The following is a 72,089-nucleotide window of genomic DNA, read 5'->3' as shown; positions in this document are numbered from 1 at the left end:
TATGGTAATAGGCGTCCTTCAAATCCAATACTACCATAAAGCAGTTTTTAAACAGCAACTTTATTGCGGTATTAATAGTTTCCATTTTAAATGGTTGAATGGTCAGAAAATTATTCAGCGCTCTAAGGTTGATAATTGTTCTGAAGGAGCCGTCTGGTTTACTTATTAGGAATAGAGGAGAGTAGAAACCACTACCCTGTTCTCCTTCCGGAACCTCGGATAAGACATTTTTATTGAGCAGATCGTGAACTTCCGCTTCCAGGGCCGCCTGTTCCGCTGGAGAGGATCTGAGAGGGGTGACTCTGAAGAAGTTCTGAGGGATAGAGGAGAATTCTAGCCGCAGACCCGTAACTATCAACCCCAAAATCCAATCACTACTGGAGATCTTGGACCAGGCCAGGTAGAAGGCAGATAGTCTACCTCCCACCGGGGCGACTAGTCATTGGGGTGGTTTTTTGACTTCACGGGGTGGCTCCTGACGTCCTCCACCAAACATGAACCCAGTACCTCTCTTCTTTTTCTCGTCCCATCTGCTCTGATCTCTGGCCGGTCTCCTCCGAAAGAATCTTTTCCCTGCGAAGGGGCGCCGGTAAGAAGTAGTTGGAAGATTAGGAAACTTCTTCTTCTCATCTCCGGCTTTCTCTAGCAGCTCATCTAGGACTGGTCCAAACAGGTATTCCCCTTCACATGGGATGGAGCACAGACGAGATCTGGACTGAAGGTCACCCGGCCAACATTTCAGCCATAGGGCCCTGCGTGCTGCGTTCGATAGTCCTGCCGCTCTAGCCGCCATTCTTGCGGAATCCGCAGAAGCATCTGCGAGAAAGGCAGCAGCATTTTGGATTGTTGGCAGGAATTTCAACATGGAATCTCTGGAAACACCTTCTTCCAATTTAGACCCCAGCTGATCTAGCCAGACCATCATTGATCTGGCTGCGCATGTCGCAGCTACCGCCGGTCTCAAGGCACCAGCCGACATTTCCCATGTCCCTTTAAGTAACGAGTCAGCCTTTTTATCTAGAGGATCCTTTAGGGAAGCCATGTCATCAAAGGGGATAGAAGATTTTTTGGATGCCTTAGACACCGCCGCGTCTAATTTTGGTGCCTTATCCCATGTGTTCACCATGGGGTCCTCAAAGGGGTATCTTCGTTTAAAGGCCGGTGGAAAAGAGCCTTTTTTCTCTGGCTTCTTCCATTCTTTTTTAATGAGGTTTTGGACCTTGTCATTGAGCGGAAAAGACCTACGTTTTTTAGGGTCTAGGCCGCCAAACATTAAGTCCTGGGCTGACAGTTCTGGTCTTTCATCCGCCACCCCCATAGTGGATCTAACTGATTTAATCAGTTTGTCCATTTGGTCCAATGGGAAACAGAACCGGTTAGACTCTTCTTCCGAAGAGGACGCTGAGGAGACAGAGGCGTCTGAATCATTCTCCCTACTTGGGCCAACAGACGAATCCGAATTTGAGGCGCTAGGCTCCCTTCTCCTTTTGGAAGGCTCCCCCCGGGACAGGGATTTCAGGGAATCCTTCACCTCCTTCCTGATAATCTCCCTAAGATTTGATGTGAAATCGGGAGACTCCTCCGCCACCTATGGGAGCGGAGAAAAAAGGCTATGTAATTTCCTCTGGTGCTACCGCTATATAGTATCCCATTTATCTATTTCCTACCGTCTGCCGCACACACGACTGACAAAGTCTCTTAGGGTAGGCGTCTGGCAAAGGGCAAGCGCATAGTGCGCACTCCTTGTTTTTTGATTTACCAGCGCTCTTTTTCCCCTACGGAAATAAACATAGGAAAGACTGCATCAGGGTACATTCACGAAGATCTCTTACCCAGGCAGTAGCGGTAGGTACCGGATTACTGGGGGGTCGGTCCAGATCCTTCTGTCTTGATCTGCGACTGGCCTGAGCACTGCGCCCGCGGGTCTTCTGCTGGGTATTTGCCTCCGAGGATCTGTCCTCTTGCTCCAGCAGGTCACCGGCAGCTTCTGGCACCTCCATAGCTGTAGATGCTATCAGCAGCTCTGCAGCAGTGTAATTGGCCATATATAGCCCTCCCCCATCCGGAACATGTGCAGGTGTGCATGGCCAGCCTAATCAATCCCCCCCCTGCCCCGGACCATGCTCGACCCTCCCCCGCCCCTGAACGCTCCCCCCCCGCCGCTCCCACTGCATGCAGGACAGCGGTATCCCCAGCTAAGCCGGCCGGCGTCTAACTTCCGGTCCCGGCTCCGCCCCCCCTCGCGTCACTTCCGGTAACGCCGGAGCGCTCAGGGAAGAGCCCGGAGGCCGGCGCCGCCGGATCCCCCAGCCACACGCCGCTACACCGCACATGGCCAGCACAGCGGCGATACCGGCCGAAGCCGGCGCCCAACCCCCGGACCCGCCCCCCCCAAAGGAGCGCAGAGGGGCACACCGGGAAGTCCGCGCCGCACGGATAGGAGCCAGAGGTAGGGAGGACCGGGGCACGGGAGAGCGAAAGGACCGGGGGGGGTGGGGGAGATATACTCACCTTCGCCGGCCACAGAGACAGACCTCCTCCGGACGCTGCTCCCCACTGCACCGCTCACTGTCGTGGAGCCCTACCCGGGCCCACCGTGGCGCTTCCAGGGACCCGCACTGCCCGAGGTAGGAGACCTGTTGTGAATTCTGTGGCTGAATTCACTTCTGTGGTCACAAGTGGTATTGCAGTCTCTGGGCTTCCTCCCTCAGGTGTTTTGGTGAGCTCGTTGGCTGCCTTGCTATTTAGCTCCACCTGAGTCTGTCTTCCTTGCTCCTTGTCAATGTTCCAGTGTTGGATCTGAGCTACTCATCTTTCCTTGGGCCTGCTGCTCTGCTAGATAAGTGCTTCTAGTTTGTTTTCTGTTTTTTCTGTCCAGCTTGCTATTAACTTTTGCTGGAAGCTCTGAGAAGCAAAGGGGTGCACCGCCGTGCTGTTAGTTCGGCACGGTGGGTCTTTTTGCCCCTTTGCGTGGTTTTCGTTTTAGGGTTTTTTGTAGACTGCATAGTTCTCTTTGCTATCCTCGCTCTGTCTAGAATATCGGGCCTCACTTTGCTGAATCTATTTCATTCCTACGTTTGTCTTTTCATCTTGCTAACAGTCATTATATGTGGGGGGCTGCCTATTCCTTTGGGGTATTTCTCTGAGGTAAGTCAGGCTTGTATTTCTATCTTCAGGCTAGTCAGCTCCTCAGGCAGTGCCGAGTTGCATAGGTAGTGATAGGCGCAATCCACTGCTGCTTATAGTTGTGTGAGGATAGATCAGGTACTGCAGTCTACAGAGATTCCACGTCTCAGAGCTCGTCCTATTGTTTTTGGTTATTGCCAGATCTCTGTATGTGCGCTGATTACTGCACGCTGTGTTGCCTGATTGCCAGCCATAACAGTACAAGGAGCCACACCAATGATTCCCAATAGAGGGAAAAAAGAAATCCTGACAGCATTTTTTTTTCTTAGCTCTGTCTTCAGTCTTTTTTTTCCCCTAGACATTAGAGTGCTTCAGGACACAGCTGTGGACATGGATATTCAGGCTCTGTGCTCCTCAATGGATAATCTCGTTGTAAATGTACAAAAGATTCAAGATACTATTGATCAGAAATCGATGCTAGAACCAAGAATTCCGATTCCTGATTTGTTTTTTGGTGACAGAACTAAGTTCCTGAGCTTCAGAAATAATTGTAAGCTATTTTTGGCCTTGAAACCTCATTCTTCTGGTAATCCTATTCAACAGGTTTTGATTATTATTTCTTTTTTGCGCGGCGACCCACAGGACTGGGCGTTTTCTCTTGCACCAGGAGATTCTGCATTGAGTAATGTTGATGCATTTTTCCAGGCGCTGGGATTGCTTTACGATGAGCCTAATTCAGTGGATCAGGCTGAGAAAAATCTGCTGGCTTTATGCCAGGGTCAGGATGATGTAGAAGTATATTGTCAGAAATTTAGGAAGTGGTCAGTACTCACTCTGTAGAATGAATCTGCACTAGCGGCTTTGTTCAGAAAGGGTCTCTCTGAAGCTCTTAAGGATGTAATGGTGGGATTTCCTATGCCTGCTGGTTTGAATGAGTCTATGTCCTTGGCCATTCAGATCGGTCGTCGCTTGCGCGAGCGTAAATCTGTGCACCATCTGGCGGTATTGTCTGAGAGTAAATCTGTGCCTATGCAGTGCGACAGGACTATGACTAAAGTAGAACGGCAAGAACACAGACGTCTGAACAGACTGTGTTTCTATTGTGGTGATTCTACTCATGCTATTTCTAATTGTCCTAAACGCACTAGGCGGTTCGATAGCTCTGCCGTTATTGGTACTGTACAGTCCAAATTCCTTTTGTCCATTACCTTAATGTGCTCTTTGTCATCGTATTCTGTCATGGCGTTTGTGGATTCAGGCGCTGCCCTGAATCTGATGGATTTGGATTATGCTAAACGTTGTGGATTTTTCTTGGAGCCTTTGCGGTGTCCTATTCCGTTGAGAGGAATTGATGCTACACCTTTGGCCAAGAATAAGCCTCAGTACTGGGCCCAGCTGACCATGTGCATTGCTCCTGCACATCAGGAAGTTATTCGCTTTCTGGTACTGCATAATTTGCATGATGTGGTCGTGTTGGGGTTGCCATGGCTACAGACCCATAATCCAGTATTGGATTGGAACTCTATGTCGGTAACCAGCTGGGGTTGTCAGGGAGTACATGGTGATGTTCCATTTTTGTCTATTTCGTCATCCATTCCTTCTGACATCCCAGAGTTCTTGTCGGACTTTCAGGATGTATTTGAAGAGTCCAAGTCTGATGCCCTACCTCCGCATAGGAATTGTGATTGTGCTATCGATTTGATTCCTGGTAGTAAATTCCCTAAGGGTCGTTTATTTAATTTGTCCGTACCTGAACACACCGCTATGCGCAGTTATGTGAAGGAGTCCCTGGAGAAGGGACATATTCGCCCATCGTCGTCACCATTGGGAGCAGGGTTCTTTTTTGTAGCCAAGAAGGATGGTTCGCTAAGACCGTGTATTGATTACCGCCTTCTTAATAAGATCACTGTTAAGTTTCAGTATCCCTTGCCATTGATTTCTGACTTGTTTGCTCGGATTAAGGGGGCTAGTTGGTTTACTAAGATTGATCTTCGTGGTGCGTATAATCTGGTGAGAATCAGGCAGGGAGATGAATGGAAAACGGCATTTAATACGCCCGAGGGTCATTTTGAGTATCTGGTGATGCCGTTCGGACTTGCCAATGCTCCATCTGTTTTTCAGTCTTTTATGCATGACATTTTCCGTGAGTATCTGGATAAATTCTTGATTGTTTACTTGGATGACATTTTGATCTTCTCAGATGATTGGGAGTCTCATGTGAAGCAAGTCAGAATGGTTTTCCAGGTACTGCGTGCTAATTCCTTGTTCGTGAAGGGATCAAAGTGTCTCTTCGGTGTGCAGAAAGTTTCATTTTTGGGGTTCATCTTTTCCCCTTCTACTATCGAGATGGATCCGGTTAAGGTTCAGGCCATCCAGGATTGGACTCAGCCGACATCTCTAAAAAGTCTGCAGAAATTCCTGGGCTTTGCTAATTTTTATCGTCGCTTCATCTGTAATTTTTCTAGCATTGCCAGACCATTGACCGATTTGACCAAGAAGGGTGCTGATTTGGTTAATTGGTCTTCTGCTGCCGTGGAAGCTTTTCAGGAGTTGAAGCGTCGTTTTTGCTGTGCCCCTGTGTTGTGTCAACCTGATGTTTCTCTTCCGTTCCAGGTCGAGGTTGATGCTTCTGAGATTGGTGCAGGGGCGGTTTTGTCACAGAGAGGTTCTGGTTGCTCAGTGTTCAAACCATGTGCTTTCTTTTCCAGGAAATTTTCTGCTGCTGAGCGTAATTATGATGTGGGCAACCGAGAGTTGCTGGCCATGAAGTGGGCATTCGAGGAGTGGCGTCATTGGCTTGAGGGTGCTAAGCATCGCGTGGTGGTTTTGACGGATCATAAGAACCTTACTTATCTTGAGTCTGCCAAGCGCTTGAATCCTAGACAGGCCCGTTGGTCGTTATTTTTTGCTCGTTTTGATTTTGTGATTTCATACCTTCCGGGCTCTAAAAATGTGAAGGCGGATGCTCTGTCTAGGAGTTTTGTGCCCGACTCTCCGGGGTTATCTGAGCCGGCGAGTATCCTCAAGGAAGGAGTCATTGTGTCTGCCATCTCCCCTGATTTGCGGAGAGTGTTGCAGAAATTTCAGGCTAATAAACCTGATCGTTGTCCGGCCGAGAAACTGTTCGTCCCTGATAGGTGGACTAGTAAAGTTATCTCTGAACTTCATTGTTCGGTGTTGGCTGGTCATCCTGGAATCTTTGGTACCAGAGAGTTAGTGGCTAGATCCTTCTGGTGGCCATCTCTGTCACGGGATGTACGTACTTTTGTGCAGTCCTGTGGGATTTGTGCTCGGGCTAAGCCCTGCTGTTCACGTGCCAGTGGGTTGCTTTTGCCCTTGCCAGTCCCGAAGAGGCCTTGGACACATATTTCGATGGATTTCATTTCTGACCTTCCCGTTTCTCAAAAAATGTCGGTCATTTGGGTGGTCTGTGATCGTTTTTCTAAAATGGTCCATCTGGTGCCCTTGGTTAAATTGCCTTCCTCCTCTGATTTGGTGCCTTTGTTCTTTCAGCATGTGGTTCGGTTGCATGACATTCCTGAGAATATTGTTTCTGACAGAGGTTCCCAGTTTGTCTTGAGGTTCTGGCGAGCCTTCTGTGGTAGGATGGGCATTGACCTGTCTTTCTCCTCGGCCTTCCATCCTCAGACTAATGGCCAGACCGAACGAACCAATCAGACCTTGGAAACATATCTGAGATGTTTTGTTTCCGCTGACCAGGATGATTGGGTGTCATTTTTGCCGTTGGCTGAGTTCGCCCTTAATAATCGGGCCAGCTCGGCTACCTTGGTCTCTCCATTTTTCTGCAATTCTGGGTTCCATCCTCGTTTCTCTTCAGGACAGGTTGAGTCTTCGGACTGTCCTGGTGTGGATTCTGTGGTGGACAGGTTGCAGCAGATCTGGACTCAGGTAGTGGACAATTTGACCTTGTCCCAGGAGAAGGCTCAGCTTTTCGCTAATCGCAGACGCCGTGTGGGACCCCGACTTCGTGTTGGGGATCTGGTTTGGTTATCTTCTCGTCATATTCCTATGAAGGTTTCCTCTCCTAAATTTAAACCTCGTTTTATTGGTCCGTATAGGATTTCTGAGATTCTCAATCCGGTGTCTTTTCGTCTGATCCTCCCAGACTCCTTTTCCATACATAATGTATTCCATAGGTCGTTGTTGAGGAGATACGTGGCACCTATGGTTCCATCTGTGGAGCCTCCTGCCCCTGTTTTGGTGGAGGGGGAATTGGAGTATATTGTGGAGAAGATTTTGGATTCTCGTGTCTCTAGACGGAAACTCCAGTATCTGGTCAAATGGAAGGGTTATGCTCAGGAAGATAATTCCTGGGTTTTTGCCTCTGATGTCCATGCCCCAGATCTTGTTCGTGCCTTTCATGTGGCTCATCCTGGTCGGCCTGGGGGTTCTGGTGAGGGTTCGGTGACCCCTCCTCAAGGGGGGGGTACTGTTGTGAATTCTGTGGCTGAATTCACTTCTGTGGTCACAAGTGGTATTGCAGTCTCTGGGCTTCCTCCCTCAGGTGTTTTGGTGAGCTCGTTGGCTGCCTTGCTATTTAGCTCCACCTGAGTCTGTCTTCCTTGCTCCTTGTCAATGTTCCAGTGTTGGATCTGAGCTACTCATCTTTCCTTGGGCCTGCTGCTCTGCTAGATAAGTGCTTCTAGTTTGTTTTCTGTTTTTTCTGTCCAGCTTGCTATTAACTTTTGCTGGAAGCTCTGAGAAGCAAAGGGGTGCACCGCCGTGCTGTTAGTTCGGCACGGTGGGTCTTTTTGCCCCTTTGCGTGGTTTTCGTTTTAGGGTTTTTTGTAGACTGCATAGTTCTCTTTGCTATCCTCGCTCTGTCTAGAATATCGGGCCTCACTTTGCTGAATCTATTTCATTCCTACGTTTGTCTTTTCATCTTGCTAACAGTCATTATATGTGGGGGGCTGCCTATTCCTTTGGGGTATTTCTCTGAGGTAAGTCAGGCTTGTATTTCTATCTTCAGGCTAGTCAGCTCCTCAGGCAGTGCCGAGTTGCATAGGTAGTGATAGGCGCAATCCACTGCTGCTTATAGTTGTGTGAGGATAGATCAGGTACTGCAGTCTACAGAGATTCCACGTCTCAGAGCTCGTCCTATTGTTTTTGGTTATTGCCAGATCTCTGTATGTGCGCTGATTACTGCACGCTGTGTTGCCTGATTGCCAGCCATAACAGAGACCCCCTCGCTACCTGGGTCGGACAGCCGGCCTGGGTGCTTGATAGGTGACTGAAGAAAAATCTGTAGGGAATCCTGTCCTCCAGGAACAGGAAACCAACTGATGCGTGGGGAGAGGTGCCGCCCTTATGTATCTGTAGGTTTCCTGTTCCTGAAGGGCGGATCCCCTCTCTCCGTAGTGCTGTCATGGACGACCGAATAAAAAACCAAAACATCATCCAAATACACAATCATAAATTTATCCAGATATTCACGGAAAATATCGTGCATAAAGGACTGGAAGACAGAAGGAGCATTAGAAAGTCCAAAAGGCATCACCAAATACTCAAAATGGCCCTCAGGCGTATTAAATGCGGTTTTCCACTCATCACCCTGCTTAATCCGCACAAGATTATACGCACCCCGAAGATCAATCTTAGTGAACCATTTAGCCCCCTTAATGCGAGCGAACAAATCAGTCAACAATGGCAAAGGATACTGATATTTGACCGTAATCTTATTCAAAAGACGGTAATCTATACAAGGCCTCAAGGAACCATCTTTTTTGGCCACGAAAAAAAAACCTGCTCCCAAAGGAGACGGAGATGGACGGATATGTCCCTTTTCCAAGGACTCCTTAACATAATCCCGCATAGCAGCATGCTCTGGCACTGACAGATTGAACAAACGACCTTTAGGAAATTTACTGCCAGGAATCAAATCTATAGCACAATCGCAATCCCTGTGAGGAGGAAGCGAATTGAGCTTAGGCTCCTCAAAAACATCCCGATAATCAGACAAAAATACAGGAACGTCAGAAGGAGTAGATGAAGCGATAGAAATCGGAGGTGCATCATCATGAACCCCCTGACATCCCCAGCTTAACACAGACATCGTTTTCCAGTCCAAGACTGGGTTATGAGTTTGTAACCATGGCAGACCAAGCACTAAGACATCATGTAAATTATACAGTACCAGGAAGCGAATCACCTCCTGATGAACGGGAGTCATACGCATGGTCACGTGTGTCCAGTACTGAGGTTTATTCATAGCCAAAGGTGTAGAGTCAATTCCTTTCAAAGGAATAGGGACTTCCAGAGGCTCCAGACTAAACCCACAGCGGTTGGCAAATGACCAATCCATAAGACTCAGGGCAGCGCCTGAATCCACATAGGCATCGACGGAAATGGCTGATAATGAACAAATCAGAAATGACAAAAAAAAGACTCGCACATCCAAACTAGTGTGAATAGGTGCATACCAGGAGCAGCTACCTCCATACGTAAATATACAAAAAAGGTTGCACTCTATTGTGCAAAAGCATGTCTAATCTGAAATATATGAAATTTGAATAGCAAAATGGCTTTTGAACATTAGGAAAATATTTAAGAGACGCTTTGCACAGAATTTGATATAATCAAATAGTGTCAGCCCATCAACCGTCGTCAAGGTGGTCTCATATAACTGATAGGTCCCTGACCCCCCTGTCCAAATGTGAACACTTACCGAAGGCCAATGTCTGTATGCCTGGGTGAATGTGGACACCTCTGTTCAGCAAAGCCTACATATGAGTTAGCCAGGACCAAGTGTGATGAGATGCAATTAAAAACCACATGGTGATGGGAGGAGTGCTGAGTCAGTCAGCTACCATAGAAATGACAAAAAAAAGACTCGCACATCCAAACTAGTGTGAATAGGTGCATACCAGGAGCAGCTACCTCCATACGTAAATATACAAAAAAGGTTGCACTCTATTGTGCAAAAGTATGTCTAATCTGAAATATATGAAATTTGAATAGCAAAATGGCTTTTGAACATTAGGAAAATATTTAAGAGACGCTTTGCACAGAATTTGATATAATCAAATAGTGTCAGCCCATCAACCGTCGTCAAGGTGGTCTCATATAACTGATAGGTCCCTGACCCCCCTGTCCAAATGTGAACACTTACCGAAGGCCAATGTCTGTATGCCTGGGTGAATGTGGACACCTCTGTTCAGCAAAGCCTACATATGAGTTAGCCAGGACCAAGTGTGATGAGATGCAATTAAAAACCACATGGTGATGGGAGGAGTGCTGAGTCAGTCAGCTACCATAGAAATGACAAAAAAAAGACTCGCACATCCAAACTAGTGTGAATAGGTGCATACCAGGAGCAGCTACCTCCATACATAAATATACAAAAAAGGTTGCACTCTATTGTGCAAAAGCATGTCTAATCTGAAATATATGAAATTTGAATAGCAAAATGGCTTTTGAACATTAGGAAAATATTTAAGAGACGCTTTGCACAGAATTTGATATAATCAAATAGTGTGAGCCCATCAACTGTCGTCAAGGTGGTCTCATATAACTGATGGGTCCCTGACCCCCCTGTCCAAATGTGAACACTTACCGAAGGCCAATGTCTGTATGCCTGGGTGAATGTGGACACCTCTGTTCAGCAAAGCCTACATATGAGTTAGCCAGGACCAAGTGTGATGAGATGCAATTAAAAACCACATGGTGATGGGAGGAGTGCTGAGTCAGTCAGCTACCATAGAAATGACAAAAAAAAGACTCGCACATCCAAACTAGTGTGAATAGGTGCATACCAGGAGCAGCTACCTCCATACATAAATATACAAAAAAGGTTGCACTCTATTGTGCAAAAGCATGTCTAATCTGAAATATATGAAATTTGAATAGCAAAATGGCTTTTGAACATTAGGAAAATATTTAAGAGACGCTTTGCACAGAATTTGATATAATCAAATAGTGTGAGCCCATCAACCGTCGTCAAGGTGGTCTCATATAACTGATGGGTCCCTGACCCCCCTGTCCAAATGTGAACACTTACCGAAGGCCAATGTCTGTATGCCTGGGTGAATGTGGACACCTCTGTTCAGCAAAGCCTACATATGAGTTAGCCAGGACCAAGTGTGATGAGATGCAATTAAAAACCACATGGTGATGGGAGGAGTGCTGAGTCAGTCAGCTACCATAGAAATGACAAAAAAAAGACTCGCACATCCAAACTAGTGTGAATAGGTGCATACCAGGAGCAGCTACCTCCATACATAAATATACAAAAAAGGTTGCACTCTATTGTGCAAAAGCATGTCTAATCTGAAATATATGAAATTTGAATAGCAAAATGGCTTTTGAACATTAGGAAAATATTTAAGAGACGCTTTGCACAGAATTTGATATAATCAAATAGTGTCAGCCCATCAACTGTCGTCAAGGTGGTCTCATATAACTGATGGGTCCCTGACCCCCCTGTCCAAATGTGAACACTTACCGAAGGCCAATGTCTGTATGCCTGGGTGAATGTGGACACCTCTGTTCAGCAAAGCCTACATATGAGTTAGCCAGGACCAAGTGTGATGAGATGCAATTAAAAACCACATGGTGATGGGAGGAGTGCTGAGTCAGTCAGCTACCATAGAAATGACAAAAAAAAGACTCGCACATCCAAACTAGTGTGAATAGGTGCATACCAGGAGCAGCTACCTCCATACATAAATATACAAAAAAGGTTGCACTCTATTGTGCAAAAGCATGTCTAATCTGAAATATATGAAATTTGAATAGCAAAATGGCTTTTGAACATTAGGAAAATATTTAAGAGACGCTTTGCACAGAATTTGATATAATCAAATAGTGTGAGCCCATCAACCGTCGTCAAGGTGGTCTCATATAACTGATGGGTCCCTGACCCCCCTGTCCAAATGTGAACACTTACCGAAGGCCAATGTCTGTATGCCTGGGTGAATGTGGACACCTCTGTTCAGCAAAGCCTACATATGAGTTAGCCAGGACCAAGTGTGATGAGATGCAATTAAAAACCACATGGTGATGGGAGGAGTGCTGAGTCAGTCAGCTACCATAGAAATGACAAAAAAAAGACTCGCACATCCAAACTAGTGTGAATAGGTGCATACCAGGAGCAGCTACCTCCATACATAAATATGCAAAAAAGGTTGCACTCTATTGTGCAAAAGCATGTCTAATCTGAAATATATGAAATTTGAATAGCAAAATGGCTTTTGAACATTAGGAAAATATTTAAGAGACGCTTTGCACAGAATTTGATATAATCAAATAGTGTCAGCCCATCAACCGTCGTCAAGGTGGTCTCATATAACTGATGGGTCCCTGACCCCCCTGTCCAAATGTGAACACTTACCGAAGGCCAATGTCTGTATGCCTGGGTGAATGTGGACACCTCTGTTCAGCAAAGCCTACATATGAGTTAGCCAGGACCAAGTGTGATGAGATGCAATTAAAAACCACATGGTGATGGGAGGAGTGCTGAGTCAGTCAGCTACCATAGAAATGACAAAAAAAAGACTCGCACATCCAAACTAGTGTGAATAGGTGCATACCAGGAGCAGCTACCTCCATACATAAATATACAAAAAAGGTTGCACTCTATTGTGCAAAAGCATGTCTAATCTGAAATATATGAAATTTGAATAGCAAAATGGCTTTTGAACATTAGGAAAATATTTAAGAGACGCTTTGCACAGAATTTGATATAATCAAATAGTGTGAGCCCATCAACTGTCGTCAAGGTGGTCTCATATAACTGATGGGTCCCTGACCCCCCTGTCCAAATGTGAACACTTACCGAAGGCCAATGTCTGTATGCCTGGGTGAATGTGGACACCTCTGTTCAGCAAAGCCTACATATGAGTTAGCCAGGACCAAGTGTGATGAGATGCAATTAAAAACCACATGGTGATGGGAGGAGTGCTGAGTCAGTCAGCTACCATAGAAATGACAAAAAAAAGACTCGCACATCCAAACTAGTGTGAATAGGTGCATACCAGGAGCAGCTACCTCCATACATAAATATACAAAAAAGGTTGCACTCTATTGTGCAAAAGCATGTCTAATCTGAAATATATGAAATTTGAATAGCAAAATGGCTTTTGAACATTAGGAAAATATTTAAGAGACGCTTTGCACAGAATTTGATATAATCAAATAGTGTCAGCCCATCAACTGTCGTCAAGGTGGTCTCATATAACTGATGGGTCCCTGACCCCCCTGTCCAAATGTGAACACTTACCGAAGGCCAATGTCTGTATGCCTGGGTGAATGTGGACACCTCTGTTCAGCAAAGCCTACATATGAGTTAGCCAGGACCAAGTGTGATGAGATGCAATTAAAAACCACATGGTGATGGGAGGAGTGCTGAGTCAGTCAGCTACCATAGAAATGACAAAAAAAAGACTCGCACATCCAAACTAGTGTGAATAGGTGCATACCAGGAGCAGCTACCTCCATACATAAATATACAAAAAAGGTTGCACTCTATTGTGCAAAAGCATGTCTAATCTGAAATATATGAAATTTGAATAGCAAAATGGCTTTTGAACATTAGGAAAATATTTAAGAGACGCTTTGCACAGAATTTGATATAATCAAATAGTGTGAGCCCATCAACCGTCGTCAAGGTGGTCTCATATAACTGATGGGTCCCTGACCCCCCTGTCCAAATGTGAACACTTACCGAAGGCCAATGTCTGTATGCCTGGGTGAATGTGGACACCTCTGTTCAGCAAAGCCTACATATGAGTTAGCCAGGACCAAGTGTGATGAGATGCAATTAAAAACCACATGGTGATGGGAGGAGTGCTGAGTCAGTCAGCTACCATAGAAATGACAAAAAAAAGACTCGCACATCCAAACTAGTGTGAATAGGTGCATACCAGGAGCAGCTACCTCCATACATAAATATGCAAAAAAGGTTGCACTCTATTGTGCAAAAGCATGTCTAATCTGAAATATATGAAATTTGAATAGCAAAATGGCTTTTGAACATTAGGAAAATATTTAAGAGACGCTTTGCACAGAATTTGATATAATCAAATAGTGTCAGCCCATCAACCGTCGTCAAGGTGGTCTCATATAACTGATGGGTCCCTGACCCCCCTGTCCAAATGTGAACACTTACCGAAGGCCAATGTCTGTATGCCTGGGTGAATGTGGACACCTCTGTTCAGCAAAGCCTACATATGAGTTAGCCAGGACCAAGTGTGATGAGATGCAATTAAAAACCACATGGTGATGGGAGGAGTGCTGAGTCAGTCAGCTACCATAGAAATGACAAAAAAAAAGAGACTCGCACATCCAAACTAGTGTGAATAGGTGCATACCAGGAGCAGCTACCTCCATCCATAAATATACAAAAAAGGTTGCACTCTATTGTGCAAAAGCATGTCTAGTCTGAAATATATGAAATTTGAATAGCAAAATGGCTTTTGAACATTAGGAAAATATTTAAGAGACGCTTTGCACAGAATTTGATATAATCAAATAGTGTGAGCCCATCAACCGTCGTCAAGGTGGTCTCATATAACTGATGGGTCCCTGACCCCCCTGTCCAAATGTGAACACTTACCGAAGGCCAATGTCTGTATGCCTGAGTGAATGTGGACACCTCTGTTCAGCAAAGCCTACATATGAGTTAGCCAGGACCAAGTGTGATGAGATGCAATTAAAAACCACATGGTGATGGGAGGAGTGCTGAGTCAGTCAGCTACCATAGAAATGACAAAAAAAAGACTCGCACATCCAAACTAGTGTGAATAGGTGCATACCAGGAGCAGCTACCTCCATACATAAATATACAAAAAAGGTTGCACTCTATTGTGCAAAAGCATGTCTAATCTGAAATATATGAAATTTGAATAGCAAAATGGCTTTTGAACATTAGGAAAATATTTAAGAGACGCTTTGCACAGAATTTGATCAGAGTCACAGACAGAATGAACTTAGACTGTAAAGTACTAATGGCAACAGACTTATCAACCTTTTTTGTGCGTTTAGAGCATGCTGATATAACATGAGCTGAATCACCACAATAAAAACACAACCCCTTTTTCCGCCTATAGTTTTGCCGTTCACTTCTGGACTGAATTCTATCACATTGCATTGTCTCAGGTGCCTGTTCAGAAGACGCCGCCAAATGGTGCACAGGTTTGCGCTCCCGTAAACGCCGATCAATCTGAATAGCCATAGTCATAGACTCATTCAGACCTGTAGGCGCCGGGAACCCCACCATAACATCTTTAATGGCCTCAGAAAGGCCATCTCTGAATTTTGCAGCCAGAGCGCACTCATTCCACTGAGTAAGCACCGACCATTTCCGAAATTTCTGACAATATATTTCTGCTTCATCTTGCCCCTGAGAGAGAGCCAATAAAGCTTTTTCAGCCTGAATCTCTAGGTTAGGTTCCTCATAGAGCAAACCCAATGCCAGAAAAAACGCATCCACACTGAGCAACGCAGGATCCCCTGGTGCCAATGCAAATGCCCAATTCTGAGGGTCACCCCGCAGGAAAGATATTACAATTTTGACTTGCTGAGCAGGGTCTCCAGAGGAGCGAGATTTCAAAGAAAGAAACAACTTGCAATTGTTCCTAAAATTCAGAAAACCAGATCTATCTCCAGAAAAAAACTCTGGGATAGGAATTCTAGGTTCAGACATAGGAGCATGTACAACAAAATCTTGTATATTTTGAACCTTAGCAGCAAGATTATTCAGGCTGGAAGCCAAACTCTGGACGTCCATGATAAACAGCTGAGGTCAGAGCCATTCAAGGATTAAGAGGAGGTAAGACGCAGCCAGGCTGCAATTAAGGCTAGGCAGCAAACTCTGAGGGAAGGAAAAAAAAAAAAAAAAAAACTTCCTCAGACTACTTTTCCTCCTACTTCAGCCAATACGATTACCACTTTTGGGCCGGCGATACTGTCATGATCCCAATGGCAGGGGATCACAAAAGGACAAGCACACAAAAAACAGAACAAGCTCTAGGGTGATGGAAACTGAGCTGACCGCGATCCTGAACCTAATTCACAACACTAGCAGTAGCCGGGGAACGTGCCTACGATGATTCTAGACGTCTCGCGCCAGCCGAAGGACTAGCTTCCCCTATTAGAAGAAACAAAGACCTCTCTTGCCTCCAGAGAAACACCCCACAGAAATAGCAGCCCCCCACATGTAATGACAGTGAAATGAGAGGAAAGCACATACATAGTAATGAAAACAGATTCAGCAAAATGAGGCCCGCTAAAACTAGATAGCAGAGGATACAAAAGTGAACTGCGCGGTCAGCGAAAAACCCTACAAAAAACCATCCTGAAATTACCTGAACTCATGTGCCAACTCATGGAACATGAGGAGTAATATCAGCCCACTAGAGCAACCAGCAACAAGGAATCACATAACTGCAAGCTGGACTAAAACAAAAATAAAGCAAAACGTGGAACAGGAAAATCAAAAACTTAGCTTGTCCAGATGATTACAGAAGCGGAAAGCAGAGGTAGCAAGACACACTGATTACATTGATCGCCGGCGAGGAAATGACAAGAAAGCCAGGTTAAATAGGAAACTCCCATATCCTGATAGAACTGGTGGACACCAGAGACTGCAGAGAACACAAGTCACCCAGTACCATCTGTAACCACCAGAGGGAGCCCAAAAACAGAATCCACAACAACAGCCCACATAGTACATTGCACAGCCCACGTAGTATATTGCACAGCCCACATAGTATATAACACAGCCCACGTAGTACATTGCACAGCCCACGTAGTATATTGCACAGCCACGTAGTACTTTGCACAGCCCATGTAGTATATTGCACAGCCATGTAGTACATTGCACAGCCCATGTAGTATATAGCACAGCCCACGTAGTATATTGCACAGCCCACGTAGTACATTGCACAGCCCACGTAGTACATTGCACAGCCCACGTAGTACATTGCACAGCCCACATAGTACATTGCACAGCCCATGTAGTTTATTGCACAGCTCACGTAGTATATAGCAATGTGGGCATCATATCCGTTAGAAAAAAATAATTAAAATAAAAAATAGTTATATAACAGCCCACGCACGCAGTATATAACACAGCCCACGTAGTGTATAACACAGCCCATGTAGTATATAGCACAGCCCACATAGTATATAGCACAGCCACATAGTATATTGCACAGCCACGTAGTATATTGCACAGCCCATGTAGTATATTGCACAGCCCACGTAGTACATTGCACAGCCCATGTAGTACATTGCACAGCCCACGTATTATATTGCACAGCCCAATTAGTATATTGCACAGCCCACATAGTACATTGCACAGCCCACGTAGTACATTGCAGAGCCCACGTAGTACATTGCACAGCCCACGTAGTACATTGCACAGCCCACGTAGTTTATTGCACAGCCCACGTAGTATATTGCACAGCCCACGTAGTACATTGCACAGCCTACATAGTATATAACACAGCCCACGTAGTACATGCACAGCCCACATAGTATATTGCACAGCCACGTAGTACTTTGCACAGCCCATGTAGTATATTGCACAGCCATGTAGTACATTGCACAGCCCATGTAGTATATAGCACAGCCCACGTAGTATATTGCACAGCCCACATAGTACATTGCACAGCCCACGTAGTACATTGTACAGCCCACATAGTACATTGCACAGCCCACGTAGTTTATTGCACAGCCCACGTAGTATATAGCAATATGGGCATCATATCCCTGTTAGAAAAAAAGAATTAAAATAAAAAATAGTTATATACTCACCTTTTGTTGGCCCCCGGATCCAGGCAAAGCGTTTACCGATGCTCCTCACGCGCTCCAGGCCCAAGAGTGCATTGCGGTCTCGCGAGATGATGATGTTGCGGTCTCGCGAGACCAGTATAGGTAGCATCAATAGTAAAAAGTTGGTCACACAGGGTTAATAGCAGCGTTAACGGAGTACGTTACACCGCGGCATAACGCGGTCCGCTAATGCTGCAATTAACCCTGTGTGAGCGCTGACTGCGGGGAGTATGGAGTGGGCACTGACTGCAGGGAGGAAGGAGCGGCCATTTTGCCCCCGGACTGCACCCGTCGCTGATTGGTCGTGGCTGTTTTGCCGTGACCAATCAGCGACTTGGGATTTCTGTTACAGACAGACAGACAGAAAGACGGAAGTGACCCTTAGACAATTTTATAGTAGATTCGCATCCGTGAGGGGGACGATTGGAAGACGGCTTTTATTACCAGGGATGGGCACTATGAATATCTGGTGATGCCCTTTGGGCTCTGTAATGCCCCAGCCGTTTTCCAAGACTTTGTGAATGACATCTTCCGCGATAAGCTCTCCACCTCGGTCGTAGTCTATCTGGATGATATACTCATCTACTCTCCAGATATTGATTCCCACCGGAGAGAGGTTCGCAAGGTCTTTGACCTCTTACGGGCAAATTCTCTTTATGCCAAGTTGGAGAAATGTGTGTTTGAGCAAAACTACAGGCCGTGATGGACTGGCAGGAACCTCATTCTCTCAAAGCGGTGCAGCTTTTTATGGTGTTCATTAATTATTACCGTCAGTTCATTCCGCATTTCTCGACTTTGGTAGCTCCTTTGGTATTCCTCACCAAGAAGGGAATAAATCCAAAATTGTGGTCGGAGGAGGTGTCCAAGGCCTTCCTCTCTATAAAGTCTCATTTTGCTAGCGCTCCTATCCTACATCGCCCCAATGTAGATAAGCCATTTATAATGGAGGTGGATGCCTCATCTGTTGGTGCTGGTGCAGTCCTCTTCCAAAAGGATGATCAATGTCAGAAGCATCCCTGCTTCTTCTTTTCCACGACCTTCACACCCTTAGAGAGGAATTATTCCATCGGGGACAGGGAGTTGCTAGCTATGAAGTTGGCTTTCTCTGAGTGGAGACACCTCCTGGAGGGGGCTCGCTTTCCCTTCCAAGTCTTCATCGACCACAAAAATCTGGTGTACTTACAAACAGCTCAGCGGCTAAATTCTCGCCAGGCCAGATGGTCCTTCTTCTTCTTCCTGTTCCATTTCACCCTCCATTATCTCTCTGGGGAGAAGAACATTCGTGCTGACACTCTCTCTCGCTCCGTTGTGTCTTCTGAGGAGGAAAAGGAGCCTCGGCTTATTGTCCTTTCCGGGAGCCTGAGAACCGTGGCTCCGGTTTCGCTAAAGTCGGTGCCCCCGGGCAAGACTTTTGTACCTACTAATTTGCGACCTGAGGTTCTCTCTTGGGCTCATTTGTCCAGGGTGGGTGGACATTTTGGGACCAAGAGGACATCTGAGCTGTTGGCGAGGATGTACTGGTGGCCGCATATGGTCCGTGACGTCGGAGACTATGTTCGGGCGTGTGTCTCCTGCGCCAAAAATAAGTCTCCTCGACAATGGCCGGCTGGGTTACTTTATCATCTGCTGGAGGCAGACAGGCCCTGGAAGATGGTTGGGATGGACTTTGTGGTGGACTTACCCAAGTCTCGTGGTTGCACCATCATTTGGGTAATCACCAACCATTTTTCTAAAATGGTGCATCTGGTACCGCTTCCACGGTTACCTTCTGCACGGGCCTTGGCAGCGTTGTTTATAAGACACATTTTCCGCCTACACGGTATGCTGGACAAGTGACCGAGGTCCCCAGTTTGCGTCTCAGTTCTGGAGAGAGCTTTGTCGCTTACTCAGCATTGAGTTAAATCTCTCTTCAGCATATCATCCCGAGACGAATGGATTGGTAGAGAGGACCAATCAGACCTTGGTCACCTATTTGCAACATTTCATTTCTGCCAGGCAGGATGACTGGGCATCCTTGCTACCGTGGGCGGAGTTTGCGCTTAACAACACTGTAGCCGACTCCACTGATCAGACTCCATTCCTCTTTAATTATGGTCAGCATCCGCGGGTTCCGGTGCCTATGCCCGTGTCTTCCGCCGACTCCAGGGTGGCAGATTGGGCTGTGGAGGCACGGGACATTTGGGACAGCACTCAGGATGCCATCCGGGCCTCCAAGGAGAGAATGAGGTCCTCCACCACTGCACATTGGCGCCCCGCTCCGACCTTTGCTCCTGGCAACATCAGGCTGCGAGTTGAGACCACTAAGTTTGCTCCTCGCTACTTGGGACCTTTCAAGGTTCTCAAACAGGTTAACCCTGTGGTCTACCGTATGCCCCTTCCACCAGGCCTAGGTATCACCGACACCTTTCATGTGTCCCTCTTAAAGCCCGTACACATGTCCCGGTTTTCTGAGTCATCTGCTGGGACATCGGGTTCGTATTCGGATGATTACAAGGTGAACGCTATTTTGGGGTGCAAGCTGGTACGTTGGAAAAAGTTTTATTTGGTGGACTGGAGGGGTTATGGCCCAGAGGACAGGTCCTGGGAGCCTGTTTAGAATATCCAAGCTCCGCTGCTCATTGCTGCCTTTGAACGTAGCAAGGCCCAGGGAGGGGGCCCTAGGAAGGGGGGTAATGTTAGGGGTCAAGTTCCTACCTCTGCACAGTGGGAATCTCGAGACATCTCCGCTGCAGTATCCCATTCTTCTCCAGCCACAGTGGAGCCTGCTCAGTGGAGACATCGGTCCCAGCATGTTGCTCAGCCTGATACTGTGCGGATGGTTTCTGCTGCCTTCCCAGGCTCAGTCATTGTAGCCAGTACTGGTCAGCAGACGTCTCTGGGGCTAAGTCCTGCTTTTTCCCTTCTGAGCATGCCCAGGGTAGGGCCTCTCATTGGAGGTCGGGGGTCACATGCTCAGGTACTGCTGCAGCTCTCATTGGTCCTCTAGGAAGGTCCTGAAGTTGATCAGGTATTGTAGCAGCTTCAATTGGTCCTCTAGGAAGGTCCTGAAGCTGCTGCAGCTATAAAAGGTTCACATAGCCGCATGGCCATGCGCTAGTATCACTTCATGGTATGAGCTTGCTATTTGTGGTCGCGCCTGTATGTGGATAGGGTTTGGCTGAAATAGACCCCTAGAATACTGACACCTCCGGTGAGGAGTTTGTATGAATGTATTCACGGCTGGCTAATAGCCACTAGAATTCCAGTTCCACCATAGAGTGTTGGCTTCTTTGTGTGCATGACCACTAACTGCCATCTGCTCAGCAGTTAGCTGTGGCACAGCGTGTTCTTTGCAGTGCGACTCAGTGAAGTAACTGAGTTCACTTATACCGCCACATAGTGCCACCATCTTCTAGCAGCAGGTTCTCTCCTACACGGTGGACCCCGGGCTGCGAACGCAGCAATTATAACATCTATATTAACTTGGTGCGTTCCACCAGTCCTTACAATGCGGAGGACTATTTGGCATATGGTACTGTTACAGAACCCCCAACACCAAGAATATGTTATGCAGTATATATTATGTATAATAGGTTCCATGTGAAATGCATCAGTCCACAGGCTGCGCCCCTGGGCAGAGGGGACACGATATTCCCCTTTTGTCCTCCCCCACCTTTGTAATTCCCACAGTAAATATCAGCAGGCTCCGGCCCCCTGCGGCTATTGTAATTTATGTCTGGCCTGCTTTTTCTGTTGGCCTGCCCTGTGTATCTGTGTTATATATTCTGTGTGCTGTAAATAAAGTGAGTTCTTTTAGACTGGAAATACATGGAGTAGCAGTCAGCTTTTATATGCTCTCACGTAATCAAGGAATTCCAGCTTGCGTCCTTCATTCAGAATCCAGCAAAAGCAGAGTGGACCTCCTGAAACACGGGGTGGTACTGAAAGAGGTACCCCGGCTTCGTAGACCCCGTTACACTGGTGGCAGACAGCGGGATGTGATATCCCTTCTACAGGAGGAAAGGAATGAATGGAAGACAACTACCAGAAGTTAAAGAGGACTACATTAAAAGATCTGGTGGAAGCCCGAGGGTTAATCGCCAGCAACAAAACAAAAGCGGATTTGATAGCAGCCATCATGGAACACGACAGTGCAGCGCCCCCCAATGTGAACGTGGAGGAGACTGAATTCCAGAGGGAGGTAAAGAACAGACTGGCGTTCTATGGCCCAAACCCTGCAGTAGAGATCATACGAGAGGTGATGGCTGATGTGCGTACTGATCTGAAGGAAAAGATGGCCGAGCGGACCAGGATAGAGCTAGCCAAGATGTAGATGGCAGAGCGGAGAGAGGAGAGTCAGCGAGCAAGGGGAGCTCTGGCCTCCGCCCAGGTACCTTCAACAGTAAGCCACAAAAAGATCCAGTATAATGCCTTCCGACAGTTGGGGGAGGCAGAGGAAGACATTGATGGCTTTCTGCAGGACTTTGAGCGGCAGTGTGCCCTTCATCAAGTGAAGCCGGAGGAACGGGTTCAGATTCTGGCCAGCAAGCTGACAGGCCGGGCAGCGGACGCCTATCGCACGGTACCTGATGAGGACTGTATGGACTATGAGCGGATCAAAGAAGTGATCTTGGCCCGGTATGCGCTGACACCAGAGGCATACCGCCAAAAGTTCCGCGGACTTATAAAACGAGTAACCGATACCCACGCTGAATGGGCCTGTAAATTACGGCGGTCACTGCTACAGTGGGTACAAGAGAACCAAGCAACCACTAAGGAGGACGTCCTCCAGCTCTTCTTGTTAGAACGATTCTTTAATGGACTAAACCCTGAGACAAGGAATGGCTTCAGGACAGGCGGCCAATGACTCTTGAGGAAGCCGCTCGTCTGGCCGATGAACATCATGACGCCAGGAGGCCTCAGTTGTCCGGATCAAAGATGGTCACTAGGGGTCCACCCATGGACCTGGAGGGCCCCAAACCGCCAAAGATTGTAGGGGGACCAGCTAGAAACCCGGCCTACTACAGTTCCCCTGGGGCGCGATGCCACACCTGTCGTCAGCTGGGCCACCTGCAAAGACAATGTCCCAACTGGACTCAGCATACCCAGTGGCCAAAGGCAGGAGCAGCTACCTTCCGCCGGGCTACCAAGGCGAAGCTGACCCGGCATTGGGGGCTACAACTAACCAAGGGGTGGAAGACATGGAGGAAGTGCTGCATGAAGTAGACCCCGTGCAGGCAGCCCGGGCAGATAATCGACAACAGCATCGACAGGTCGTGTGGGTTAATGGGAAACGCATGCAGGGACTAAGAGATTCCGGAGCAACTTTGACCCTTGTGAAGTCTCATCTCGTCCGGGACCAAGAGAAGACGGACCGGACAGTGGCAGTCCGTGTAGCAGGGGGAGCCATACATCGACTGCCCACTGCCAGGATTCACCTGAACTGGGGAGTTGGGGATGGCCTTGTTGAGGTCGGCTTGATGGAGGATTTGCCTGCAGACGTTTTGCTGGGAAATGACTTGGGGCCCATGTTGTCTGCCTTCTCGGTTGCCCCTCTGGCTGAGACATATCCTGTGACCACCCGGAGACAAGCTCGAGCTGTGGAGGCGGAATCACACTCAGAGGAGGCCCAGGTAAGACATCCCAGCCCTACACGTATTCCCATAGCCAGACACATTTCTTGGGCCACCCCAGAATTTAAGAGGGAGTTACTTGAGGATCCTTCATTGGAGGGATATCGTAAGAAGGCACAGGAGGGGAGAGGGGTACTGGAAGGGGAACAGTTTATATTGAAGCAGGGACTCCTCTACCGGATCACAGAGCAGCACCACACAGGGACGAGCCCCACTATCAAACGACAGCTGGTAGTTCCCAATAAGTATAGGCAGGAGTTACTGCGAATCTCTCATGACATACCCTTGGCCAGGCACTTCGCCGTCAGTCGCACCAGGCATCGTCTGACACAAAACTTCTTTTGGCCGGGGGTAACCTATGATGTTCGTCAATACTGCCAGACCTGTGACAGTTGCCAGCGCATTGGCAAGAGGGGAGATCGATGCACGGCCAAATTACACCACCTCCCCATTGTGGAGGAACCATTTAGCCGAGTAGCGGTCGATCTGATAGGGCCGTTAGCCAAACCCAGTCCATCAGGGAAAAGGTATATATTGACAGTGGTAGATTATGCCACACGATATCCAGAGGCGGTTGCGTTGCCTAACATACTGGCAGAGACGGTGGCGGCTGCCCTGCTCCAGGTTTTCTCACGGGTTGGATTTCCCCGGGAGATTATCTCAGACCAGGGTAGCCAGTTTACAGCAGAGGTGACCAACCAACTGTGGAAGCTGTGCGGCGTAAAGTCCATTAGAAGCGCTCCGTACCACCCGCAAACCAATGGGTTGTGTGAACACTTTAATGGGACGTTAAAACAACTCATTGGGACTTTTACCAGGACCTACAGGGACTGGGAGAAATTCTTGCCTCACCTCCTGTTTGCCTATCGAGAGGTGCCCCAAGAATCCACGGGGTTCTCCCCATTCAAACTGGTATACGGGAGATGGGTAAGGGGACCCCTAGACTTAGTGCTAGAACACTGGGAAGGGGAGGGCATCATAGAATGGGTAACTATTGTACCCTATGTGCTGGAATTCCGGGACCGCCTACAGGAGCTGACCCAGGCTGTTTGTGGGAACATGCAGGTGGCCCAGCGGTGCCAGCGCGTATGGTACAATCGGAGGGCCAGAGAGCGCACCTTGGAAATAGGGCCGAAGGTCCTGGTGTTAGAGCCCGCTAGGCAGAACAAGTTCCAAGCTGCATGGCAGGGGCCCTACCAGGTAGTGGGGAAAATAGCCGACACCACCTATAATGTGACGACCCCAGGGTCATCCGCATGTTCCACGTGAATATGCTGAAGCCCTATCGGGAGTGCCTGAAGAGGTAGTGGCCATCTGTGCACCTGAAGCAGAGGATTTAGCCAGACTATCCTTGCCTGATGTCTTAGGGGAGAGGACTCAGTCTAAAACATAGGACCAGGTACACTGGGGTGAAGACTTAGGTCCCCGGGAGAGAATGCAGGTGGAGGAGTTGTTGAGGCAGTGACAGAGGATGTTTTCGGGGAAACCCGGGTACACTCACCTGGCACAACACAAGGTTGAGACCCAGGATCAGACCCCCTGCAACAACCCCCCTTCCGCGTCCCTGAGTCTGTACAAGAAGGGATGCGACAAGAGATACAAGAGATGTTGCGTTTAGGGCTCATTGAAGAGTCAGATAGTCCCTGGGCATCCCCCGTAGTGTTAGTGCCCAAGAAGGATGGGACAACATGGTTTTGTGAAGACTATCGTAAGCTCAATGAGAAAACAGTGACGGATGTGTATCCCATGCCGCGTGTGGATGACTTGTTAGACCGGCTGGCAGGGGCAAAGTATTTGACCACCATCGATCTATGCAAAGGCTACTGGCAGATTCCCCTTAGTCCTGATGCTATTCCCAAGTAGGCATTTGTCACCCCGTTTGGCTTATTCCAGTTTTGAGTTATGCCATTCGGGATGAAGACTGCCCCGATGACCTTCCAGAGGCTGGCTGACCGGCTTCTGGATGGTCTCCAGGACTATGCGTGTGCCTACCTGGATGACATCGCCATCTACAGCGTGACATGGGAAGAGCATCTAAATCACCTAGAGACAGTATTAGACAGGATCCACAAGGCCGGAATCACCCTGAACCCAAACAAGTGTCACGTGGGCAAAGCAGAGGTTCAGTATTTAGGGCATTGGGTGGGAAGTGGGAAACAGAGACCAGAACCAGCCAAGATTGAGGCCATAGCCAAATGGCCCACCCCACGCACTAAAACCCAGGTCATGGCGTTTCTAGGGACAGCGGGGTATTATAGGAAATTCGTTCCCAATTACAGCAGCGTGGCCAAGCCCCTCACTGATCTGACCCGTAAGAACCAACCCCGCCAGGTAACCTGGACTCCAGAGTGTGAGGAAGCCTTTCCCCAGCTAAAGGACGCCCTCACCAATACCCTTGTATTGGCCGCACCCGATCCAACTAAACGTTTCCTTGTTCACACAGACGCTTCTATGTTTGGATTGGAGGCAGTACTAAGCCAAGTCGAGCCGGACGGCCAAGAACACCCGGTAGCTTACCTGAGTCGGAAACTACTACCCGTGAAGTGTGCTATGCGGCCATCAAGTAGGAGTGCCTGGCAATAGTATGGGCACTCAAAAAGTTACAACCATATTTGTATGGACGTCAGTTTTCCCTCCTAATGGACCATAATCCCCTAGTCTGGCTTAATCACGTCTCCGGAGACAACGCCAGATTGCTGCGGTGGAGTTTAGCCCTACAACCTCTGAACTTCACCATCCACTACAGACCCGGCAAACAAAACGTTAATGCCGATGGACTAAGTTCACAAACGGAACTTGTACCAACCCCATAAACTTCGGTCATCCCCAAACCGATCCGTTAAGGATCAGACTGTGTATGCCGATCGCGTCCCTGATCACGTCCCCTTTTGTCCTCCCCCACCTTTGTAATTCCCACAGTAAATATCAGCAGGCTCCGGCCCCCTGCGGCTATTGTAATGTATGTCTGGCCTGCTTTTTCTATTGGCCTGCCCTGTGTATCTGTGTTATATATTCTGTGTGCTGTAAATAAAGTGAGTTCTTTTAGACTGGAAATACGTGGAGTAGCAGTCAGCTTTTATATGCTCTCACGTAATCAAGGAATTCCAGCCAGCGTCCTTCATTCAGAATCCAGCAAAAGCAGAGTGGACCTCCTGAAACCCGGGGTGGTACTGAAAGAGGTACCCCAGCTTGGTAGACCCTGTTACAGGTACTATATGGAGAACTATGGGGTGTGCATTATACTATATCAAGGACTATGTGTTGCATTATGCTATGTGGAGGACTAATGGATGCATTATACTAAACAAGCAAAATGCTGCCTATTCATCCAGTGATTAGATTGTTTAAGCTGGAACAAAAATCATTGTTGTCAGCTGCACATCACCAAGTGAAAACTGCAGCTATGCTGCTGATAACATGATATGGGGACAGATTGATCTACTAGTGATCGTTCTGTCCCCATCATTGTTGCTCAACTAGTGTAAAGTGGACAGGAAACAAGCATCGAACTACCTCAATATTGTCGATCAGACTTGTTTAACGGTCTGAACTCAGCGCATGTGAACATAACTGAAATGTTTCTGTGTAATAATAATCTTTATTTTTATATAGCACTAACATATTCCGCAGCGATTTGCAGACATTATCATCACTGTCCTCGATGGGGCTCACAATCTATATTCCCTATCAGTATGTCTTTGGAATGTGGGAGAAAACCCACGCAAACACGGAGAGAGCATACATGACTGCGTATCACCAAGATTGTTCCTTCTCTTGACATCATAATCCCACCATACCAATTCTCCATAAAACCAAAACTTATTACTGAACAAATTAACACATGACCATTTTTTCTTTGGATAAATTGGTCACAGCGGCCGTTTATTAACAAAACAAACATAATAACACTATTTATACAATTGTGTAAAAAACATGAGTGGAGGGCTCTTGGAGCTAACAAAACTGGCACACCATGGGCAAAAGCCCCCCCTCCCAAACTTTTTTAACCTAACCTTCTCTACCCTCAGCCGTAACCACCAGCTCGAGGGCACCATGTAACCCGTTTCCGGGCAAACCAACTCCAAAAGCTCCCGAGGTAAACACCCCGTCCAGAGCCCATAAACCGAAGCCAGTTCAACCCATAAAACATCAGCTCCAAGAACCCAACCCCCCCCCCCGCAGCCACTGTGACAATGACCTAACACTAAAGGTACCGTTACACTAAACAACTTACCAACGATCACGACCAGCGATACGACCTGGCCGTGATCGTTGGTAAGTCGTTGTGTGGTGGCTGGGGAGCTGTCACACAGACAGCTCTGTCCAGCGACCAACGAGCAGGGGAACGACTTCGGCATCGTTGAAACTGTCTTCAACGATGCCGAAGTCCCCCTGCAGCACCCGGGTAACCAGGGTAAACATCGGGTTACTAAGTGCAGGGCCGCGCTTAGTAACCCGATATTTATCCTGGTTACCATTGTAAAAGTAAAAAAAAAACAAAAACAGTACATACTCACATTCTGATGTCTGTCACGTCCCCCGCCGTCAGCTTCCCTCAGTGACTGTCTCAGCGCCGGCCGTAAAGCAGAGCACAGCGGTGACGTCACCGCTGTGCTCTGCTTTAAAGCCGGCACTGACAGTCAGTGCAGGGAAGCTGACGGCGGGGGACGTGACAGACATCGGAATGTGAGTATGTACTGTTTAGTTTTTTTTTACTTTTACGATGGTAACCAGGATAAAAATCGGGTTACTAAGCGCGGCCCTGCACTTAGTAACCCGATATTTACCCTGGTTACAAGTGAACACATCAATGGATCGGCGTCACACACGCCGATCCAGCGATGACAGCGGGTGATCAGCGACCAAAAAAAGGTCCTGATCATTCCCCAACGACCAATGATCTCCCAGCAGGGGCCTGATCGTTGGTCGCTGTCACACATAACGAGATCGTTAGCGGGATCGTTGCTACGTCACAAAAAGCGCGACGTTGCAACGATATCGATAACAAAATCATTATGTGTGAAGGTACCTTATCTCCCTAGAAGTAAAATAATCCCGTTAAAACCGAATGCCCCAACCCCCACCAATCAACTAATAGCCACAAAAACAAGGGAGGGTGGGTGGATTCTTCTTTCCCTGCTAATGCCACATGTACTGTCCCTAACCACACATTTTTCTTTATACCCACACCCTCCTCAGCCTAAACACCCGCCCCCTCCTTTGTCCCCTTTCAACCAATCCCACTGCACTGCCTTTAAATGTTCCCACTCCCCTTGGCACCACAGTCATGGGGGGCTTTCATTTAGCTGTGCATATTGCAGCCCCCCCCCCTTGACTGCGTATCGCCAAGATTGGTCCTTCTCTCTCATGACATCATAATCCCACCATATCAAATTCTCCATAAAACCAAAACTTATTACTGAACAAATTAACATATGACCATTTTTTCTTTGGATAAATTGGCCACAGCGGCCGTTTATTAACAAAACAAACATAATAACACTATACAATTGTGTAAAAAACATGAGGGGAGGGTTCTTGGAGCTAACAAAACTGGCACAATATGGGCAAAAGCCCCCCCACAAACTGTTTTAACCTAACCTTCTTTACCCTCAGCCGTAACCACCAGCTCGAGGGCACCATGTAACCCGTTTCCGGGCAAACCAACTCCAAAAGCTCCCGAGGTAAACACCCCGTCCAGAGCCCATAAACCGAAGCCAGTTCAACCCCTTAAAACATCAACTCCAAGAACCCCCCGCTAACTCTTTGCACATGTTGTCCATGGTGGGACTTGAACCCAGAACTCCAGCACTGCAAACCAAGAGTGCTAAACACTGAGCCACAGTGCTCCCCTAGGTGTGATGTGAACAGCACCACACTGTTCCATAGTGCAATATGTTAGCATTTGGGGCCCAACTTTGTCAACACCTTCCCTGCATGACGTAATGTCTCTACAGTAATGAGTGTAATGAAGATGGGCATTTTGAAATTTGCCGGTACTTGTTTTAGCATTTTCACCAATAAAACTGTACTATTCATATTTAGGGTGAAAGTGTAATATTTCCATATTAAGCAATAGATTTTTATAGTAGCTGCTGTCAATAGCGAAGTGTAAATCTCACAAGGAATAACATATTCCTTACATTATACAGAATAATAAAACTAAAATAAAATATTAAAAACATTTTATTAGACAGAAAAAAGTTATTAATTGCAAAATAATTAATTATCTTTTCCCACAAACATTACATTACTATTTTCAGACTTTGGTAGAAAGACATATAAGACACTGAATAGGGTCACTGTCCATATGGAGTCAGGAAGACCCCAGTCCTTTTTCTCCCTCTAGGTTGCTGCTCTGGATCTCCGGGGGGCTCAGTTGTCCATCTCCTGGGCTCTGGGTGATAGGAATAGATCTTTCTTCAGCAGCTGGCAGCGCCAGTCTGGGAGCCAGAAAGTGGAGCTGGCCATCCTTGGACAAGGAGCACACAACGTCCTCGGGGCTGACATCCTGCGGGAGCTCCGCTTCTCTCTTCCACTCTTTGTACTCATGGAAATAGCCGCCATTCTCCGTCTCCTTTTTCTTGTCATACTTTCCGGATACAATGAGTCTCCTGCCTTCTGTTCTCACTGTCAGCTCCTCAGGAGAAAAGCCGCTGACGTCCAGGCTGAGCTCAAAGTTTTCCTTCCCCTCGTTGCCTGTGGTGGAAGTGTTCTTGTCAGTGGCTGCAGAGCTTCTGCTCAGATCGGCTGTCCGTCCCATGCCCTGTGCCAGGAGCTGGTAAACCTGGTGGACACGCTGCATTCTCCTCGTCATGTCATCATCCAGGAGGCCAAACATGAGTTGTGCTGCCGGCCAGTTAGTGAGGGCCGGCTCCCTGCAGACACACAGAGGGCTGTATGAGGACCGCAGAACGCTGAGAGGAAACATCTTTGGCTGATTTTGCTGAAGCTTCTTGTCTCGGGTGAGCTGGACGCAATGTGTCAGCTGCTGCTTTCTTGCTGCTCAGTAATGCTGGTGATTCCAGCTCAGTGTCTTATATATTCACTGCTGAGACTTCTGGTGTCTTCCTGACTCTTCCATGTGCTCTCTGTATAAGGAGTGTAAGGGAGGGCCCTGTGTACAAACACTGAATCATCCATGAGGGGAGGGAAGAGGCGGTGCAGCAGCTTCCAGCATGGACTGGATAAGTGACATGACAGGAGGGCGGAGGGAGAAAAGTGACTGCTGGAGATTGCTGGAAAGTTCTCACTTGTACTGTTATGTCACTTATACTAATATACATCAAATGTATCATTGGAAAATATCCATATACAAATACATCAGCTCTAAGGCTGCCATGTATAAATTACTGGAAATGTAGGAACAGTAACATTTCATATTCTCAAAAGGTGGCTGCTACTATTCCTCTTCTCTATGAGGGTGTAATTAGACAGTGATATAAATTGGACCGAGATCGGTCAATACTGTCACGCTCAGGTGGGGAGAGCCGTGGTCAGTCCGAGCACTGCGGTCCAATTTATATGTCGGCCTGACTGTGACCTAATACCTGTACAATATATTGTAATTTACATAACTTTATCCAAGGTAAAATATATTTTCTCCTTTGCAGTACACTCTGTGTCACAATAAGGTACCTAGGGCCCAACAATAGAATTGATTCTGGGAGTCCACCATACAGCAACACAAAAATGTTGCCTGTTCATTTTTAAACTTTTTGTACATTAATGTGTGTATTTTACCAAACAAGCCAGTGTACAATACAGAGGTAGGACAGGAGTCACAGCTCCAGTATGGGTAAGTGCTGCACTTTACACGGATCCATATTAGTCCCGCTTACTATTTATTATATGTGACTTTCTTTCAGGGAGTTAGCACTTTATTTAGTATTCATATAGCCCACAGAATGACTGCAGAATTGATACTTTTATATCACTCGAGTATCTGAATGCTTGGATATACTTGTTACTCAGCGAGCATTAGGCGGTGTTTGATACTCCCTTGTAAGGGAATCTGTTGTTCAATTGGTATGTTTTTGAAAATAAAAGTTATTGAAACTAAAACTGAAATCCCCACCCCGCATGCTTAACGCCTACTACACAGCCAATGCGCCTTTGGGGATTGCCTATGAGTCACTGTAATGTTGAAGCCATCTTGGTAGTGACATTACTGTGATTGGCTGGACATATTACATCATCAGGGGTATAAAAGGTCAAGGTGCCGCCAAGCTCGGCTCACTGACACCATTGCACAGAGACAGTTCATATTGGAGGTAGAGAGCAGTTATCCAGGCCTATGTATGTACATTTTAACTAATCTCAATCCTCTAGCGTTGATACTGATGCTGTAGCATCATAATAACAGCCCTTCTAATGGTTAATACTGGGCTTTGCTGTTTGTATCAGATATATTGTGCATTTAGCCTAAGGACAGTTGCAGAAGCAGGGAGAATTGAAGAATAAAGGTTCAAGGCAGGACTGAGTGCTTCACAGTCTGTTGCTAATTAAATATATAGGTGCTGTATGTGACCTTTGTGATCTTTTTTGTCATTTCAAAAATTGAGTATATTGTCATCAATAGAGTATTACATGCATTGACCTACATTTCTGTGATATAAAACAATCCTAAAAAGCATAGAACGTTTTTCTGGGTTAAATTACCTACCCATACAGTGTTCTGTGGTGTGGGGTGCATTTCTGGAACATCTAACACTACAAAATAAAGTTTAAAAATGTTTCTGTGTTAAACTACTCACCTATAAAGTGTTTCTTGGTGTGAGGTACATTTCTGTGATATCTAACACTACAAAAAAGCTTTCCAAATTTTTCTGGACTAAATTATTCACCAATACATTAGTCCATGGTCTGGGGTACATTTTTGTGATACATACCGTGTATACTCGAGTATAAGATGAGTTTTTCAGCACTTGTTTTGAGCTGAAAATGCCTCCCTCTGCTTATACTCGAGTGAGGGTCCAAAAGATGGAGGGAGAATGGCAGAGCAGCGGGTCACCGGAGGCAGGAGCTGGCTGCTGCAGCTAACTCCTGTGCCCGTTGCTAAAGAGAAATTAATATTCACTGCACTGGCAGTGAATATTCATTTCTCTGTAATAGCATGCACAGTGTCAGCCGCAACCGCTGGCTTCCTGCAGCTGCCATGCGATCATGTGTGCCACTCTGTGCTGTGGCTGACTCTGTGCGCTACTTAATAACAATCAGTTCTCACTGCCCTCCATGTACATAGTTCCGGTGTGGAGAGCAGTGAGTATTCTGGCAGCTGTCCTCTGCTTGTAAGCAGCGCATGACGTCACTGCCATACGCTGCTTGCAAGCATAAATCAGCTGTTGGCACCGTAAGAAGACACTGCGAGGGAGCACAGGAACATAAGTATAATGGTTTATATTTTTATGTTTTTTGATGGGGCCATGCATACAAGAAAAGGGATGAGGAGTCATGCATACAAGGATAGAGATGAAGAGCCATGCATACAAGGATAGGGATGAGGTGCCATGCAGACCAGGATAGGGATGAGGAGCCATGCATACAAAGATAGGGATGAGGAGCCATGCATACAAGGATAGGGATGAGGAGCCAAGCAGACCAGGATAGGGATGAGGAGCCATGCAGACCAGGATTGGGATGAGGAGCCATACATACTATGATAGGTAGGGATGAAGAGCCATGCATACAAAGGTAGGGATGAAGAGCCATGCATACAAGAATAGGGATGAGGACCCATGTGAACCAGGATAGGGATAAGGAGCCATGCATACAAGGATAGGAATGATATACCATGCATACTTATACTCGAGTCAATAAGTTTTCCCAGTTTTTTTGTGGTAAAATTAGGTGCCTCAGCTTATACTCGGATCGGCTTATACTTGAGTGTATATACGGTAACACTTCAAAAAAGCATTAAAATGCTTTTGTGTTTTCAATTAGTCATCCATACAGTGTAACGTGTTTAGTGGGCAACAATGACAGAACTACACGAGAGTCCATAGGGAGTGACTGGAGAAATATTGAAGTCAGAGGAAGATGGCACAACAGCAGAGTTGGCAGAGCCTGCAGTCTGTGGGGCATAGGCTGGTCGCAAGAGACAAGGAGGCGAGCCTGGACTAAGGCTAAAGAAATGCTACAAGGCTCACTAGCTGCAAGGTACCGACAGTTACCATCCCGGGGGTGGTCGTTACGTCTGACCAGCAGCAAAGAAGGGGGTTCACTGAAGAGTTTGGGACCTGCCATCACATTTAGTTCAAACATCGAATAGAGACGGAAAACTTGCCTCGTAGGCTGCAAGAGCAGACGGCTGGAACAAGGGTCACATTCCTCAAAATGGAGAATCAACGTCACTGATATACAGTGGGTCTGATCTCAGAAGTTAGGGAGCAGGATGAACCCTTCTTGAGGAATTAATGGGCGTGGGAGTGGCTCCTCAAGACGGCTCAAGATGGGGTTTCTACCACCCCTAAGAGATCGTACTGGACTTCGGATTCCCCACCTCCTGTGCAGGAGCAGGCGATGGTGCAGGTGACAAAGGGGGCTGTTGCCCATTTCCATATGTCGGGGGCTCCGGCACTACAAGATGCCAGGTCACTTACAGTCCAGACACCTGGGAATTAGGCTGCAGGAATCAGTTGGGAGATAGTCACCTCAGCCTCCCGAGGAAGGAGAAGAAGAAGAAGCTGACACTTGAAAAGGATTACTGTATTACCTTCGTTGTATTTTTTTCCTGGCTTTCTACTTTCTGCAAAGCCTTTATGAGTGTAAGAGAGCAGCAACTACACTTTAAAAATATTTGAGGGAGGCCTTCCAGTTGTTGCCTATCATGATTTTATGGATGACCGTCCTTATTATTTTTTACTGGTTTGTACTTTTTGTAAAGCCTTTATTGGTGTAGAAGTACCTGAACTAAACGTTCATAATATTTGTTAAATACATTTTTCTGGATTACATTAGTCATCCGTACAGTTGAATTTGGTTATTACATTACGGTGGTATGTACAACTACAAAAAAGTTTAACCAGGGTAAACATTGGGTTACTAAGCGCAGGGCCACGCTTAGTAACCCGATGTTTACCCTGGTTACCAGCGTAAACGTAAAAAAACAAACAAACACTACATACTTACCTTCCGGTGTCTGTCCCTCGGCGCTGTGCTTCTCTGCACTGACTGTGAGCGCTAGCCGGAAAGCACAGCGGTGACGTCACCGCTGTGCTCTGCTTTCCGGCTGGCCGGCGCTCACAGTGCAGAGAAGCACAGCGCCGGAGGACAGACAGCGGAAGGTAAGTATGTAGTGTTTTTTTTTTTTACGTTTACGCTGGTAAACAGGGTAAACATCGGGTTACTAAGCACGGACCTGCGCTTAGTAACCCGATGTTTACTCTGGTTACCAGTGAAGACATCGCTGAGTCGGCGTCACACACAGCGATGTCTGCGGGAAGTCCAGCGACGAAATAAAGTTCTGGACTTTCTGCTCCGACCAGAGATGTCACAGCAGGATCCTGATCACTGCTGCCTGTCAAACTGAACGATATCGCTAGCCAGGACGCTGCAACGTCACGGATCACTAGCGATATCGTTCAGTGTGACGGTACCTTGTGCTGGAGCCTACTTCTCTGAATCCTACATCACTGAGGCTTGGCACCTCGGTGACACATATCTATTGTCCGTGGCTGGGGATCAGGGGAGGACGTCTTGTGGTGAGGATGGGAGGCGCCGCGGCGGACCAGGGACACCCGTCCGGCCTGACCGGCGGCGGGACCGCCCCTGGGTGAGTATGGTGTGGCGTCTTTTTCTCCTCTTTCAGGTGGCATCGGGGGCTTGTCTGCGGCATTGCTGGGTGCTGTGGATGGGCCCCTGGTGCCGGTGGGCTTGCCTCACCCGCGATTTTCGGGGTGACCGGTTCCCTTTGAGGGAGGATATTAGCGAAGGGAATGAGGATGTCGAATCCATATGGGTCGAAATTCATGGAGGGAAAAATGATAACAAAAGTCTCATTGGGGTCTGTTACAAACCCCCAAATATAATAGAAACCATGGAAAGTCTACTTCTAAAGCAGATAGATGAAGCTGCAACCCATAATGAGGTCCTGGTTATGGGGGACTTTAACTACCCGAGTATTAACTGGGAAACAGAAACCTGTGAAACCCATAAAGGCAACAGGTTTCTGCTAATAACCAAGAAAAATTATCTTTCACAATTGGTGCAGAATCCAACCAGAGGAGCAGCACTTTTAGACCTAATACTATCTAATAGACCTGACAGAATAACAAATCTGCAGGTGGTCGGGCATCTAGGAAATAGCGACCACAATATTGTACAGTTTCACCTGTCTTTCACTAGGGGGACTTGCCAGGGAGTCACAAAAACACTGAACTTTAGGAAGGCAAAGTTTGACCAGCTTAGAGATGCCCTTAATCTGGTAGACTGGGACAATATCCTCAGAAACAAGAATACAGATATAAATGGAAAATGTTTAAGAACATCCTAAATAGGCAGTGTAAGCGGTTTATACCTTGTGGGAATAAAAGGACTAGAAATAGGAAAAACCCAATGTGGCTAAACAAAGAAGTAAGACAGGCAATTAACAGTAAAAAGAAAGCATTTGCACTACTAAGGCAGGATGGCACCATTGAAGCTCTAAAAAACTATAGGGAGAAAAATACTTTATCTAAAAAACTAATTAAAGCTGCCAAAAAGGAAACAGAGAAGCACATTGCTAAGGAGAGCAAAACTAATCCCAAACTGTTCTTCAACTATATCAATAGTAAAAGAATAAAAACTGAAAATGTAGGCCTCTTAAAAAATAGTGAGGAAAGAATGGTTGTAGATGACGAGGAAAAAGCTAACATATTAAACACCTTCTTCTCCACGGTATTCACGGTGGAAAATAAAATGCTAGGTGAAATCCCAAGAAACAATGAAAACCCTATATTAAGGGTCACCAATCTAACCCAAGAAGAGGTGCGAAACCGGCTAAATAAGATTAAAATAGATAAATCTCCGGGTCCGGATGGCATACACCCACGAGTACTAAGAGAACTAAGTAATGTAATAGATAAACCATTATTTCTTATTTTTAGGGACTCTATAGTGACGGGGTCTGTTCCGCAGGACTGGCGCATAGCAAATGTGGTGCCAATATTCAAAAAGGGCTCTAAAAGTCAACCTGGAAATTATAGGCCAGTAAGTCTAACCTCTATTTTTGGTAAAATATTTGAAGGGTTTCTGAGGGATGTTATTCTGGATTATCTCAATGAGAATAACTGTTTAACTCCATATCAGCATGGGTTTATGAGAAATCGCTCCTGTCAAACCAATCTAATCAGTTTTTATGAAGAGGTAAGCTATAGGCTGGACCACGGTGAGTCATTGGACGTGGTATATCTCGATTTTTCCAAAGCGTTTGATACCGTGCCGCACAAGACGTTGGTACACAAAATGAGAATGCTTGGTCTGGGGGAAAATGTGTGTAAATGGGTTAGTAACTGGCTTAGTGATAGAAAGCAGAGGGTGGTTATAAATGGTATAGTCTCTAACTGGGTTGCTGTGACCAGTGGGGTACCGCAGGGGTCGGTATTGGGACCTGTTCTCTTCAACATATTCATTAATGATCTGGTAGAAGGTTTACACAGTAAAATATCGATATTTGCAGATGATACAAAACTATGTAAAGCAGTTAATACAAGAGAAGATAGTATTCTGCTACAGATGGATCTGGATAAGTTGGAAACTTGGGCTGAAAGGTGGCAGATGAGGTTTAACAATGATAAATGTAAGGTTATACACATGGGAAGAAGGAATCAATATCACCATTACACACTGAACGGGAAACCACTGGGTAAATCTGACAGGGAGAAGGACTTGGGGATCCTAGTTAATGATAAACTTACCTGGAGCAGCCAGTGCCAGGCAGCAGCTGCCAAGGCAAACAGGATCATGGGGTGCATTAAAAGAGGTCTGGATACACATAATGAGAGCATTATACTGCCTCTGTACAAATCCCTAGTTAGACCGCACATGGAGTACTGTGTCCAGTTTTGGGCACCGGTGCTCAGGAAGGATATAATGGAACTAGAGAGAGTACAAAGGAGGACAACAAAATTAATAAAGGGGATGGGAGAACTACAATACCCAGATAGATTAGCGAAATTAGGATTATTTAGTCTAGAAAAAAAAGACGACTGAGGGGCGATCTAATAACCATGTATAAGTATATAAGGGGACAATACAAATATCTCGCTGAGGATCTGTTTATACCAAGGAAGGAGACAGGCACAAGGGGGCATTCTTTGCGTCTGGAGGAGAGAAGGTTTTTCCACCAACATAGAAGAGGATTCTTTACTGTTAGGGCAGTGAGAATCTGGAATTGCTTGCCTGAGGAGGTGGTGATAGCAAACTCAGTCGAGGGGTTCAAGAGAGGCCTGGATGTCTTCCTGGAGCAGAACAATATTGTATTATACAATTATTAGGTTCTGTAGAAGGACGTAGATCTGGGGATTTATTATGATGGAATATAGGCTGAACTGGATGGACAAATGTCTTTTTTCGGCCTTACTAACTATGTTACTATGTTACCTGTCATCTTACATACCCCCCACTGTCCAAAGTAGGGTAATTTGGCACCTTCTGTCAACATTCAATAGACCTTTGACAGTGCATTCGCATACCCATGCTGTCTTCCGGGCCTACTCTCTACATGGAAACTAAATTCCTGCAAAGCCAAGAACCACCTAATTGCCAAGGGATTGTTCCTGTCCATCTCTTGCATCAAACTCTGAGGGGCATGGTCTGATATCTAAACTTCCGTCCCTAAAAATAGTACATTGGGGCATTCAGTACCCATTTATCACCAAGCACTCTTTTTTGAAAATCAAGTAGTATCTCGCACAAAGGGACAGCTTCGTGCTCAGGTATGTGATGAGGTGCTCCTCAGCGTTAACCTCCTGCAACAAGACTGCCCCTAGCCCAACATCAGATGCATCTGTCTGGATAACAAACTGTTTGACTGGCACCTTGTACACGTCTTATCTGTCTGCATGTGTATACAGGAAGCAATGGCAGTAATAGCAAGGGGCTGCATTATCCTCTATCAAGGACTATAGGCTGTGAATTATGCTGTATGTACTTTATAGGGGCTTCATTACACTGCATGGAGGACTATGGAGTGTGCATTATACTATATAGAGGACTATAGGGGTGCATTAAAAATATGGTTGACTTAGGGGATGCATTGTACTATATTAAGGAATATGGGGGACATTAAACTATGTGGAGGACTATGGGATGCATTATACAAAACAAGCAAAATGCTGCCTATTCATCCAGTGATTGGATTGTTTATTCTGGAACAAAAATCATTGTTGTCAGCTGCATATCACCAAGTGAAAAGTGCAGCTATGCTGTTGATAACATGATAATGTATGGGGACAGATTGATCTACTAGTGATTGTTCTGTCCCCATCATTGTTGCTCAAATAGTGTAAAGTGGACAGGAAACAAGCGTCGAACTACCCCAATATTATCAATTACACTTGTTTAACGGTCTGAACTCAGCTCATGTAAATATAACCAAAATATTTATGTGTAATAGTGCAATATGTTAGCATTTGGGGCCCCACTGTAAACTCTTACCCAGGACCCCACTTTGTCTAATACCTTCCCTGCTTGACCTCATGTCTCTACAGTAATGAGTGTAATGAAGATGGGCATCTTCAAATTTGCCGGAACTTGCTTTAGCATTTTCACCAATAAAACTGTACTTTTCTTATTTAGGGTGAAAGTGTAATGTTTCCATATTAAGCAATAGATTTTTATAGTAGCTGCTGTAAATAGCGAGGTGTAAATCTCACAAGGAATAACATATTCCTTCTATTATACAGAATAATAAAGCTAAAATAAAATATTAAAAAGCATTTTATTAGACAGAAAAAAGTTATTAATTGCAAAATAATTAATTATCTTTTTCCACAAACATTACTATTTTCAGACTTTGGTAGAAAGACATATAAGACACTGAATAGGGTAACTGTCCATATGGAGTCAGGAAGACCCCAGTCCTTTTTCTCCCTCTAGGTTGCTGCTCTGGATCTCCGGGGGGCTCAGTTGTCCATCTCCTGGGCTCTGGGTGATAGGAATAGATCTTTCTTCAGCAGCTGGCAGCGCCAGTCTGGGAGCCAGAAAGTGGAGCTGGCCATCCTTGGACAAGGAGCACACAACGTCCTCGGGGCTGACATCCTGCGGGAGCTCCGCTTCTCTCTTCCACTCTTTGTACTCATGGAAATAGCCGCCATTCTCCGTCTCCTTTTTCTTGTCATACTTTCCGGATACAATGAGTCTCCTGCCTTCTGTTCTCACTGTCAGCTCCTCAGGAGAAAAGCCGCTGACGTCCAGGCTGAGCTCAAAGTTTTCCTTCCCCTCGTTGCCTGTGGTGGAAGTGTTCTTGTCAGTGGCTGCAGAGCTTCTGCTCAGATCGGCTGTCCGTCCCATGCCCTGTGCCAGGAGCTGGTAAACCTGGTGGACACGCTGCATTCTCCTCATCATGTCATCATCCAGGAGGCCAAACATGAGTTGTGCTGCCGGCCAGTTAGTGAGGGCCGGCTCCCTGCAGACACACAGAGGGCTGTATGAGGACCGCAGAACGCTGAGAGGAAACATCTTTGGCTGATTTTGCTGAAGCTTCTTGTCTCGGGTGAGCTGGACGCAATGTGTCAGCTGCTGCTTTCTTGCTGCTCAGTAATGCTGGTGATTCCAGCTCAGAGCCTTATATATTCACTGCTGAGACTTCTGGTGTCTTCCTGACTCTTCCATGTGCTCTCTGTATAAGGAGTGTAAGGGAGGGCCCTGTGTGCAAACACTGAATCATCCATGAGGGGAGGGAAGAGGCGGTGCAGCAGCTTCCAGCATGGACTGGATAAGTGACCTGACAGGAGGGCGGAGGGAGAAAAGTGACTGCTGGAGATTGCTGGAAAGTTCTCGCTTGTGCTGTTATGTCACTTATATTAATATACATCAAATTTATCATTGGAAAATATCCATATACAAATACATCAGCTCTAAGGCTGCCATGTATAAATTACTGGAAATGAAAGAACAGTAACATTTTATATTTTCAAAAGGTGGCTGCTACTACTCCTCTATGAGGGTGTAATTAGACAGTCATATAAATTGGACCGAGATCGGTCAAAATTGTCACGCTCAGGTGGGGAGAGCCGTGGCCAGTTTTATAAAGTCAGTCTGACTGCGTCCTAATACCTGTACAATATATTGTGATTTATATAACTTTATCCAAGGTAAAATATATTTTCTCCTTTGCAGCACAATCTGTCTCACAATAAGGTACCTAGGGCCCAACAATAGAATTGATTCTGGGAGTCCACCATACAGCAACACAAAAATATTGCCTGTTCATTTTTAAATTTTTTGTACATTAATGAATGTGTTTTACTAAACAATCCAGTGTACAAAACAGAGGTAGGACAGGAGTCACAGCTCCAGTACGGCTAAGTACTGCACTTTACACGGATCCATATTAGTCCCGCTTATTATTTATTATATGTGACTTTCAGGGAGTTAGCACTTGCACTTTATTTAATATTCATACAGTCGGCAGAATGATTGCAGTCTTGATGCTTATTCCTAGACAACCCAACCCCTTTAAGATAGTTCTTGGCTGAGAAAAATATGCTATATCTATTCAGTGTTTGAACTGTATTGTGCACTCACTAGATAAAAGTAAGTTTTTATTTTAAGAACAATTAAATTACTAATTCTATTGATAGATGATAATTAGGGATGAGCTAACGTGCTCTGTGATACTTGGAAATCACTCGAGTACCTGAGTGATTGGATATGCTTGTTACTCAGCGAGCATTAGGCGGTGTTCGATTTAAAACTCAAATCCCCACCCCGCATGTTTAACGCCTACTACACAGCCAATACGCTTTTGGGGATTGCCTATGAGTCACTGTAATGTTGAAGCCATCTTGGTAGTGGCATTACTGTGATTGGCTGGATGTATTACATCATCAGGGGTATAAAAGGCCAGGTGCCACCAAGCTCGGCTCACTGACACCATTGCACAGCTCAGGGACAGTTCATATTGGAGGTAGAGAGCAGTTATCCAGGCCTATGTGTGTACTTTTTAACTAATCTCAATCCTCTAGTGTTGATACTGATGCTGAACCATCATACTAACAGACCTTCTAAGGGTTAATATTGGGCTTTGCTCTTTGCATTATATATAGTGCCTTTAGACTAGGGACAGTTGCAGGAGCAGGGAGAGTTGAAGAATAAAGCTCAAAGCAGGACTGAGTGCTTCACAGTCCATTGATAATTAAATATATAGGTGCTGCATGTGACCGTTGTGATCTTTTTTTCACTGGAAAAATTGATTATATTGTCATCAATAGAGTATTACATGCATTGTTCTACATTTCCCACCTATACAGTGTTCTGTGGTGTGCGGTACATTTCTGTAACATCTAACACTCCAAAATAAAGTTTCAAAATGTTTATGGGTTAAACTACTCACCCATAAAGTGTTCCTAAGTGTGATATCTAACACTACAAAAAAGCTTTTCAAAATTTTCTGGACTAAATTATTCACCCACACAGTATTCCGTGGTCTGCGGTACATTTCTGTGATACATACCATATATTCTCGAGTATAAGCCGAGTTTCTCAGCACATTTTTTGAGCTGAAAATGCCTCCCTAGACTTATACTCGAGTGAGGGTCCAGAAGATGGAGGGAGAACGGCGGAGCAGCGGGTCACAGGAGGCAGGAGCCGGCTGCTGTGTCTAACTTCTGTGCCCACTGCTAAAGATAAATGAATATTCACTGTGTTGGCAGTGAATATTCATTTCTCTGTAATAGCGTGCACAGTGTCAGCCGCAGCCGCTGGCTTCCTGCAGCGGCCATGCGATCACTTGTGCTGCCCGGCGGCTGTGGCTGACTCTGTGCATTACTTAATAGCATGATATGATGTCACTGCTATGCACTGCTTACAAGCATAAAGCAGCTGTTGGCAGCAGTACAAGACACTGCGAGGGAGGGCAGGAACATAAGTATAATGGTTTATTTTTTTATTATTATTATTATTATTTATTGTTATAGCACCATTTATTCCATGGCGAATATTTAATGTTTTTTGATGGGGGCCATGCATACAAGGATAGGAATGAGGAGTCATGCATAAAAGGATAGAAATGAAGAGCCATGCATACAAAGATAGAGATGAGGAGCCATGCAGACCAGGTTAGGGATGAGCAGCCATGCATACAAGGATAGGGATGAGGAGCCATGCATACAAAGATAGGGATGAGGAGCCATGCATACAAGGATAGGGATTAGGAGACATGCAGACCAGGATAGGGATGAGGAGCCATGCAGACTAGAATAGGGATGACGAGCCATGCAGATCAGGATTGGGATGAGGATGAAGAGCCATGCATACAAGGATAGGGATGAGGAGCCATGCATACAAAGATAGGGATGAGGAGCCATGCAGACTAGAATAGGGATGATGAGCCATGCAGACCAGGATTGGGATTGGGATGAGGATGAGGAGCCATGCAAACCAGGATAGGGATGAGGAGCCATGCATACAAGGATAGTAATTAAGAACCATACATTCTTATAATCGAGTCAATAAGTTTTCCCAGTTTTCTGTGGTAAAATTATGTGCCTCGGCTTATACTTGGGTCGACTTATAGGGCTCGCTAGATGCAAGGTACCGACAGTTGGCATCCTGGGGGGTTGTCATTATGCATGACCAGCAGCGAAGAAGGGGTCCATTGAAGAATTTGGGACCCGCCATCACATTTAGTTCAACCATCGAATAGTAGAGACGAAACACTTGTCTCAAAGGCTGCAAAAGCTGACAGCTGGAACAAGGGTCACACTCTTCAAAATGGAGAGTCAACATCACTGATATACGGTGGGTCTGATCCCAGAAGGAAGAAAGCAGGATGAACCCTTCTTGAAGAATTAATGGGCGTGAGAGTGGCTCCTCAAGATGGCTCAAGATGGGGCTACTACCACCCCCGAGAGATCGTACTGGCCTTTGGGTTCCCCACCTCCTGTGCAGGAGCAGGCGATGCTGCAGGTGACAAAGGGGACTGTTGCCTGTCACGATAATGTGAATATGCCATGTTTGAGTATCTACCTAACTTTACAAGAAACGCTGCGGGCCATTCCGACCCCCCCTTCTCTCACTCTGCCTGCTGCTTCTGTATGTGTAACCCAAATCCCCTCATTTTCCCTCCCAGCAAAATAATTTTTATAGCTCTATGCTTGGCAAACCATTCTCCCTAGACTCCTCATTCCCCCCTCCCATCAAATACTGGCAAAACTGGTACTTTCTAAGTTAAGATTCTTTGTTCTATTAATGTGAGATATAGTGGCACTGATCCGGGCTAGAAATATAAGAATTATATATTCCGGATGTCCAGCGATAGATCTATCACTCACTGAAAGTGCTAGAAGCTGAATGCAACGAAGGCAAAGTGCGGATTTCTCAGAAAGAGGTTCATGTAATTACTCCATCTTCACACTTACAAGAATGCCCCTGACGTAGGTAACATCATGAGCATGATGTCGTACTTATGGGAGGTTCGCACAGCAAGTTATGCATAAAAATAGTTACCATAGCTCCAAGGACAGGGGAGGTTTCAGCCTCTAAGTGAGGTCATCAAAATGGGAGTGCCTGGGTTTTAGGCAAGGAAATAAGTGAATGAGACAGCAGTTTTGCAGTGTCTTGTGTCCGGGGTCTAGCAGCTGTCTAGATGTGTGGTATGCATCTAGATGTGACACCCCCTCCTTTGCACACGGCCAGTCAACATATGAAATGATCTGAGTGAAATGTAAGTGTTCTTTCAATTTTAATCTCTGTTTATTTGTAATTGTATTGTACATATGAATTGTCTTCTTTATAATACTGAATCTTTTTAATACTTTGTAAACACTGCCTATCTTTTTTTAAGTAAAATATACAATTTACTAGCTTGCCTCTCTCTGCTCTATACGAATTGTTGCCTCCTCTGAGGTGAATTACGCTACCGATTTGAGTTGGCTCCGGACCCATTAATCCTTGGAAAATTGGAGCTGGTAGCAGCATAATTTGTCCTGTGCAATCAGGCATTTTTGCAGCAACTGGCGGCGTTGATAATTATTGTTCCTGCCTGTGTGGGAGTAGTTATATCACCCTCGCTGCAGCGTGCCCAATATTCAGTACATAGCAGGTAGCCTTTCTGGTGACTAATTACCCTATCTGAAGTACCCTGACTGACCTGAGGGTAAGGGGGCACAAGAGAGCTGCAAGTTCTAAACCGTATCTGGGAAGTGGGATATAGATAAATCCCCTTCAAAAGGAATCAGGGGCAACCAAACATCCCCGGTTTGTGACATATTGGTGTGAGTGGCGGAGATGATAAAGGTATCTCCCCCGTGAACCATGACAGATTGGTGGGATCCGGTGGCATCCTTGACATATTTGTGGCAGCACGATGGGATTCCTAACATTTCCCATTTCTATATGTCTGGGGCTCCGGCACTACCGGATGCCAAGTCACTTATAGCTCAGGCACCTGGGAATTAGGCTGCAGGAATCAGTCGGAGATAGTCCCCTCAGCCTCCCGAGGAAAAAGAAGAAGAAGCAGCGGACAACTGAAGAGGATTACTGTATTACCTTCATTGTAATTTTTCCTGGCTTTCTACTTACTACAAATCATTTATAAGTGTAAGAGTACAGCAACTACACTTCAAAAATATTTGAGGGAGGCCTTCCAGTTGTTGCCTTTCAAGGTTTTAGGGATGACTGTCCTTATGATTTTTTACTGATGTGTAGTTTGTGCAAGTTTTTATGGGTGTAGAAGTACCTGAACTAAACTTTCAAAATATTTGTTAAATACATTTTTCTGCATTACATTAGTCATCCGTCATCCGTACAGTTGAATGTGGTTATTGTTACATTACGATGGTATGTACAACTACAAAAAAGTGTTGAAACATATTTCTGGATTCAATTACTCATCCATATATTTTTATGTGCTCTGGGGTACATTTGGTGGTAAATAACCCTCTAAAAAATTGTTAAAAAAATATCAGTATTATATTGCTCATCCATAAAGGATTATTATCATATATACGGCGGTTTGCAGGAGCGCAGCTCCCTTAGCGCCGTATATATACAGCACATGTTGGGAAGGGGCTAAAAAGATGTAAATGCAACCTCAGATGCAAAACAACACATAAATTACACTGTGTCATTATTTAATAAGAAAATTCAGGATTGGTAAACCAGGTATGCCAAAAGTAAAGTGTGTGTATAATTTTCTTTTTTTAATTGATGTTTGTTAACACTATTCTTTCCAACAAAAACCTGTAACCAAGAATGCTACGTTTGTAGGTAAGCACACTGAAAGGAAGATACAGCACAAGACCGCGTGTGGTGTATGGTTGCGAAATTGAACTATTGAAAAGGTATATAGAAATGTAAATGTGAACAGAGAAGAAAAATCCAATGCAGGTAATTCTTAACCAGAGCTTGCAATCCACATTACTAATGTTTTTAGGTGTGATTCTAATTCTTTCAATTTTTTGTGTCCAAGCCATATTCTGTAGGCCAATTCTCGCCAGGCTTTCCTGTTTTCCACAGCTTCTTTTTCCTATTTCTTGATGTTCTTTACTGTGTCAATCTTTATGGTATCCAACCAAGGGCTCTTTAGTGTCCTGTTTCCCTTTACCACTGACTATTCTGAGTAGCATCTCATTTTCTATTGAATTTACCCACATTACATGACCAAAATAGGTCCGTTTCTCTTAAGTGAATCTTCAGGTGTGGGGAATCAAATGCAACAAGGTGGTGCTCAGTATAAAAATAAGATAGATCTGATGAATATACATTGTCCCTCACCATTTAGTTGCCATCTTCTTTATTTATGCTTACCCAGTCACCATAACTGCGGCTAACAACTCAAGCATTGAAGAAAACTGGCCCCCCCAAAACAAAGCAGCATATGTTCCCTCTGCTTACAGCCACATGGATATAAGGAAACGGCCAGTTCCTTCCAGTTCTATGGCCGTTCCTAAAACCTGGACCCAAAATCCAGGCTCATTGAAATACACCACTCAGCACTAAATGTGCTGGAGCCTACTTCTCCAAATACTACATCACTGAGGCTTGGCACCACGGTGACACATATCTCCTGTCCAGTACCTGTCCAGCTGCCACCTTACATGCCCCCCTCTGTCCAAAGTTGGGAGGCTTGGCACTTTCTGTCAACAATGCACCTTTGACAGTGCATCCGCATGCCCATGCTGCCTTCCGGGCCTGATCTCTACATGGAAGCTAAATTCCTGCAAAGCCAAGAACCACCTAATTACCAAGGGATTGTTCTCGTTCGTCTCTTGCATCCATCTCCATGGGGCATGGTCTTATACCTTAACTTCCGTCCCTAAAATAGAACATTAGGGCATTCAGTACCCAGTTATCACCAAGCACTCTTTTTTTGAAAATCAAGTAATATCTCTCACAAAGGGACAGCTTCCCGCTCAAGTATGTGATAGGGTGCTCCTCTCCATTAACCTCCTGCAAAAAGACTGCCCCTAGCCCAACATCAGATGCATCTGTCTGGACAACAAACTATTTGACTGGCACCTTGCACATGTCTTATCTTTCTGCATTTGTAATAGGAAGCAATGGCAGTAATAGCAAGGGGCTGCATTACCCTCTATCAAGGACTATAGGCTGTGAATTATGCTGTATGTACTGTATAGGGGCTGCATTATACTGTATGGAGGAATATGGAGTGTGCATTATACTATATAGAGGACTATAGGGGTGCATTAAAAAATATGGTTGACTAGGGGATGCATTGTACTATATTAAGGGCTTTGGGGCACATTAAACTATGTGGAGGACTCTGGGGCATATTGTACTATATGGAGAACTATGGGGTGTGCATTATACTATATCAAGGACTTTGTGTTGCATTATACTATGTGGAGGACTAATGGATGCATTATACTAAACAAGCAAAATGCTGCCTATTCATCCAGTGATTGGATTATTTATGCTGGTACAAAAATACCGGATTACTCACCGGTAATGCTCTTTTATAGAGCCCACGACAGCACCCACGAGAGAGGGGATCCGCCCCTAGGAACAGGAAACCTACAGAGAGATAAAAGGGGCGGCCCCCCCTCGCTCCTCAGTTGTTTTACAGAGAATAGGAGGAACCGCCGCCAGGTTTTAGTTAATAGGTCCAGGTATATATACATATATACATATTTACAACCTTATACTACATCTTTCTAATATTTACACCTCACCAAAAAAGCACCACGTGCAACTATACAAAGAAAAGGGAGGGATGTGAATGGGTGCTGTCGTGGGCTCTATAAAAGAGCATTACCGGTGAGTAATCCGGTATTTTCCATTCGCCACGACAGCACCCACGAGAGATTTTCAGAGATCAGAAGCAGCAGATAGGTCTAATCTATAGTGCTTATAAAAGGTGCCCGGTGAAGCCCAAGTTGCGGCCTTACATATGAGTTCTATTGGCACGTTCGCCCTTTCTGCCCAGGAAGTTGATACGGCCCTTGTGGAATGAGCCCCCACATGCATCGGAGGATCTCTTCCTTTGGCTCTGTAAGCCAAGGTTATGGCTTCTCTGATCCAACGAGATAACGTCCCCTTCGTGACTCTGGATCCTTTGGTTTTACCCTGAAAAGACACAAACAGGGCCCTACTCTTCCTCCAGTCCCTAGTTCTCTCTAAATAGGCTAGAATAGTCCTCTTAACATCTAGGGTATGAAGTCTTACTTCCTCTGGAGATGAGTGGTCTTTATAAAAGGTAGGTAATAGGATCTCCTGGGACCTATGAAAACTAGTGGCCACCTTAGGCAGGTAACATGGGTCTGTTTTCAAAATTATTCTATCAGGTGTTATAGATAGGTATGGAGGATCGATTGACAATGCCTGCAGATCACTTACTCTTCTAGCTGATACCAATGCTACTAACAATATCGCTTTTAACGAGATGTTCTTTAATGAGGCTGCATGAATAGGCTCAAACGGGCTTTGTGTCAATGCATCCAGGACCAAAGATAGATCCCACTGGGGCACCTGTGGAATATTTATTGGTTTCGACCGTTCACATGCAGATATAAAACGGGATATCCATCTATCACCTGCGATATCATAACTGAAGAGGGCCCCTAACGCTGAAATCTGAACTTTCAAAGTATTAACCGAAAGTCCCAATTCTAGTCCTTTTTGCAAAAACTCCAGTATTGAAAATATAGGCACCTCTGAAGAAATTTGTGTAGTGTGAAATTGAAGAAATTTTTTCCAGATTCTAACATAAATTTTGGTGGTAGAAGGCTTTCTACTCTTCATAAGGGTATCTATCACTCCACTAGAAAACCCTTTTCTACTTAGTAATTGCCTCTCAAATTCCAGGCAGTTAAGTTCATGCCCTTCACTTGAGGATGGAAAAACGGACCTTGAGACAGCATGTTGTCGGCCAGAGGCAGAATCCACGGGTCTGTCACTGACATGGCTCTGAGCCATGAAAACCATGGCCTCTTGGGCCAAAAGGGGGCTATTAAGACAACTCTTGCCCCTTCCTCTCTTATCTTCCTTATCACCATGGGCAATAGATTCCATGGGGGAAAAGCGTATGCCAGGTCGAATGTCCATGGTACCTGAAGGGCATCTAATATGTCTGGATTGTCTAGCCTGCATAGGGAGGCAAACATCCTGACCTGTCGATTGGATCTTGTTGAGAACAAGTCTATTTGAGGCATGCCCCATCGGGCTGTTATCATTTTGAAAATCTTCCTGTTGAGCATCCATTCCCCTTGATGAAGAGTATGACGACTGAGAAAATCGGCCTGAAAGTTGTCTACCCCTCTTATGTGTACCGCTGATAAGGACAACAGATGACCTTCGGCTAGCATTATGATGTCTGATGTCACCTCCATGAGAGTGTCCGACCGTGTACCTCCTTGACGGTTTAGATAGGCCACCGCAGAGGTGTTGTCGGAGAGGACCCTTGTGTGAGAGCCTCGCAGCTGAGGAAGAAAGTGGAGCAGGGAATAATATACAGCTCTCAACTCTTTAACGTTAGAAGAATCACTATACTCTGATCTGGACCAGAGTCCCTGGACCATCTGATCTCGAAAATGTGCACCCCAACCTTCAGGACTAGCATCTGTGGTAACTATATTTGAAGGAGTGATTACCCACAGGACTCCTTTTGACAGATTTCCCCAATCTAACCACCATGTGAGGGAGTGTACCACTTCTGTTGGAAGAAAAACCTATCTGATCTAAACGACCCTGATTCTCAATATTCTCCTGTAATATAAATCTCTGCAGCTGCCTGGTATGAAACTGTGCCCACTCAACTACAGGAATACAAGAAGTTAAAGACCCCAGCAATGACATGGCGCTTCTCAAAGTCATACTACGCCTATTGATTGCTAAGTTCACTTTATCAATTATGGAGGTCTTTTTACTATCTGGCAGGCAACATACTTGATCAACCGAATCTAAAAGGAGGCCAAGGAACTTCTGACATGTAACAGGCCGGAGTCTGGATTTCTCCCAATTAATAATCCAACCAAGAGATTGTAATGAAACGGCTACCTCTTCAATCTCTGTTCACACTGTAGGGAGTCTCTACCCACTATTAGAAGATCATCTAAATACGGGATGATTAGTGTGTCCTTTAACCTCAGAAAAGACATTACCTCTAACAATAATTTAGTGAAGACCCTCGGAGCCAAAGATAGGCCAAAGGGCATTGCCCTATATTGCAGATGACAAACCTGACCATCTAACACAACTGCTACCCTGAGAAACTGCTGGTGTAACTGGTGTATAGGCAGATGGTAGTAAGCATCCTTAAGATCCAGCACCACCATGTAACAGTTGGGAAATAGATTTTTAATGGCTGATCGAATGGACTCCATTTTAAAGGCTTTAGGTCTTATGAAGGTGTTTAACTTTCTTAAATTAAATATAGTCCTAAAGGACCCATCCGGCTTAGTTATTAGAAATAAGGGAGAATAAAAGCCTTTTCCTATTTCAGATGGTGGAACTTTTATTAATACTTGTTTAGACAAAAGAGACTTGATTTCAGTTTCCAGTGCTTCTTGCTGCAGCCTGGATTTCAGGGATGTAAGAAGAAAAGAATCCGGAGGTGTCCGGATGAGGTCTAAAGTGAGACCTGATGAAATTAAATTTAAGGCCCATGTATTAGCCGTTATCTCTCTCCATTGTTCCACAAATTGTAGTAGTCTACCGCCCACTGGTGGAATAGGGTTCACGGAATTTATCCGCTGGTCTGAAGGGACGCTTATTGAACAGATTGCCCTTCTGCCTGAACTCCCTGTTACTCCAGCGGTCTTTAAAGCCTCCTTTCCTTCCAAATGGTGGCTTTCTGAACGCTCTTCTGTAGGAAGGAATAAAGGGATTAGGAAACCCTTTTTTCCTTTCGCCCGCCTTAGTGAGTATGTCATCCAGGACAGATCCAAAGAGGTACTCACCCTGGCAGGGTATGGCACACAATTTAGCCCTGGACTGGGCGTCTCCCTTCCAATTCTTTAGCCATAACGCTCGACGAGCCGTATTTGAGAGATTTGCTGATCTAGCCGCCAGGCGGAGAGAGTCTATTGAGGCATCAGATATAAATGCCGCAGCCCCCTTGATTAATGGAATGGAGGCTCGCAACTTTTCTCTGGAAACGCCACTTCTGATGTTCTGATCTAGCTGATCCAGCCAGACCAACATGGATCTACTGGTACATGTAGCGGAGATTGCAGGTTTAAATGCAGTCACACAGGCTTCCCATGATTTTTTGAGAAGCGCATCAGATTTTCTGTCCATTGGATCGGACAAAGAACCCGCATCCTCTACCGGTAAAGAGGAACGGCGAGCAGTAGATGCTACAGCCGCATCAACTTTCGGTACTTTAGCCCAAGTGGCCAAGTCCTCATCATCAAAGGGGTAGCGTCTCTTACAGGACACTGGCACAAACCCCTTTTGACCCTTACTCCATTCTTTCTTGACCAGGTCCTTTATAGCCTGGTTCACCGGAAATACATGGCCCTTTCGCTGAGAAAGACCCGCGAACATCACCTCCTGCTGAGTCTGAGGTTCTTTTAATTCAGAAACCCCCATAGTACTTCTTACGGATTTAACCAAGTTATTTATGCCATCTGTGGGAAAGCAGACATAGTCCTCTTCATCTGGTGAATCTGATAACTGAGAGACATCTGACTCGACCTCCCCACTTTCTGCCGACGTGTCAGCTTTAGGCGAGGATGCTCTGCTAACTCTCCTCTCAATATTTACGGACGGACTGCTTCGCAAACTTTGAAGCTCCTCCCGAATCATAAGGCGGATTTCATCCATTTTAACGGACTCTTCCTATTTTTTGCTATAAGCATCAGGTAAGGGCTCAGTACATATTGCACACTGCACGTGCTTGGTCTTCCCCGTCCTTTTCCCCTACAAACACATAAGGAGAGGAGACCTAACATAAGCTTTCATGAAGTTAAATGAACACTCACCCCGAAGTATCTCTATATACCGGGTCTCGGCTCTTTTGTTCGGCCTGGGGTGTGCCACGGGACGACCTCCTCCCTGACTTGTCAGTGGAGTCGCTCACTTTTGCACCATCTCTCTTCCTGACCTTTTCACTGGGTACAACCAATACCTCCATAGGGCGCTCACAAATCTCCTCATGAGACGACATGTTAACGCACCTTCTACACAGCTGAGCTGCAATTTATAGCGCCGGTCTCACACACCCCTTTCCCATTTTTTTTTTTTTTCTCTTACCAGCGCCGTAGTGCAGCCCAGGGGGGAGGATCGCTCATAAAATCCAATATGGCGGCGCCCCCGGAAGTAGCAACTCGACCTCTGAGTGCAGGGAGCGTCGCCGCACTGCGCATGCGCCGGCGTTCCTTCCACCCGCCGGCGCCATCGCTAGGCCGCACCGCCGCCCCCGGAAGTGGTAACGCGACCTCTGAGTCCAGGGAGCGCCGCTGCACTGCTCAGCGCCGGCGTCCCTGCCACTTGCCGGCCGCTCTCACCACCATCCAGGATCGGAAACAGCGACCTCGGCTTCTACACAAGGCAGCACCGCTTACCTGAGGTACATTTCCCCTCCTCGGTCATACTTCACAACGATGTCCCAGCAGGGACATTGTTGCTCCACGCCATAGCAGATGAGGGGGGAGCCAGCAGGAACCCCCGACTCTGTCCATCCGTCCTGGAGCCCCTGTCTCTCATCAGAGACGGACAGGCGGCATCCAGGCGGACCTTCCTCTTCATCTGTACTCCATAGAGTTTTTCTCTGTGGGTTCCCTTCTAGGAACAGGAAACCAACTGAGGAGCGAGGGGGGGCCGCCCCTTTTATCTCTCTGTAGGTTTCCTGTTCCTAGGGGCGGATCCCCTCTCTCGTGGGTGCTGTCGTGGCGAATGGAAAATAATTGTTGTCAGCTGCACATCACCAAGTGAAAAGTGCAGATATGCTGCTGATAACATGATAATGTATGGGGACAGATTGATCTACTAGTGATCGTTCTGTCCCCATCATTGTTGCTCAAATAGTGTAAAGTGGACAGGAAACAAGCGTCAAACTACACCAATATTGTTGATCAGACTCGTTTAATGATCTGAACTCAGCGCATGTGAGCATACCTTATATACTCGAGTATAAGCCGAGATTTTCAGCCCAAATTTTTGGGCTGAAAGTGCCCCTCTCGGCTTATACTCTAGTCACGGTCGGTGGCAGGGTCGGTGGGTGAGGGGGAGAGAGGTCTGTCGCATACTTACCTGCTTCCGGCGCTCCTGGCGCTGTCCCTGCTTGTCCCATGGTCTTCGGGTGCCGCAGCTCTTCCCCTGTTCAGCGGTCACGTGGGACCGCTCATTAAAGTTATGAATATGGACTCCACTCCCATAGGGGTGGAGCCGCATATTCATTCCTGTAATGAGCGGTAACTGTGACTGCTGACAGTGGAAGAGGCTGCAGTGCCCGGAGACCATATGTCCGGGATAAGGAGCCAGGGACGCCAGGAGCAGGTAAGTAGGTCATATTTACCTATCCGTGTTCCACACGCCGGGCGCCGCTCAGTCTTCCCGTCCTCTTGCTCTGACTGTTCAGGTCAGAGGGCGCGATGACGTACTAGTGTGCGCGCCGCTCTCTGCCTGAACAGTCAGTGCGGAGAGACAGGACGCTGAGGAGCTGCGGGCAGCAAGAGAGGCGAGTATGACGTTTTTTTTTTATTGCAGCAGCAGCATTATATATGGGGCACAGCTTTATATGGAGCATCTTATGGGGCAATAATGAATGGTACAGAGCATTGTATATGGGGCACAGCTTTATATGGAGCATCTTATGGGGCAATAATAAAAGGTAAAGAGCATTATATGGGGCACAGCTTTATATGGAGCATCTTATGAGGCAATAATGAACAGTACAGATCATTATATATGGGGCACAGCTTTATATGGAGCATCTTATGGGGCAATAATGAACAGTACAGATCATTATATATGGGGCACAGCTTTATATGGAGCATCTTATGGGACAATAATGAATGGTACAGAGCATTATATATATGGCACAGCTTTATATGGAGCATCTATGGGGCAATAATTAACGGTATGGAGCATTGTATGTGGCACAGCTTTATATGGAGCATCTATGGGGCAATAATGAACTGTATGGAGCATTATATGTGGCACCGTTTTATATGGAGCATCTTATGGGGCCATAATGAACTGTATGGAGCATGATATGTGGCACAGCTTTAAGGAGCATTATATGTTGTCTCAATTAATTTAACTTTTATTGGTAACTGTTTTTATTTTTGAAATTCACTGGTAGCTGCTGCATTTCCTACCCTAGGCTTATACTTGAGTCAATAAGTTTTTTGTGGCAAAATTAGGGGGGACAGCTTATTCTCGGGTCGGCTTATACTCGAGTATACAGTACAGACCAAAAGTTTGGACACACCTTTTCATTTAAAGATTTTTCTGTATTTTCATTACTATGAAAATTGTACATTCACACTAAAGGCATCAAAACTATGAATTAACACATGTGGAATGATATACTTAACAAAAAAGTGTGAAGCAACTGAAATTATGTCTACATTCTAGGTTCTTCAAAGTAGCCACCTTTTGCTTTGATGACTGCTTTGCACACTCTTGGCATTCTCTTGATGAGCTTCAAGAGGTAGTCACCGGAAATGGTTTTCACTTCACAGGTGTGCCCTGTTAGGTTTAATAAGTGGGATTTCTTGCCTTATAAATGGGGTTGGGACCATCAGTTGTGTTGTGCAGAAGTCTGGTGGATACACAGCTGATAGTCCTACTGAATAGACTGTTAGAATTTGTATTATGGCAAGAAAAAAGCAGCTAAGTAAAGAAAAATGAGTGGCCATCATTACTTTAAGATATGAAGGTCAGTCTGAAAAATTGGGAAAACTTTGAAAGTGTCCCCAAGTGCAGTGGCAAAAACCATCAAGCGCTACAAAGAAACTGGCTCACATGAGGACCGCCCCAGGAAAGGAAGACTAAGAGTCACCTCTGCTTCTGAGGATAAGTTTATCTGAGTCACCAGCCTCAGAAATAGCAGGTTAAGAGCAGCTCAGATTAGAGACCAGGTCAATGCCACACAGAGTTCTAGCAGCAGACACATCTCTACAACAACTGTTAAGAGGAGACTTTGTGCAGCAGGCCTTCATGGTAAAATAGCTGCTAGGAAACCATTGCTAAGGACAGGCAACAAGAAGAAGAGACTTCTTTGGGCTAACGAACACAAGAAATGGACATTAGACCAGTGGAAATCTCTGCTTTGGTCTGATGAGTCTAAATTTGAGATCTTTGGTTCCAACCACCGTGTCTTTGTGCGATGTAAAAAAAATGAACGGATGGACTCTACATGCCTGGTTCCCACCGTGAAGCATGGAGGAGGAGGTGTGATGGTGTGGGGGTGCTTTGTTGGTGACACTGTTGGGGATTTATTCAAAATTGAAGGCATACTGAACCAGCATGGCTACCACAGCATCTCCCAGCGGCATGCTATTCCATCCGGTTTGCGTTTAGTTGGACCATCATTTATTTTTCAACAGGACAATGACCCCAAACACACCTCCAGGCTGTGTAAGGGCTATTTGACCAAGAAGGAGAGTGATTGGGTGCTATGCCAGATGACCTGGCCTCCACTGTCACCAGACCTGAACCCAATCGAGATGCGTTGGGGTGAGCTGGACCACAGAGTGAAGGCAAAAGGGCCAACAGTGCTAAGCATCTCTGGGAACTCCTTCAAGATTGTTGGAAGACCATTCCCGGTGACTACCTCTTGAAGCTCATCAAGAGAATGCCAACAGTGTGCAAAGCAGTAATCAAAGCAAAAGGTGGCTACTTTGAAGAACCTAGAATATAAGACATAATTTCAGTTGTTTCACACTTTTTTGTTAAGTATATAATTCCACGTGTTAATTCATAGTTTTGATGCCTTCAGTGTGAATGTACAATTTTCATAGTCATGAAAATACAGAAAAATCTTTAAATGAGAAGATGTGTCCAAACTTTTGGTCTGTACTGTATACGGTAACTGAAATGTTTCTGTGTAATAGTGCAATATGTTAGCATTTGAGGCCCCACTTTGTCAAAGCCTTCCCTGCTTGACCTGATGTCTCTACAGTAATCAGTGTAATGAAGATGGGCATTTTCAAATTTGCCGAAACTTGTTTTAGCATTTTCACCAATAAAACTGTACTTATGTTTCATATTTAGAGTGAAAGTGTAAGATTTCCATATTAAGCAATAGATTTTTATAGTAGCTGCTGTCAATAGCGAGGTGTAAATCTCACAAGGAATAACATATTCCTTCCATTATACAGAATAATAAAACTAAAATAAAATATTAAAAACATTTTATTAGACAGAAAAAAAAGTTATTGATTGCAAAATAATTAATTATAATTTTCCACAAACATTATGTTACTATTTTCAGACTTTGGTAGAAAGACATATAAGACACTGAATAGGGTAACTGTCCATATGGAGTCAGGAAGACCCCAGTCCTTTTTCTCCCTCTAGGTTGCTGCTCTGGATCTCCGGGGGGCTCAGTTGTCCATCTCCTGGGCTCTGGGTGATAGGAATAGATCTTTCTTCAGCAGCTGGCAGCGCCAGTCTGGGAGCCAGAAAGTGGAGCTGGCCATCCTTGGACAAGGAGCACACAACGTCCTCGGGGCTGACATCCTGCGGGAGCTCCGCTTCTCTCTTCCACTCTTTGTACTCATGGAAATAGCCGCCATTCTCCGTCTCCTTTTTCTTGTCATACTTTCCGGATACAATGAGTCTCCTGCCTTCTGTTCTCACTGTCACCTCCTCAGGAGAAAAGCCGCTGAAGTCCAGGCTGAGCTCAAAGTTTTCCTTCCCCTCGTTGCCTGTGGTGGAAGTGTTCTTGTCAGTGGCTGCAGAGCTTCTGCTCAGATCGGCTGTCCGTCCTATGCCCTGTGCCAGGAGCTGGTAAACCTGGTGGACACGCTGCATTCTCCTCGTCATGTCATCATCCAGGAGGCCAAACATGAGTTGTGCTGCCGGCCAGTTAGTGAGGGCCGGCTCCCTGCAGACACACAGAGGGCTGTATGAGGACCGCAGAACGCTGATGAGAGGAAACATCTTTGGCTGATTTTGCTGAAGCTTCTTGTCTCGGGTGAGCTGGACGCAATGTGTCAGCTGCTGCTTTCTTGCTGCTCAGTAATGCTGGTGATTCCAGCTCAGTGTCTTATATATTCACTGCTGAGACTTCTGGTGTCTTCCTGACTCTTCCATGTGCTCTCTGTATATGGAGTGTAAGGGAGGGCCCTGTGTGCAAACACTGAATCATCCATGAGGGGAGGGAAGAGGCGGTGCAGCAGCTTCCAGCATGGACTGGATAAGTGACCTGACAGGAGGGCGGAGGGAGAAAAGTGACTGCTGGAGATTGCTGGAAAGTTCTCACTTGTACTGTTTTGTCACTTATATTAATACTAGATGGTGGCCCGATTCTAACAGATAGGGTATTCTAGAATATGTATGTATGTATGTATATAGTAGCCACATAGTATATAGCACAGGCCACATAGTATATAGCAAATATTACGTGACCTGTGCTATATACTATGTGGCTGCTATATACATACATACATATTGTAGAATACCCGATGCGTTAATACAGGCCACGCAGTATATAACAGTGGCCAAGCAGTATATAACACAGCCCAAACAGTTTATAACACAGGCCACACGGTATATAGCAGCCACGCAGTATATAACACAGGCCACATAGTATATAACACAGGCCACACAGTATATCACACAGCCCACGGAGTATATAACACAGCCCACGCAGTATATAGCAGCCACGCAGTATATAACACAGGCCACATAGTATATAACACAGCCCACACAGTATATCACACAGCCCACGGAGTTTATAACACAGCCCACAGAGTATATAACAGCCCACATAGAATATAACACAGCCCACACAGTATATAGCAGCCACGCAGTATATAACACAGGCGACGTAGTATATAACACAGCCCACGCAGTATATAACACAGCCCACGTAGTATATAGCACAGCCCACGTACTATATAACACAGCCCACATACTATATAACACAATCCATGCAGTATATAACACTGCCCACGCAGTATATAACACAGCCCACGCAGTATATAACACAGCCCACGTACTATATAACACAGCCCACGCAGTATATAGCAGCCACGCAGTATATAACACAGGCGACGTAGTATATAACACAGGGCACGTAGTATATAACACAGGGCACGTAGTATATAACACAGGCCACGCAGTATATAACACAGGCCACGCAGTATATAGCACAGCCCACGCAGTATATCACACAGCCCATGCAGTATAGAACACTGCCCATGTAGTATATAGCAGCCACGCGGTGTATAACACAGCCCACGCAGTATATAACACAAAGCACAAAGTATATAGCACAGCCCATGCAGTATATCACACAGCCCACGGAGTATATAACACTGCCCATGTAGTATATAGCAGCGATGTAGTATATAGCGCAGCCCACGCAGTATTTAGCAGTGTGGGCACCATATCTTTGTTAAAAAAGAAATTTAAATAACAAATAGTTATATACTCACCCCCTGAGATCCAGCGAAGATGTGCCGAGAAGCGCGGCTGCCGCCATCTTCCGTTCCCAGGATGCATTACGAAATTACCCAGATGACTTAGCGGTCTCGCGAGACCGCTAAGGGTATGTGCACACGTCAGGATTTTTTCCTGACAAAATCCTGAGAATTCTGCCAGAAATCCGCGTGCTTTTTTTGCGCAGATTTCTTGCGGAATTTGCGCGTTTTTTGCGTTTTTTTTTTTCTGGAATGACCTTTTTGATAGGAAATCCGCAAAAAATCCGGAAAAAGATAGAGCATGTCTGGATTTTTTGCAGGATGCGTTTTTTTTGCGGAAAAAAACGCTAACATCTGCACAAAAAATGCGGAATGCCTTCTAAAAGATAGGATGCATAATGTTAGCGTTTTTTTACCGGATTTATAGCGTTTTTATGGCGAAATTCCGCACAAAAAACGCTAAAAATCCTGACGTGTGCACATACCCTAAGTCTTCTGGATAATTTCGCAATGCATCTCTGGGAACGGCAGATGGCGGCCGGCGCAAGCGCAACGTCGGAGTACGGAAGGTGAGAATAGCAGGTTTTTTGTTTTTTTATTATTTTTATCATTACATCTGTTTACTATTGAGGCTGCATAGGCAGCCTCAATAGTAAAAAGTCCCGCGGCAATGTCGCTGATTGGTAGCGCAACCAATCAGGGAGGCGGGATTTAAATCCCACGCCAATGACACCTGGACACGATCAATCAGGGAAGCGGGATTTAAATCCCGCAGCAATGTCGCTGATTGGGCGCAACCAATCAGCGAAGTGGGATTTAAATCCCGCGCCATTGACGGCTGGGCGCAACCAACCAGCTAAGCGGGATTTAAATCCCACGCCAATAACACTGATTGGTCGCGCGCCGGCTGGGCGCTACCAATTAGCGAAGCAAGATTTAAATCCTGCAGCAATGTCGGCTGGGCGCTACCAATCAGCGAAGCAGGATTTAAATCCCGCACTAATGTCGGCTGGGCGCGAGCAATTAGCGAAGCGGGATTTAAATCCTGCGCCAATGTCGCTGATTGGTCGCGTGCGCTGGCTGGGGGCGACCGATCTGCGAAGCGGGATTTAAATCCCGCGGCAATGTCGCTGATCGGTTGCGCCAGCTGAGAGCAAGCAATCAGCGAAGCGGGATTTAAATCCCACGGCAATGTCGCTGATTGGTCGCGACTGCTGTGCGCTACCAATCAGCGAAGCGGGATTTAAATCTCACACCAAGGTTGACTGGGCGAGACCAATCAGCGAAGCGGGATTTAAATCCCGCGCCAATGTCGCTGATTGGTCACGTGCGCCGGCTGGGCGCTACCAATCAGCGAAGCGGGATTTAAATCCCGCGGCAATGTCGCTGATTGGTCGCGCATTGTATTGCGGTCTCGCGAGATGATGATGTAGTGGTCTCGCGAGACCGCCACGTCATCATCACGCGAGACCGCAATGCATGGACCGGTCACTGGAGTGCCGCGAGGAGCGGTAAAGGCCGCTTCTGGATGCGGGGGCCGACGGACTGTGAGTATATAACGATTTTTTTTTAATTATTATTTTTAACATTAGATCTTTTTACTATTGAAGCTGCATAGGCAGCCTCAATAGTAAAAAGTTGGTCACACAGGGTTAATAGCAGTGTTAATGGAGTGCGTTACACCGTGACATAACGCGGTGTAACGCAGCCATTAACCCTGTGTGAGCGCTGACTGGAGGGGAGTATGGAGCGGGCACTGACTGCGGGGAGGAAGGAGCGGCCATTTTTCCGCCGCACTGTGCCCGTCGCTGATTAGTTGTGGCTGTTTTGCTGCGACCAATCAGCGACTTCGATTCCATGACAGACAGAGGCCGCGACCAATGAATATCTGTGACAGACAGAAGGACAGACAAACAGAAAGACGGAAGTGACCCTTAGACAATTATATAGTAGATACATCAAATTTATCATTGGAAAATATCCATATACCAATACATCAGCTCTAAGGCTGCCATGTTTAGATTACTGTAAATGTAGGAACAGTAACATTTTATATTCGCAAAAGGTGGCTGCTACTATTCCTCTTCTCTATGAGGGTGTAATTAGACAGTCATATAAATTGGACCGAGATCGGTCAATACTGTCACGCTCAGGTTGGGAGAGCCGTGGCCAGTCCGAGCTCTGCGGTCCGATTTATACGTCGGCCTGACTGCGCCCTAATACCTGTACAATATATTGTGATCTATATAAATTTATCCAAGGTAAAATATATTTTCTCCTTTGCAGTACACTCTGTGTCACAATAAGGTACCTAGGGCCCAACAATAGAATTGATTCTGGGAGTCCACCATACAGCAACACAAAAATGTTGCCTGTTCATTTTTAAATTTTTTGTACATTAATGAATGTGTTTTACCAAACAATCCAATGTACAAAACAGAGGTAGGACAGGAGTCACAGCTCCAGTATGGGTAAGTACTGCACTTTACACGGATCCATATTAGTCCCGCTTACTATTTATTATATGTGACTTTCAGGGAGTTAGCACTTGCACTTTATTTAATATTCATATAGTCGGCAGAATGACTGCAGTCTTGATGCTTATTCCAAGACAACCCCTTTAAGAAAGTTCTTGGCTGAGAAAAATATGCTATGTCTATTGTAGGGATTTCACTCACTCAGCTGCGACGGCTGACACTCAGGAGACGTGTTCCTTTAAAGTTCACTGGGTTTATTGCTTCATAAACCATGTGGCAAACAACAGAAAACAAATAGCCTTTGGTTCAGGTAAAGAAAAACAAGTGTCCAGTTCATCCGGCTCAGTCCTGAAGCCGTAACACACTCAGGAGGGTTTCACCTCCACACATATCTACCTGTGTTAAGCATTAGGCTTTCTTTTATATGTCTAACCACACCCAGAACCCATCACATGACCAGACATGTGGTTGTGACATCACCACAGGTCCTGAAACACATATAGGTAGCCATGGTTACATCACAGCAACAAGCCATCTATAAGACACATATCTCCCATCGATTAGACATCCTTTAGCCACGCTACATACCTCCCCCCTCTGCCTAAAGCCGTGGGGCTTGGCACTTTCTCCCACTAGACAAGGGATTCTTGACAGGGCATCAGCATTACCGTGCAGCTTTCCGGCCCTATGTTCCACATGGAAACAGAAGTCCTGCAGGGCTAAGAACCAACGGGTGACCCTAGCATTTCTACCCTTCGTTTCCCTCATCCACCTAAGTGGGGCATGGTCGGATATCAGTCTAAATTTACGTCCCAGCAAATAGTACTGTAATGTGTCGACTGCCCATTTTATGGCCAAGCACTCCTTTTCAACGACTGAGTAGTTCTTTTCAGACGAGGACAGCTTCCTACTCAGATAGAGAACAGGATGCTCCTCTCCATGTAGTTCTTGGGAAAGGACTGCTCCCACCCCAACATCTGAGGCATCTGTCTGAAGAATAAACTCTTTCTTGAAGTTTGGGGCCATCAGAACGGGTTGCTTACATAAAGCCTCTTTCATTTCTTGGAAGGCTGAATCTGTTTCTTCGGACCACTTAACCATTACTGATTTTGTCCCTTTTAGCAGGTCAGTCAGAGGCGCCGCCATTGTGGCGAAGTTTGGGATGAACCTCCTGTAATATCCCACGATTCCCAGGAAGGCTTTAACTTGCTTCTTGGAAACTGGTTTTGGCCATGTTTGAATTGCCTCCACTCTTGCAGACCGGTTGTAGACCCTGGCCTGAGCTTCTTGTGCTTGGAGAAGGTGTTCTTTCACGATAGGCATCACCTTTGCAATCCTCTGCTGCATCAGGGCCACATGCTCAATGACGCTTCTGTGGGGCGTGACTTCGGCTTCCCAGGTTTCCTTGGCTATATCCAGGAGTCCTCGTGGATGTCGGCCATACAGAAGCTCAAACGGTGAGAAACCTGTGGAGGCCTGTGGAACTTCACGAATGGAAAACATCAAATAGGGTAAGAGACAATCCCAGTCTCTACCGTCTTTCTCTATAGCTTTTCTCAGCATGCTCTTCAGTGTCTTGTTAAATCTCTCAACAAGGCCATCTGACTGGGGATGGTACACCGAGGTCCTCAACTGGGAGATTTTCAGGGCTTTGCATAGTTCCCTCATCACCTTGCTCATGAAAGGTGTCCCCTGGTCAGTCAGGATCTCCTTCGGCAGACCTGTCCGGGAAAAGACATGGACCAACTCGCGAGCTATACTCTTTGAAGAAGAATTTCTCAAGGGAATTGCCTCAGGATAGCGTGTGGCGTAGTCCAGGATGACTAATATATACTGATGGCCCCGGGCTGATTTAACTAAGGGACCGACCAAGTCCATGGCAATTCTCTCGAATGGCACCTCAATAATGGGCAGTGGCACAAGGGGGTTCCGGAAATGAGGAGTGGGAGCAGTTAGCTGACATGTAGGGCAGGACCTGCAATAGTTCACTATTTCCCGGTGGCACCCAGGCCAATAGAACCTCTGCACAACCCGTTCCTTCGTTTTTTCCACCCCTAGGTGTCCACCCAAGATGTGTGAATGGGCCATGTCCAACACCTTCCGTCTATTTGGACCCGGCACTACCAACTGCTCTACCAACTCCTCCCTTATTTTCGTGACCCGGTACAACAACTCCCTGCTCATTAGAAAATGGGGAAATCTTGTGTCTGCCCCCGGCTCCTGTACCACCCCGTCAATAACTGTGACATTATTAAAGGCTTCCCTCAGAGTGGGGTCCCTATGTTGGGCAGTCCCAAAATTTTCACCGGATACCTCTAACTCCAGAATGTCAGATGCAGGGGACACTTCCTCCTCATCTCCAGCCAGGACACAAAAAGGAAATCTGTCTGACTCTGGGTGTGGCACCACCCTTCCCAGGTTCACTGGTTCCCTACTCTTGCTAGGGAGCTCAGAACCTTTCCCCCACAAATCCCAAAACAAACAGAAATCCCGGCCAATAATTATAGGGTGCAACAAGTCCTGAACGACGCCGACTATGTGGGACTCCGTGCCACATGTCGTTTCAATGTTCACACTGGCCACAGGGTAGTCCTTTGCATCACCATGTATGCACCGCACTCCGACCTTCTTTCCCGGGAGCAGGTGGAGAGGAAAAGTGGCCCTCACCAGGGTCACTAGGCTCCCCGAGTCTAACAGTGCCGTTACTGCTTGACCGTTCACCTTCACGGGACATGCTTGAGGTCCCTCGTTGGGCGGAGAGTTCACACTGCAAGCTGGATACGCATAGTATGAACAACGGCGTCCCATGCTGCAGTCCATCTGCTCAGTGGTTTGGGAACAACGGGCAGCTATATGTCCTGGCTTGTGGCACCTCCAACAAATAATATCACCCGTGGGGACCTTGGGCACCACCTCCCCCGCCCTTTGTGACCTTGGACGCACCACCCCTTTTTGGGACTCAGCTGCCTTCTGGGATCCCCAGTACGGCATGGGCTGCCTCCCGAAGGAGCCTTCCAACCCTTGGTACCTCTCAACCAGTCCGATCAGCTCGTCGGCATTCTGGGGACCACCCTGGGCAACCCAAGACTGTATAGGCCTCGGGAGGGAATGGACAAACCGATCCATCATCACCCGTTCTACCATCTGTGCAGGCGCAGAGGACTCTGGCTGCAACCATTTCTGGACCAGGTGCAACAGATCAAACATTTGGGAACGAGGTGGTTTGTCCCGGTGATAGCCCCAGGAGAGAACTCGCTGTGCCCTGACAGTCAGTGTCACCCCCAAACGTGCGAGAATCTCGGCTTTCAATTTGTGATACTCTTTGGCATCCTGCAAGGTCAAATCATAGTACGCCTTCTGGGGTTCTCCCGTCAGGTATGGCGCAAGTACCTCTGCCCACTGCTCTGGCGGAAGTTTTTCCCTCTCAGCGACCCTCTCAAACACCGTCAGGAAGGCCTCAACATCATCCCCGGGAGTCATTTTCTGCAATGCGCATCTTACCGTTTTCCGGACGTGGGTGTCATCAGCCAAACCTGGGGTTGGGGCGCTCGCCTTGCCCTGGATGGTGGTTGCCAGAAGCTGCATCTGCTGCTGATGCTCCTGCTGGCTTTGTTGCATCTGCTGCCGTTGCTCCTGCTGGCTCTGCTGCATCTGCTGCTGGCTCTGTTGTAACTGCTGCGGTTGCTCCTGCTGGCTTTGTTGCATCTGCTGCCGTTGCTCCTGCTGGCTCTGTTGTATCTGCTGCATCAACAGCCTGTTGGTCTCTTGCTGCCTTTTCTCCTGCTGTGACTGCATCTGGACCAATTGTTTCAGCAGGTCCTCCATTTTCTCCGGCAATGCTTGCTGGCTTGCAACAGCCTTGACCCAGGACATTCAAAATAAACTCACGTCTCCGCTGGGAACGCTGCCCGCATTCTCCACCAATTGTAGGGATTTCACTCACTCAGCTGCGACGGCTGACACTCAGGAGACGTGTTCCTTTAAAGTTCACTGGGTTTATTGCTTCATAAACCATGTGGCAAACAACAGAAAACAAATAGCCTTTGGTTCAGGTAAAGAAAAACAAGTGTCCAGTTCATCCGGCTCAGTCCTGAAGCCGTAACACACTCAGGAGGGTTTCACCTCCACACATATCTACCTGTGTTAAGCATTAGGCTTTCTTTTATATGTCTAACCACACCCAGAACCCATCACATGACCAGACATGTGGTTGTGACATCACCACAGGTCCTGAAACACATATAGGTAGCCATGGTTACATCACAGCAACAAGCCATCTATAAGACACATATCTCCCATCGATTAGACATCCTTTAGCCACGCTACACTATTTAGTGTTAGAACTGTATTCTGCACTCACTAGATAAAAGTAAGTTTTTATTTTAAGAAGAATTAAATTACTAATTCTATTGATAGATGATAATTAGGGATGAGCTAACGTGCTCTGTGATACTTGGATATCACTCGAGTACCTGAGTGATTGGATATGCTTGTTACTCAGTGAACATTAGGTGGTGTTCGATTTAAAACTCAAATCCCCACCCCGCATGTTTAACGCCTACTACACAGCCAATATACCTTTGGGGATTGCCTATGAGTCACTGTAATGTTGAAGCCATCTCACTGACACCATTGCACAGCTCAGGGACAGTTCATATTGGAGGTAGAGAGCAGTTATCCAGGCCTATGTGTGTACATTTTAAATAATCTCAATACTTTAGTGTTGATACTGATACTGATGCTGAACCATCATACTAACAGACCTTCTAAGGGTTAATATTGGGCTTTGCTCTTTGCATTATATATATTGTGCATTTAGCCTAGGGACAGTTGCAGGAGCAGGGAGAGTTGAAGAATAAAGCTCAAAGCAGGACTTAGTGCTTCACAGTCCATTGATGATTAAATATATAGGTGCTGCATGTGACCTTTGTGATCTTTTTTTCGCTGCAAAAATTGATTATATTGTCATCAATAGAGTATTACATGCATTGTTCTTTATTTCTCACCCATACAGTGTTCTGTGGTGTGGGGTACATTTCTGTAACATCTAACACTCCAAAATAAAGTTTCAAAATGTTTATGGGTTAAACTACTCACCCATAAAGTGTTGCAAAGTGTGATATCTAACACTACAAAAAAGCTTTTCTGGACTAAATTATTCACCCACACAGTATTCCGTGGTCTGCGGTACATTTCTGTGATACATACCATATATACTCGAGTATAAGCTGAGTTTCTCAGCACATTTTTTGAGCTGAAAATGCCTCCCTAGACTTATACTCGAGCGATGGTCCAGAAGATGGAGGGAGAACGGCGGAGCAGCGGGTCACAGGAAGCAGGAGCCGGCTGCTGTGTCTAACTTCTGTGCCCACTGCTAAAGAGAAATGAATATTCACTGTGTTGGCAGTGAATATTCATTTCTCTGTAATAGCGTGCACAGTGTCAGCCGCAGCCGCTGGCCGCATGGCCGCTGCAGGAAATCACGTGTGCCTCACGGCGGCTGTGGCTGACTCTGTGCACTACTTAATAGCATGATATGATGTCACTGCTATGCACTGCTTACAAGCATAAAGCAGCTGTTGGCACCAGTACAAGACACTGCGAGGGAGGGCAGGAACGTAACTATAATGGTTAATTTTTTTTTAATGTTTTTTGATGGGGGCCATGCATACAAGGATAGGAATGAGGAGTCATGCATACAAGGATAGAGATGAAGAGCCATGCATACAAGGATAGGGATGAGGAGCCTTGCAGACCAGGTTAGAGATGAGGAGCCATGCATACAAGGATAGCGATGAGGAGCCATGCATACAAGGATAGCGATGAGGAGCCATGCAGACCAGGTTAGGGATGAGGAGCCATGCAGACCAGGTTAGGGATGAGGAGACATGCATACAAGGATAGCGATGAGGAGCCATGCATATGAAGACAGGAATGAAGAGCCATGCATACAAGAATAGTAATTAAGAACCATACATTCTTATAATCGATGTAAAATATAACCCAGACCCATTACCACACATACGGGATGGGTAACACCCTATTCAATCGCTAAACATACTGATCAGCTGAAGCAATTATTAAACTGCATGCTAAATCAAGGAGTGTTTTACTCTTTTAGATAAAAAGTTATAACTTTATTGAACAAACAATACAAAAAAATAAAACAAATGCCTCAAAACCATAAAGATCAATTATATGATGGCAGGTAGGCGTAGAACAAATTCTAATGGTAGCAGGAAAACATCAGGTAAAACAGACATTCTTTGATTTTTCAGGTTTAAACAATAGAGCATGCTGAGAAAATACCTCAATTGAGTTAGTATTAACCCCTTAGCGACCGCCGATACGCCTTTTAACGGCGGCCGCTAAGGGTACTTAAACCACAGCGCCGTTAATTAACGGCGCTGTGGAAAAAGTGTATAGCGCCCCCCACAGGCCGATTTTCTCCGGGGTCTCGGCTGCCGAGGGTAGCTGAGACCCCAGAGAACATGATTCGGGGGGTTTTTAACCCTCCCCGCATTTGCGATCGCCGGTAATTAACCGTTTACCGGCGATCGCAAAAAAAAAAAAAAAAAAAAAAAAAAAAAAAGTGATCTCTTTTTAATTTCTCTGTCCTCCGATGTGATCGCACATCGGAGGACAGAGAAAAGGGGTCCCAGGTGGCCCCCCAATACTCACCTAGCTCCCCCGATGCTCCTCGTGTCTCCCGGTGGGCGCCGCCATCTTCAAAATGGCGGGCGCATGCGCAGTGCGCCCGCCGGCCGGCACCGGGAGAATCTTTGGGGTCTCGGCTGCCTGGGGTAGCCGAGACCCCAAAGAGCATGATCGGGGGTCGGTTTTAGCGACCCCTGTTTTGCGATCGCCGGTAATTAACTGTTTACCGGCGACCGCAAAAAAAAAAAAAAAGTAAAGTGTAATTCTCTGTCCTCTGATGTGATCGCACATCAGAGGACAGAGAAATAGGGGGATTCGGGGACCCTAGCATACTCACCTAGGTCCCTGGATCCTCTTGCTGCTCCTCCTGGCCGCCGGCAGAAGAACATGGCGGACGCATGCCCAGTGCGCCCGCCATCTGTCTCCATCTGCCGGCCGGCAGGAGAACAGCAGTTGGGGCTAAAATTAGGGTTAGGGGTAGGGTTAGGGGTAGGGGTAGGGTTAGGGGTAGGGTTAGGGTTAGGTTAGGGGTAGGGTTAGGGTTAGGTTAGGGGTAGGGTTAGGGGTAGGGTTAGGGTTAGGGTTAGGTTAGGGGTAGGGTTAGGGGTAGGGTTAGGGGTAGGGTTAGGGGTAGGGGTAGGGTTAGGGGTAGGGTTAGGTTAGGGGTAGGGTTAGGGGTAGGGTTAGGGGTAGGGTTAGGGTAGGGGTAGGGTTAGGGCTAGGGTTAGGTTAGGGGTAGGGTTACGGCTAGGGTTAGGTTAGGGGTAGGGTTAGGTTAGGGTTAGGGGTAGGGTTAGGGGTAGGGTTAGGGCTAGGGTTAGGGCTAGGGTTAGGGCTAGGGTTAGGGCTAGGGTTAGGGCTAAATTTAGGGTTAGGGTTGGTGCTAAATTTAGGGTTAGGCTTCTTTCACACTTACGTCGGTACGGGGCCGTCGCAATGCGTCGGCCCGACATACCGACGCACGTTGTGAAAATTGTGCACAACGTGGGCAGCAGCTGTAGTTTTTCAACGCATCCGCTGCCCAATCTATGTCCTGGGGAGGAGGGGGCGGAGTTACGGCCACGCATGCGCGGTCAGAAATGGCGGATGCGACGTACAAAAAAACGTTTCATTGAACTTTTTTTGTGCCGACGCTCCGCCAAAACACAACTGATCCAGTGCACGACGGACGCGACGTGTGGCCATCCGTCACGATCCGTCGGCAATACTATGGGCAAAAAACGCATCCTGCGGGCACATTTGCAGGATCCGTTTCTTGTCCAAAACGACGGATTGCGACGGAATGCCAAACAACGCAAGTGTGAAAGTAGCCTTAGGGCTAGGGTTAGGGTTGGGGCTAAAGTTAGGGCTAGGGTTGGGGCTAAAGTTAGGGTTAGAGCTGGGATTAGGTTTAGGGTTTGGATTAGGGTTGGTATTAGGGTTAGGGTTGGCATTAGGGTTACGCTTGGGATTAGGGTTAGGTTTGGGATTAGGGTTAAGGTTAGGGTTGTGATTAGGGGTGTATTGGGATTAGGGTTAGGGTTGAGATTAGGATTAGGGGTGTGTTGGATTTAGGGTTTTGATTAGGGTTATGGTTAGGGTTGACATTAGGGTTGTTTTGGGGTAAGGGTTGTGATTATGGTTAGGGTTAGTGATTAGGATTATGGATCAGGTTGGGATTAGGGTTAGGGGTTGGAGCTAGAATTGGGGGGTTTCCACTGTTTAGGTACATCAGGGGGTCTCCAAACACGACAGCCAATTTTGCGCTCAAAAAGTCAAATGGTGCTCCCTCCCTTCTGAGCTCTGCCGTGCGCCTAAACAGTGGGTTACCCCCACATATGGGGCATCAGCGTACTCGGGATAAATTGGACAACAACTTCTGGGGTCCAATTTCTCTTGTTACCCTTGTGAAAATAAAAACTTGGGGGCTACAAAATCTTTTTTGTGAAAAAAAAAAATATTTTTTATTTTCACGACTCTGCATTCTAAACTTCTGTGAAGCACTTGGGCATTCAAAGTTCTCACCACACATCTAGATAAGTTCCTTGGGGGGTCTAGTTTCCAAAATGGGGTCACTTGTGGGGGGTTACTACAGTTTAGGTATATCAGGGGCTCTGCAATCGCAACATAATGCCCACAGACCATTCTATCAAAGTCTGCATTCCAAAAAGGCGCTCCTTCCCTTCCGAGCTCTGCCGTGCGCCCAAACAGTGGTTTACCCCCACATATGGCACATCAGCGTACTCGGGATAAATTGGACAACAACTATTGCAGTCCAATTTCTCCTGTTACCCTTGTGAAAATAAAAACTTGGGGGCTACAAAATCTTTTTTGTGAAAAAAAAAATATTTTTTATTTTCACGACTCTGCATTCTAAACTTCTGTGAAGCACTTGGGCATTCAAAGTTCTCACCACACATCTAGATAAGTTCCTTGGGGGGTCTAGTTTCCAAAATGGGGTCACTTGTGGGGGGTTACTACAGTTTAGGTATATCAGGGGCTCTGCAATCGCAACATAATGCCCACAGACCATTCTATCAAAGTCTGCATTCCAAAAAGGCGCTCCTTCCCTTCCGAGCTCTGCCGTGCGCCCAAACAGTGGTTTACCCCCACATATGGCACATCAGCGTACTCGGGATAAATTGGACAACAACTATTGCAGTCCAATTTCTCCTGTTACCCTTGTGAAAATAAAAACTTGGGGGCTACAAAATCTTTTTTGTGAAAAAAAAAATATTTTTTATTTTCACGACTCTGCATTCTAAACTTCTGTGAAGCACTTGGGCATTCAAAGTTCTCACCACACATCTAGATAAGTTCCTTGGGGGGTCTAGTTTCCAAAATGGGGTCACTTGTGGAGGGTTTCTACTGGTTAGGTACATCAGGGGCTCTGCAAATGCAACATAATACCCGCAGACCATTCTATCAAAGTCTGCATTCCAAAACGGCGCTCCTTCCTTCCGAGCTCTGCCGTGCGCCCAAACAGTGGTTTACCCCCACATATGGGGTACCAGCATACTCAAGACAAATTGGACAACAACTTTTGGGGTCCAATTTCTCTTGTTACCCTTGTAAAAATAAAAACTTGGGGGCTACAATATCTTTTTTGTGGAAAAAAAAAATATTTTTTATTTTCACGGCTCTGCATTATAAACTTCTGTGAAGCACTTGGGCATTCAAGGTTCTCATCACACATCTAGATAAGTTCCATGGGGGGTCTAGTTTCCAAAATGGGGTCACTTGTGGGGGATTTCTACTGTTTAGGCACATCAGGGGCTCTCCAAACGCGACATGGCGTCCGATCTCAATTCCAGCCAATTCTACATTGAAAAAGTAAAACGGCACTCCTTCTCTTCCAAGCTCTGCGGTGCGCCCTAGCAGTGGTTTACCCCCACATATTGGGTATCAGCGTACTCAGGAGAAATTGCACAACAACTTTTGTGGTCTAATTTCTCCTGTTACCCTTGTGAAAATAAAAATTTGTGGGCAAAAAGATCATTTTTGTAGAAAAAATGCGATTTTTTTTTTTCACGGCTCTACGTTATAAACTTCTGTGAAGCACATGGGGGTTCAAAGTGCTCGCCACACATCTAGATAAGTTCCTTAAGGGGTCTAGTTTCCAAAATGGTGTCACTTGTGGGGGGTTTCCACTGTTTAGGCACATCAGGGGCTCTCCAAACGCGACATGGCGTCCAATCTCAATTCCAGCCAATTCTACATTGAAAAAGTAAAACGGCACTCCTTCTCTTCCAAGCTCTGCGGTGCGCCCAAACAGTGGTTTACCCCCACATATGGGGTATCGACGTATTCAGGAGAAATCGCACAACAACTTTTGTGGTCTAATTTCTCCTGTTACCCTTGTGAAAATAAGAATTTGTGGGCAAAAAGATCATTTTTGTGTAAACAAAAGCGATTTTTTTATTTTCACGGCTCTACGTTATAAACTTCTGTGAAGCACTTGGGGGTTCAAAGTGCTCGCCACACATCTAGATAAGTTCCTTAAGGGGTCTAGTTTCCAAAATGGTGTCACTTGTGGGGGGTTTCCACTGTTTAGGCACATCAGGGGCTCTCTAAACGTGACATGGCGTCCGATCTCAATTCCAGCCAATTCTGCATTGAAAAAGTCAAACGGCGCTCCTTCACTTCTAAGTTCTGCGGTGCGCCCTAACAGTGGTTTACCCCCACATATGGGGTATTGGCGTATTCAGGAGAAATTGCATAACAAAATTTATGGTTACATTTCT

General features: G+C 46.1%; 3 protein-coding genes across 3 annotated transcripts; all 3 read right to left on the bottom strand.

Moving 5' to 3' along the window:
* Nucleotides 1-29,699: 29,699 nt before the first annotated feature.
* Nucleotides 29,700-30,623, bottom strand: LOC138665161 (heat shock protein 30C-like). The gene has a single exon (XM_069752412.1). It carries the CDS (start codon nucleotides 30,460-30,462, stop codon nucleotides 29,848-29,850), a length of 615 nt encoding a protein of 204 aa, XP_069608513.1. The 5' UTR covers nucleotides 30,463-30,623; the 3' UTR covers nucleotides 29,700-29,847.
* Nucleotides 30,624-39,433: 8,810 nt separating this feature from the next.
* LOC138667626 (heat shock protein 30C-like) lies at nucleotides 39,434-40,354 on the bottom strand. Its single transcript, XM_069755754.1, has one exon. It carries the CDS (start codon nucleotides 40,188-40,190, stop codon nucleotides 39,576-39,578), a length of 615 nt encoding a protein of 204 aa, XP_069611855.1. The 5' UTR covers nucleotides 40,191-40,354; the 3' UTR covers nucleotides 39,434-39,575.
* Nucleotides 40,355-56,383: 16,029 nt separating this feature from the next.
* On the bottom strand, nucleotides 56,384-57,427 carry LOC138667625 (heat shock protein 30C-like). The gene has a single exon (XM_069755753.1). The coding sequence runs from the start codon at nucleotides 57,246-57,248 to the stop codon at nucleotides 56,631-56,633; it is 618 nt and encodes a 205-aa protein (XP_069611854.1). The 5' UTR covers nucleotides 57,249-57,427; the 3' UTR covers nucleotides 56,384-56,630.
* Between the last annotated feature and the right edge of the window lie 14,662 nt (nucleotides 57,428-72,089).

The sequence above is a fragment of the Ranitomeya imitator genome, chromosome 2 (genome assembly GCF_032444005.1).
Source record: "Ranitomeya imitator isolate aRanImi1 chromosome 2, aRanImi1.pri, whole genome shotgun sequence".
NCBI lineage: Eukaryota > Metazoa > Chordata > Amphibia > Anura > Dendrobatidae > Ranitomeya > Ranitomeya imitator.
Note: the sequence above shows the minus strand (reverse complement) of the source record. Positions and strands in the feature narration are given on the sequence as shown.

Bases quoted from the DNA above. Each gene is read 5' to 3' on its own strand.
- LOC138665161 (XM_069752412.1), bottom strand. From the start codon at position 30,462: ATGTTTCCTCTCAGCGTTCTGCGGTCCTCATACAGCCCTCTGTGTGTC.
- LOC138667626 (XM_069755754.1), bottom strand. From the start codon at position 40,190: ATGTTTCCTCTCAGCGTTCTGCGGTCCTCATACAGCCCTCTGTGTGTC.
- LOC138667625 (XM_069755753.1), bottom strand. From the start codon at position 57,248: ATGTTTCCTCTCATCAGCGTTCTGCGGTCCTCATACAGCCCTCTGTGT.